At 36.2% G+C, this 72,089-nt stretch overlaps 4 protein-coding genes across 6 annotated transcripts in view; all 4 read left to right on the forward strand.

The window, feature by feature from the left end:
• Window positions 1-6,610: 6,610 nt before the first annotated feature.
• znf366 (zinc finger protein 366) lies at window positions 6,611-16,024 on the forward strand. 2 transcript variants are annotated; one of them, XM_084087900.1, is made up of 5 exons: window positions 6,611-6,727; window positions 7,900-8,929; window positions 10,699-10,890; window positions 13,922-14,096; window positions 14,966-16,024. In XM_084087900.1, the coding sequence occupies exons 2-5, from the start codon at window positions 7,958-7,960 to the stop codon at window positions 15,214-15,216; spliced, it is 1,590 nt and encodes a 529-aa protein (XP_083944026.1). In that variant the 5' UTR covers window positions 6,611-6,727; window positions 7,900-7,957; the 3' UTR covers window positions 15,217-16,024. The 2 variants fall into 2 exon arrangements, with proteins under 2 accessions (XP_083944026.1, XP_083944027.1); XM_084087901.1 differs by having other exon boundaries at window positions 13,987-14,096.
• Window positions 16,025-19,038: 3,014 nt separating this feature from the next.
• mrps27 (mitochondrial ribosomal protein S27) lies at window positions 19,039-34,674 on the forward strand. Its single transcript, XM_084086411.1, has 11 exons — window positions 19,039-19,147; window positions 22,214-22,291; window positions 22,375-22,445; window positions 23,232-23,290; window positions 24,644-24,758; window positions 25,367-25,445; window positions 25,531-25,646; window positions 29,409-29,511; window positions 30,466-30,608; window positions 32,169-32,297; window positions 34,297-34,674. Exons 1-11 carry the CDS (start codon window positions 19,072-19,074, stop codon window positions 34,534-34,536), a joined length of 1,209 nt encoding a protein of 402 aa, XP_083942537.1. The 5' UTR covers window positions 19,039-19,071; the 3' UTR covers window positions 34,537-34,674.
• A 10,137-nt stretch (window positions 34,675-44,811) lies between these two features.
• Window positions 44,812-49,529, forward strand: ptger4a (prostaglandin E receptor 4 (subtype EP4) a). 2 transcript variants are annotated; one of them, XM_084087017.1, is made up of 2 exons: window positions 44,812-45,720; window positions 48,924-49,520. In XM_084087017.1, exons 1-2 carry the CDS (start codon window positions 44,986-44,988, stop codon window positions 49,350-49,352), a joined length of 1,164 nt encoding a protein of 387 aa, XP_083943143.1. In that variant the 5' UTR covers window positions 44,812-44,985; the 3' UTR covers window positions 49,353-49,520. The 2 variants fall into 2 exon arrangements, with proteins under 2 accessions (XP_083943143.1, XP_083943142.1); XM_084087016.1 differs by having other exon boundaries at window positions 44,818-45,777; window positions 48,924-49,529.
• Window positions 49,530-56,003: 6,474 nt separating this feature from the next.
• loxhd1b (lipoxygenase homology PLAT domains 1b) overlaps window positions 56,004-72,089 on the forward strand; it is a gene marked incomplete at its 5' end in the record, with an annotated part of 58,553 nt that continues 42,467 nt past the window's right edge. The window contains 9 exons of the mRNA XM_084138534.1: window positions 56,004-56,289; window positions 58,850-58,964; window positions 59,125-59,136; window positions 60,787-60,867; window positions 61,783-61,967; window positions 62,958-63,056; window positions 63,794-63,942; window positions 69,673-69,796; window positions 70,776-71,026. Of these exons, the coding sequence (XP_083994660.1) occupies window positions 56,004-56,289; window positions 58,850-58,964; window positions 59,125-59,136; window positions 60,787-60,867; window positions 61,783-61,967; window positions 62,958-63,056; window positions 63,794-63,942; window positions 69,673-69,796; window positions 70,776-71,026 (1,302 nt within the window). The remainder of the gene's footprint in view (window positions 56,290-58,849; window positions 58,965-59,124; window positions 59,137-60,786; window positions 60,868-61,782; window positions 61,968-62,957; window positions 63,057-63,793; window positions 63,943-69,672; window positions 69,797-70,775; window positions 71,027-72,089) is intronic.

A 72,089-nucleotide genomic window follows, 5' to 3' on the forward strand; every position in this document is an offset into this window, starting at 1 on the left:
ATAAATAATTATATATATATATATTTTTTTTTTTTAAAATAAACTTTTAGCTAAAAGGACAATGGAAAATATAAAAGTAAAAAGTACATTAATAAAAACTATAATAGTATATAAATGATCCTCACTGTCTTTTTCCTTTGATTTTTCCTTTTACAAAAACACTTTACAGTAAGACTTCATTTGTTAACTTTAGTTAAGATGAACTAACAATGAAAGATACTTCAACTGCAATTATTAATCTTAGTTAAAAGTTGTATTTTTTTAATGTAGTTAATGCACTGTGACTGAACTAATACATTTACAAAGATTAATGAATGCTGTAAAAATATATTACTCATAGCTAATGCATAATGTTAAAAAATCCTAATGTAAATATGAATAGGCTATATATATATTTCGTGTCAGAATATTAGATGCATGTGTAAGAAACATTTAGCTGTTGCAATTTTATATATATTGTAATTTTTTTATATAATGAAATATGACATCATTATAAATGATGCCATGGCATGTTCATTTATAAATACACATTTGTATGTCAATGCATTCTTCAAATCATGAACCAGTCACAAGTCTAATCAAAATAAAGCATATTTCATTATAAGGTCTTGTGAACAGAATTTCTGTGTCTGCTTCGACGAATAAAGAGCGAGTCTAAAGTCGTGCAGATGATCCATAACTGCAGCACAGAAGAGCCTTTCAGCAGGAAAACTGCACGCTTTTCACGGATCTTCAGGGACAAAACCTTCATGCAACATCAGAGGAAACACATGAAACACACACACATGCATCGTAACCTCGGTTTATAAGTGATTTCTGCACATCTGTGTCTCAGCAGCCTCACAATAACCCGTCAGCATTCGTCTGATCGTTCTCCTGACTCCTGAACTATGGACTCTCGAAGCCTATCGATTATCAGTGTTTTATCAGGAACACACTGACGACACTTCAAAGCTGATGCAGATAAGAGAACGAACACAATAAAAGCAGATTGAGTTTATCTGCTTTATCCAGCACTAGATCGATATGATGTCAAGTTTAAAATATATAACACTTCTGTCATTTCAAGTTGTGAAAATGCATTCAATAACGCTGCTTGAAACCAGCACGAACTTTGACCTTTACCTATATTTGTAATAGGTGACATACTGAGGAATATTTACTATCTGTGTCGACAAATGTGCAACTCTCTCAAAATACAACATTACAAAAGAAAAAAAGATTGTGAATCAGTGTTATTTTAGTAGCTTAACTTTAATATACTTTTTTTTATCGTTTTTATTATTATTTTGATTTTTGGTTCAGCAATTGTGTTGTTTTTGTCAGTTTAGAAAACTATGTCTATATAGTTTTTATTTTAGTTTTAGATATTTTAATACTTCAAGTTAACTTAATCAGAAATGAGGAATGTTGCTCTAATTAAATAAGTTTAAAATATATGTTTTTTAATTTTATTTCAAGTATTCAAAATAGTTTTGAATGGTTTTCATTTTAATTTAAGTTAAAAGTGTTAGTAATTTTGTTGTGTGTTTTTGTCATTTTTATTATTCATGTTTTTTTGAAATGCATAGTTTGTATTCATTTTTATTTCAGTTTTAGTTATTTTAGTACTTATGTTAATGAAAATAAGATGTTGCCTTGTCAACTAGTAGAATAAAATATTATTATTTTATTCTAAAAGTAAACATATATATATATATATTACAGTCTATGATATATATATATATACACATACATTTCAGGTAATGTTTACTTTTATTTCAAGTGATGAAGATGTTTTTAATGCTTTAGTTAATGATAACAACTCTGCTTGTAATGTGACCTGGAGCATGATGACCTTTGACCCTTACCAAAAATGTATATATTTTAGTACTTCAAGTTAAACAAAACAAATATAAGACATGCTGTCTTGGCATCTAGCGGGTATTTTATGTTAGTTCATGTTTATTTGATTTCAAACAAACCAAAATGGTTTTAGTTGTGATTAACAATCATAACCCTGTTGCGAATAATTATAAGCTTAAATAAATGTTTAAAAAAATCAATATGATGTCAAGCAGCCAAACTGATTCACTGTCTGGATTTATTTAACATTGATCTACAATCATGAACACAGACGCTCTATAATACAGAAAACAGAAGGTGATTGGATAGAAAGCGATCTGATTTGCATAGAGGCGGAGCTCCGTCTGCTCCTGCTCTTCTCATTGGTGGGTTCCGCTGATCAGGACGTTTCTGTCGGCACTGCAACTCTCTGTTCACAACCAGTGATAAGAAGAGTGTGAAATCATCACAATCACGTGTGTGAACTCAACATCACTCATTTGTTACTCAACATCGCTATCATAAACTCTAGTATCTGAGACGCTATAAAACACTGCGAGATCTCAGGCTCCAAATCCAGATCCTGGGGCCCAAACACCAGCCCTTATTCCCAGGACCGTATGCCACACACACACACACACACACACACAGTCTGGTGCACTATCTTTGTGAGGACTCTCCATAGACGTAATGGTTTTTATACTGTACAAACTGTATATTCTATCCCCCTACACTGCCCCTATCCCTAAACCTACCCATCACAGGAGACATTCTGCATTTTTACATTTTCAAAAAAACTAATTCTGTATGATTTATAAGCTTTTGTACCCATGGGGACCTCTATTTAGGTCCCCACGGTGACACGAGTCCCCATGAGTCTGTGTGCATTCAGGTTTAAGTCCCCACCGGTGTAGAAAAACATGTCCACACACACACACACACACACACACACAGCTCATGAGGTATATATTTTCAACTACATTTTATTTTTTATGTTTTCTATTGTTATTATAGTTTAATGGTTTTAGTTGTATTTAAAGTCCCCCTGTGGTGAAAGTCCAGCTTTTAATGTTGTTTATGTGTCTATGTGGAGTTTTTAATCTGCTTCAAGACAAACCATGTGTAAATTCATAAGTCGACTCCATTGCTGAGTATTTCCTCCTTAAAACTGCAGTGAACCAAAGACAGTCTCAAAAACACGCTTTGAAATCGCTGGTGTTTCTGACGTCACAAACTACCTTGTAACCAATCAGATCAACGTGTGATCGTCAACCAGTGGATCTCTGAGCTGAGTGAGTGAGTGAGTGGAGGCGGGGCTCATTTGCATATTCATAGAACCACGTATACTAAATGAGGCAAGGGTGTCGAGTTACATTCAAGATAATTTAAGGCATGAATTTTTTTTTTTAAGGAAAAAAATTAAATATGTAATTTCGGTGATCAAAGCTGAGTTTTAATGAAAGACTACTTTAATGTGTTGACTGCCTCACCTACAGGACAGTTGGCGATATAGCAGACGTACAGCAGAGGAACACACACACTGCTTCCAGACATCTACACACACACACACACAGCAATGAAACACTCACTGTTACACACAGAGAAAGATTGATAAAGACACGGCTTCATCTTCACACTAATGAGACTGTAATTAATCAGGGGCTTTAATAGTGTCACACACACACATCTGATGATCTGTTTGACGGATGAACTGGGGTCAGTGTGTGAAAGAGGAACACAGGAGGTCACTGGAGGGTAAAACTGCTCTTCTATCATTAGATCGAGTCTCTTTAACACTTCTCAGCTTCGTGACGTCTGATTGGTCTAGAGAGGTTTACTGTTTTACAGTTTTTTGCTAACACACAATTTTGCAAACTAGGCTGGCTTTATCAAAATACTGAACACAATTCACAAAACCACACACTCAAAACTGCAAAATACCTAATATATCCTGCAAAATGAAGCACTGCAACCAAAACTACACATAGCATTATCAAAATCAAACTTTTGCACGAAATGGCGCACACTCATTCATATTAGCAGATTTTTGTGTGACCAACTACACACTGTTGGGCGTAATGAACAGCACTCTCATCTTTAGCATGCTTTGCCATAATACTAAAATAGTATAAATAAGCATTGAGGTGTTTGGTCATGTGACGCATGTATCGGCCAATCAGATCAGTGTCATTTTGAATGGCAGTGTTTTGAAATGGCAAACGTGACTTTATGTCAGATTGTTGTGTGTTATGCAGAATCGTGTTCAGTGCGTTTAAAAAGTGCCATTTTGAATTGCAAAATGTGTGTAAAGCAGAAAATGTGTTTAGACTTTTGGAGACATGAGAAGAGGCTTTGTTCTCTGTGTGTCAGTTTAAATAATTGTGATGTGGATGTCAGTTTAGTGTGTTAGCGATTGGAAAAAACTGTAATAAACCTTTATTAATGAGTATAATCACACATCTCTACAGGACGTCACACTCTTCCAGACGATGAGCTCGATTAGATCACAGGATTACGCTTCTGAGAGCTGAAGCTGAACAGTTGCATCATTTCTGTGTTTGTTTCAGCTCAAAATAGTGTGTGTGTGTGTGTGTGTATATATATGTGTGTGTGTATATATATATATATATATATATATATGTGTATGTGTGTGAATATACAGTATATATGTGTGTGTGTGTAGTATATATGTGTGTGTGTATATAGTATATATGTGTGTATATATACAGTATATATGTGTGTGTGTGTATATACAGTATATTTGTGTGTGTGAATATATATATGTGTATGTATTTACAGTATTTATGTGTGTATATATATACACTCACCTAAAGGATTATTAGGAACACCATACTAATACTGTGTTTGACCCCCTTTCGCCTTCAGAACTGCCTTAATTCTACGTGGCATTGATTCAACAAGGTGCTGAAAGCATTCTTTAGAAATGTTGGCCCATATTGATAGGATAGCATCTTGCAGTTGATGGAGATTTGTGGGATGCACATCCAGGGCACGAAGCTCCCGTTCCACCACATCCCAAAGATGCTCTATTGGGTTGAGACTGTGGCGGCCATTTTAGTACAGTGAACTCATTGTCATGTTCAAGAAACCAATTTGAAATGATTGGAGCTTTGTGACATGGTGCATTATCCTGCTGGAAGTAGCCATCAGAGGATGGGTACATGGTGGTCATAAAGGGATGGACATGGTCAGAAACAATGCTCAGGTAGGCCGTGGCATTTAAATGATGCCCAATTGGCACTAAGGGGCCTAAAGTGTGCCAAGAAAACATCCCCCACACCATTACACCACCACCACCAGCCTGCACAGTGGTAACAAGGCATGATGGATCCATGTTCTCATTCTGTTTACGCCAAATTCTGACTCTACCATCTGAATGTCTCAACAGAAATCGAGACTCATCAGACCAGGCAACATTTTTCCAGTCTTCAACTGTCCAATTTTGGTGAGCTTGTGCAAATTGTAGCCTCTTTTTCCTATTTGTAGTGGAGATGAGTGGTACCCGGTGGGGTCTTCTGCTGTTGTAGCCCATCCGCCTCAAGGTTGTGCGTGTTGTGGCTTCACAAATGCTTTGCTGCATACCTCGGTTGTAACGAGTGGTTGTTTCAGTCAAAGTTGCTCTTCTATCAGCTTGAATCAGTCGGCCCATTCTCCTCTGACCTCTAGCATCAACAAGGCATGTTCGCCCACAGGACTGCCGCATACTGGATGTTTTTCCCTTTTCACACCATTCTTTGTAAACCCTAGAAATGGTTGTGCGTGAAAATCCCAGTAACTGAGCAGATTGTGAAATACTCAGACCGGCCCGTCTGGCACCAACAACCATGCCACGCTCAAAATTGCTTAATTCACCTTTCTTTCCCATTCTGACATTCAGTTTGGAGTTCAGGAGATTGTCTTGACCAGGACCACACCCCTAAATGCATTGAAGCAACTGCCATTTGATTGGTTGATTAGATAATTGCATTAATGAGAAATTGAACAGGTGTTCCTAATAATCCTTTAGGTGAGTGTATATGTGTGTGTGTGTGTGTATAAATATGTGTCAATATGTGAGTATGTATGTATGTGTGTGTATATAGTATATGTATGTGTGTATATATATGTGTGTGTGTATAATATATATATATATATATATATATATATATATATATATATATATACATATATTTGTATATTGCAAAAATGGCCAAAGAAATTATAGAAATAATTTTTTTAATGTTTTAGTTACTTGTATTTCCTCATATTGTATTGTCAAATATATTCATATATATATATATATATATATATATATATATATATATATATATATATATATATATATATATATATATATATATATAAACAATTATGACAATTACATTTACTTAAAATGTATACTAAGACTATAAATCTATACAAATATATTTTCGAAAAGTTTTAGTTCCTTATATTTCCTCATATATTTTTTCCCCTATATATATATATGCATTCTGTGAAGAAATTAATAATGCTGAAAATAAAACACAATGCCATATAAATAGGACAGTGGTGTAGAATGATGTGCGGGTCAGAGGTCAACACCCAGGGTGGTTTGCTGGAGTAGGACTCGATGTCGAGGGTTCGATGTCTGAAACCTCTGGTGTGTTTGAGGTCGGATCTCCTGCTTCAGTCCTCGCAGTGTTTCGAAGAGGAATGGAGATGTGTATCTAGTGTTTCCTTATTTTCGTGCAGGAAAGCACAGGCTTGTTGACTTCCTCTCCCTCCCTTCCTTCCTTCTCTGCGAAGGTACTCATCTGAAAAATGAGAACAAAGTGATTGTTCCTGTTCTCTTTCTTAAGTCACTTCAAATGCTGTTTGAGAGGCTGGAGGCTCATTGTGAGGAGCGCAGAGCAGGAGACAGGTAAGAGACGCGACACACACACACACACACACACACACTCAGGCCAGCCGATGCACTTTACAGGTGGACTTATCAATCAATATCTGTAAAAGCTGAAATGTTCATCCGCTCAGATGCTGAAAACATCACTTGCAGAGGGAGTTTAATGACTTGCACTCAAAAAAATGGACCTACAACATTTTTAGATAATATAATTATTTTATATTTCCTGAAAAACAGAATTTCTTCATTTTGAGTGTATATGCAATACATGCTTTTTGGCATGCAAATATGATCTAACATGCAAAATGCACTTTAAATGCATTAAACATTTAAAATGCATGTTAAATAATCATGTTTTGTGTGAAAAATCAAACTATAAAATGCTTTTAGGGCACGTAGTGTTCTGTAAATATGATTATGCATGTGATTCCCTGGATATTTTCTATACCGGCTGTCAGTGTTTGTGTCCGTCATCATTAATCTGAGCAAAGCAGAACAAGTGTTTAGTTACGGCTTATTTTCAATGCTTTATTTCCACACTGATGACCGATAGACGTCTGAGAGAGTTTGACTGTATTAAACACATCGAGTGTATCGAATGAGAGCACAGGATAATAGATTATGATAAAAAAGAGAAGTTCCCGTCCTAATGCAGTGAAAGTGAAACACAGAGGAACAACAGAGAGGAAGAGATGGATCTATTTGTTTCACACTGTCCAACAAACACCAACAGGGTTAAACAACACAAACGAACAAATCTGGTGTTTGCTGAACCAGAACAACTGGATTTATAGTTGTAGTTTACAAGCAAGCCAGTGAAGTTCAGTTCACATATTCATATTTGTCTAGTTTCAGTACAAATACATTCTTAAATCAAGATATATTTACTGGAGAAGCAAAATGACTGGAGATATTAGTTCTCCCTCCATTGTCAGATATCAGTTCTTGTTTTAAGCACAAACTCACTTCATTTTGATGCATTTTTCAGACTTAATATCTTCAGTCATTTTGCTTCTTCTCCAGTAAATGTGTCTTGATTTAAGAATGTTTGGATATTTGTGCTGGAAAACGAGACAGAAACACTGAGGAAGAACATCATGGGTTCGATTCCCTGATCAAACACACGCCTTGAATGCAATGCAAAATGCATGAATCTCAATGCACTAAATCATTGTGTTGTGTTTCCACAGGCGTGTGATGGACAGTTTTCACGCTCAACATCCGAAGACTGTGTAGAAAACCTTCATCATGGACTCAAAGGCGAGCGAAAGCAAGCGCTCGGAGGATTTTCCCTGCAGAAGCGTTGATCTTTCTCTTCTCCCGTATCCCGTTCCTCGTCCCGTCGTTCCTCAACCTCACAGATTCATCCCTGAGATGATCGACCTCAACCGGCTCCGGCTTCATCGCGTCGTTCACGTGAAACAAGAGCTTCCGATGTGGCCTCCATCTCCACTTCTCATCCGATCTCCCAATCCATACTTTCCTCCTTTCCATCCAAGCCTCGTGCCGTTCCCGTTCCTCCTTCCTAACTCAACGAATCCCTTCTACCCGAGGTTACGCCACAGGAATCCGGACGCCACCGTGGAGAAGCTAAACGTCAACGTGGACGAGAGCTATTATGTAAACGTCGGGGATCAGAAGCGCTGGAAGTGTCGGATGTGCGAGAAATCCTACACCTCGAAGTACAACCTGATCACACACATCCTCGGACACAGCGGGATCAAACCTCACGGATGCGATCTCTGCGGGAAGCTCTTCAAGCAGCTGAGCCACCTTCACACACACATGCTCACACACCAGGGCGCACGCCCACACAAGTGCCAAGTGTGTCAGAAAGCCTTCACACAGACCAGTCACTTGAAGAGACACATGATGCAGCACAGCGAGGTCAAGCCCTTCAGCTGTGGAGTGTGTGGACGAGGCTTCGCGTATCCCAGCGAGCTGCGCACACACACACTCAAGCACGAGAGAGGGCAGGAGAACGTGTGTGTGGAGTGCGGGCTCGACTTCCCCACGCTCGCGCAGCTCAAGCGACACCTCACGACACACCGAGGGCCCGTGACGTACGACTGCGGAGAGTGTGGGAAGAGTTTCCAGTATCCCAGTCAGCTCCAGAATCACATGATGAAGCACAAGGACATCAGGCCCTTCATCTGCGGAGAGTGTGGGATGGAGTTCGTGCAGTCGCATCATCTCAAGCAACACACACTCACACACAAGGTGAGGAGTCACACACACACACACGGTGAGGAGTCTAACACACACTTTTCTTAGTGTGTGCTTTTCTTACTTAGTATTTTTGTCTTGTTTCCAGTCCAAATATCTAAAAAATCTTCAATCAAGATGCATTTACTTCACTAGTAAAATGCCATAAGATATTATGTCTTGTTTTCCGGGGGAATTAATCAAAATTAAGTGAGTTTTTGCTTAAAACAAGCAAAATGATCTGCCAGTGGGGTGAGAAAAATAATCTTGTTTCTGTTTAAATTAACATTATTTTTCTGACCCCATTGACAGATAATTTTGCTTTTTTTAAGCATCAACTCACTTCATTTTGATTAATTCCCCCCGAAAACAGGATATAATATCTTATGGCATTTTTCTCATCTAGTAAATGCATCTTGATTTAAGAATGTTTAGATATTTGGACTGGAAACAAGACTAATACTAAGTAAGAAAAGCATTTTTGCAGTGTAGGATCCAGTTCTGAGAGTGCCTGTCCCTCATAATGCACATCACTCTTTTATACTCTAGCTAATCATCAATTTGACCGTTCGCAAAGACCCGCCCCCTTTAGTTACTGTTGCTATGTCCGACAAGCCACGCTCTCACACACACACCATGTTCTCACACACTTAAACACACATCGCGGAGCAGAGAGGACACTGACAACACACTGACACACAGGACAGACCAGGGTACTTTTGATATGAAACAAAGTCTCAACTTTCAAATTTGGTCTTTTTTTTTTTTTAAAGAAATGTAAACTATAAATAGCGTTTTGTGGCTCTTTAATGTGTCTGACAGATCGCTCAGTTAAAGCCGCTCGTGAACCGATCATCTCTTCCTTCTAGTTCATTTATAGCATCAAATAAACATGAATGAACATCAGAAGGAATGTTGTTTTAAAGACGTCAGTACACTCCGTTTATCAAGATCAAATCCTCCGACGTTAATCTACTAACTCTCCTGACCGCTCTGGCGCACAACAATGGCGGATGGCGGATTATGATTGGTCAGATCGCCTGTCAATCAAACTCCCTGCGAAGGGTCAAATAGGATGGGAGAACCAATCAGAACTCCCATGCTATTGGACCAATAGGATCAGGAGACTCAGGGTTGTCACACACACTCACACACAAGGTGAGGAATCAGACTTTAGTTTAGGGTCTGATTCTCACTATCAACTAGTTACTTATTAACATGCATATCACTGATATTGACTGTTTATTAGGACTTATAAAGCACTTAGTACATATTAATGCCTTATTCTGCATGATCATATTCTACATCTCTCAATCCTAAACTTAACTTCCTTAATAACTATTAATAACCAGTAATTATAGGTTTATTGAGGCATAGTTAATATTAAGAATTGGACCCTAAAGTGTGACCGAAAAATCTATATTGTAATTATTTGGGAGTGAAAATAGTTTTGAAAGCATTTTTAGATTATCTGCAAAAAAATGATGTTCTTCCTCAGTGTTTCTGTCTTGTTTTCCAGCACAAATATCCAAACATTCTCAAATCTCAAAATGACCTCAAAAATCTGCCAGTGGAGTCAAATAATCTTAATATTATTTTTCTGACTCCATTGTCAGATATTTGTTCTTGTTTTAAACACAAACTCACTTCATTTTGATGCATTGTTCAGTCTTAATATCTTCATTAATTTCACTTCTTCTCCAGTAAATGCATCTTGATTTACTGAACGGTTGGGTTTGGTTGATCCTCATGTGTGTGTGTGTGTGTGTGTGTGTGTGTTGCAGGGAGTGAAGGAGCACAAGTGTCGTATCTGTGGCCGTGAGTTTACGCTGTTGGCCAACATGAAGCGTCATGTTCTGATCCACACCAACATCCGGGCGTATCAGTGTCACTTGTGTTACAAGAGCTTCGTCCAGAAACAGACGCTCAAGGCCCACATGATCGTCCACTCCGACATCAAGCCCTACAAGTGCAAGGTGTGTCCCTGCTTTCACTTTCACAATCACAACTAAAACCAAAGCTGATGTTACAGTCCAAAAGATGCTTTCAGCAAACACAAATATACTCAAGGTTTCTACACTGCAAAACATGCTTTTCTTACTTTTAGTATTTTTGTCTTGTTTCCCGTCCAAATATCTTAACATTCTTAAATCAAGATGCATTTACTAGATGAGTAAAATGACATCAAAAATTCTATCTTGTTTTCTGATTTAATTAAATGAAGTGAGTTTTTGCTTATCTGCCAATGGGGTAAGAAAAAAAACTTAATACAAATGGAAAACTTAATTCAATCTTAATTCAACTAATTCTTAATTCAAGAAAAAAACCCGTAATTCAAATGGAAAACAATATTTTTTTTCTTACCCCATTGGCAAATAATTTTGCTTGATTTAAGCAAAAACTCACTTCATTTTATTTCATTTTATCAGAAAGCAAGATAGAATTTATTATGTCATTTTACTCATCTAGTAAATGCTTCTTGATTTAAGAATGTTTATATATTTGGACTGGAAACAAGACAAAAATACTACCGGTAAGTAAGAAAAGCATTTTTTGCAGTTTATTAAGTTATGAAAACTTTGGTGTTCACTGAACGTCCAGTTTTTAAATGTTTCTCGGTGATGAGAATGTACTGGAAACATTGTATCATTCTTCAAACATTATGTGAACGTTACTTTTAAATATTCTCTGAAACAAGTAGCAACATTGAATAAACACTAGAAGAAAGTCCAAATTAATAGTTTTAGACGCTCCATGAATGACACAAATGAATAACATTTGGAGAACATTACCCTCTGGTGCTCTTCGGTCCTTTTTGATCCTGAAAACAATAGTCACACTTGCGCTCCTCGCGATCAAAGATGTGTAGTTTCCTCTAGTGGAAGCGTTTGGTACTGCAGTCAAACAACATCTCACTGACACTGAAAGCTCATTTTTTGAGATATCAACCTCAGATTTGTTTAGATTTATGGCTTTGATTTTCTCACAGTTTGAGTAAAACATGTTTTTGAAAATCTATATTTCATATAAAAATTAAAAATAGTATTTTTGCACATTTTTCATAACAATAAACGTAAAATTCTGTAACTTTTTTAAAGTTCACTTTTTAAAACTTTTGTCACTTCATCAATAATCTGCCAAGTGTCATCTTTGAGAAGAGATCAAACTTCAGTCTGTCGCTCTAAAGCGTTAAATATTTACGACAGTTTAAGTTGGAAATTAAATTTTCAGGTCTATGCTCAAAAAGTGAATAAAAGTGATTATAAATACAGCGTAAATTAAATTTAGTATTATAAAATCCCCTAAAAATACAAAACATTATCGAACTCAAATATAGTACATTACTTTCATTGAAATAAAAAAAATGTTCTTTCATTTTTGACCGACACGAGAAGATGGAAGACCGTTTGTATAACTTTGAGAGAAGGTTCTGCTGTTCTAATGGTTTAGATGTGAATGTGCATCAGTTCTTCGATGAGTCTTGGTTGTTGTGAAACGCATGTGACCTTGAACGTGCGTCCAAATGAAGACCAGATTGTATTTTGGCAGTTGAGTGTCTCCTCGTCTGTAGGAAGGATATTCGCTGCACAAACTGAGCGTGTAACAATGGCTCTCTCGTCCCCCGAGAACAAGCCCACAAATAGATTTCATCTCGCTTTCTCTTGTGCTCAGGAGCTCTTCCTGTTTTCTCACGGTCCGTTCGGACAGTTTACAGTCCCTCTATCCTCCTGAAGGAAAGGAAAGGACCACCCTAATAAAAAAAAAGAATAAAGAGGAAGGACAGAAACTGTCCAGAGAAACTCTCATGCTCTTTTGCCTTTCAAATATATGCAATGAGAGGCTGCGGCGTTCATAAGCAAAAGATCCACATTTAATGATCATCAATACAATACAGCAACTCTAGCACAACTCATTTTAGCAGAGCAACAATAAACAAAAAATCCGATCATATTATATGAGAAATGCCAGTTACTCAACATATTCGTGTTCTTCCTCAGTGTTTCTGGCTTGTTTTCCGACACAAATATCTAAACATTCTTAAATCAAGAGACATTTACTGGAGAAGAAGCAAAATTAAGATATTAAGACTGAAAAATGAAGTGAGTTTGTCCTTAAAACAAGAACAAATATCTGACAATGGAGTCAGGAATGCTTCAAAAATCAAGAAAATCTTGATTTAAGAATGTTTTGATATTTGTACCGGAAAACAAGACAAAAACACTGTAATGCGTAATGACAAAGTCACTTTCACATCGAGATTCTAATTGACCCTTCCAGGGAGTTTGATTGACAGGCGATCTGACCAATCATAATCCGCCATCCGCCATTGTTGTGCGCCAAAGCGGTCAGGAGAGTTAGTAGATTAACGTCGGAGGATTTGATCTTGATAAACGGAGTGTACTGACGTCTTTAAAACAACATTCCTTCTGATGTTCATTCATGTTTATTTGATGCTATAAATCAACTAGAAGGAAGAGATGATCGGTTCACGAGCGGCTTTAACTGAGCGATCTGTCAGACACATTAAAGAGCCACAAAACGCTATTTATTGTTTACATTTCTTTACAAAAATGACCAAATTTGAAAGTTGAGACTTTGTTTCATATCAAAAGTACCCTGGTCTGTCCTGTGTGTCAGTGTGTTGTCAGTGTCCTCTCTGCTCCACGATGTGTGTTTAAGTGTGTGAGAACATGGTGTGTGTGTGAGAGCGTGGCTTGTCGGACATAGCAACAGTAACTAAAGGGGGCGGGTCTTTGCGAACGGTCAAATGCGAATTGGAATGACTGGATTTCGCCCACAAAATTTCACAGAGCAACTAAAAATCAGCGTGAAACTGTGACCTGCATGTTAAGAAAAGAATCTCTCCAGTGCATTATTGTCCTGATCAGCGATGAAAGCAATGCCACATGTTCTGAATATCAGTCAGGAATGAAGAGCAGTTTAAAGCTTCACTAGTGCTTGATCAGGTCACAGATATCTATATCTGAATAGTTGCTCTCTTTACAGCTGTGTGGAAAGGAGTTTAACAGAATGCATAATCTGATGGGCCACATGCACTTGCATTCTGACAGCAAACCCTTCAAATGTCTTTACTGCGCCAGCAAGTTCACGCTGAAGGGAAACCTGACCCGCCACATGAAGGTCAAGCACGGGGTCATGGACCAGGGACTGGACGCTCGGGGTGAGTCTGCTTTTCTGTCAGAAAATAGAGACACATTCTCAAAGCAAGATACTTGAGAAGCAAAATGACTTACCCAGCGAACAGGGAACGTTCTGTCAAAGTTCGGCACAATCTGGACTGTGTTAAAAACGTTATTTGAATCGTTCATCGAACACTTTCTAAATTGTTTCAGAACATTCCGAGAACAAAGAAACATTATCATATACACTGCAAAAAAAGCTTTTCTTAATTAGTTTTTTTGTCTTGTTTCCAGTCCAAATATCAAAAAATACATAAATCAAGATGCATTTACTAAAGTAGTAAAATGCCATAAGATATTATGTCTTGTTTTCTGGGCAAATAAATCAAAATTAAGTGAGTTTTTGATTTAAACAAATTAAAATAATCTGCCAATGGGATTAGAAAAATAATCTCGTTTCTGTTTGAATTAACATTATTTTTCTGACCCCATTGGCAGATCATTTTGCTTGTTTTAAGCAAAAACTCACTTAATTGTGATTAATATCCCCAAAAAACAAGACATGATATCTTATGTCATTTTACTCATCTAGTAAATGCATCTTGATTTAAGATTTTTTTAGATATTTGGACTGGAAACAAGACAAAAATACCAAGTAAGAAAAGCATTTTTGCAGTGTAATGTCTGAATAATGATACAATGGAACGTTTTTTTAAATGTAACGACTTGTTTCAGAACATTCCGAGAACATTCAAAAGTAACATTCTCAGAGTGTTTGAAGAATGATACAGTATGGCATGTTCTTGCTTCTCCAGTAAATGTATCTTGGTTTAAGAATGTTTAGAAGCTTTTTGCTGAAGACATCATTTTCTACATATGTGTGTATGATAATGCTGCTGTTCTCCGTCAGTGTTCAGGCGTCGGGGTCGTCTGTGTCTCTCCGGGCCGCTCCGGATCCTGTCCCGGATCACTCAGGACGAGCCCTTTGATCTGTCCCGGAAGAACCAGAACCAGAACCAGAACCAGATGAGCCTGTCTCCGTCTGACGGCGGGAGCTCCAGTCGGGAAGAGGACGAGGACAGTGTGTACAGTCCTGATCTCTACGAGAAGAAGAAGACACAACACACACACTTCTACAGCCACAAAGAGGACGATTTCTGAGACAAACACTGCAAAAATGCTTTTCTTACTTAGTGTTTTTGTCTTGTTTCCAGTCCAAATATCCAAAAATTCTTAAATCAAGATGCATTTACTAGATGAGCAAAATGGCATAAGATATTATGTCCTGTTTTCTGGGGGAATTAATCAAAATGAAGTGAGTTTTTGCTTAAAACAAGCAAAATGATCTGCCAATGGGGTGAGAAAAATAATGTTAATTCAAACAGAAAGGCAGAAATTGGCAGATAATTTTGCTTGTTTTAAGCAAAAACTCACTTAATTTTGATTTATTTCCCCAGAAAACAGGACATAATATCTTATGGCATTTTACTAGTGAAGTAAATGCATCTTGATTTAAGAATTGTTTTATATTTGGACTGGAAACGAGACAAAAACACTGAGTAAGAACAGCAGTTTTGCAGTGAACACGCTGTGGTGATGATGATGTTTCAAATATTTTTTCATGTGAAAAATGTACAGAAATCTTTGCAAGTATCTTGATTTTCAGAAGAAGCGTAGCATGTTTAGTCTACTTGGTATCATAATGTACAATGAAATTAATATAATTGAGAGAAGAAAACTGATATATTTCTGATCATTAATGCTAATTGCCTTCAATGGAGGTGTAACTGCTTTAAAAATGTTCTGACTTTGATAACTTAATAATGACGGAGTTCTGACAGATTCATGATTGTTTTGACAGTTTTGTATTTTTGCAATGTGTAAATGCATGGATGATCATAAATGATTTCAATCGACCGCAGTGTGAATGCTGATCAATATTTATGTACAATAAATTTCTCAGACTCAATATCTTCCGTCGTTTTGCTTCTTCTCCAGTAAATGCATCTTGATTTAAGAATGTTTAGATATTTGTGCTGGCAGAAACACTGAGGAAAATCATAATTCTTTGCATAACTCTTACATATATTGTGTATTTATAACCAAACACGTATTCTACAGTAAACTTAAACGTAGTCTATTTTAACTCTACAACCCATTTTGAGCAGGTTTTCTTCCCTAAAAACTGCAACACACTTCCTCAAAAGAGAATAGGAAGTATTGGAGAATAACTCTGATCAAACGCGCTGTGGGAGTCCGAACCCTTTACACGAGATAACACACTTCTCATTGTTGAAGGCTATTGTTTCCCAGTTTGGTTAAAGAAGAAAAAAGAAAGAAAAAGACAGAAAAACCTAATCTGATTTTACAACAGAAATGTTGTTCCTCAATTCCAGAAGCTACACATGTGTGATCATATTCAGAAACCGAAATATGTTCTGAGAACGTTGTGATAATGTTCCCATTACGTTATGAAAACATGATTTCAGAAATGAAGGATGTATCAATAATGTTTTTGTTCTGAGAACATTATTAAAGACCAGATAACCCTGAGTGAACGCTCTATTAATGTTTCTGGAACTTTGTAGTTGTTGAACTTTGTTGAACTTGTTCATTGAAAGAATATTTTCATTAACTCTATTATCAGCAAACAACTACATAAACCTGATTAAGGTTTAAAAAGTCGGGTTTAGTGTGTGTGTGTGTGTGTGTGTATGTGTGTGTGTGTGTGTGTATGTGTGTGTGTGTGTGTGTGTGTGTGTGTGTGTGTGTGTGTGTGTGTGTGTGTGTGTGTGTGTGTGTGTGTGTGTGTGAGAGATGGGTAGGTTTAGGGGTCGGGTTAGTGTAACGGAATAGAATATACAGTTTATACAGTATAAAAACCATTACGCCTATAGAATGTCCTCTCAAGTATAACAAAATAAACCTGTGTGTGTGTGTGTGTGTGTGTGTGTGTGTGTGTGTGTGTGTGTGTGCGTGTGTGTGTGAGTGCGTGAGTGAGAGTATGTTTGCGAGTGTGTGTGTGTGTGTGTGTGTGTGTGTGTGTGTGTGTGTGTGAGTGAGTGAGTGAGTGAGTGAGAGAGAGTATGTTTGCGAGTGTGTGTGTGTGTGTGTGTGTGTGTGTGTGAGTGAATGAGTGAGTGAGTGAGTGAGTGAGAGTATGTGTGCGAGTGTGTGTGTGTGTGTGTGTGTGTTTGATGGGTAGGTTTAGGGGTCAGGTTAGTGTGTGTGTGTGTGTGTGTGTGTGTGTGTGTGTGTGTGTCAGGCCTTTTTTGAGCACCACACCTTCAGGGTGTTTGTCCTGATGAAGCTCTGGTTAAAGAGGAAGTGCTCAGATCCTCTTCCTGTCTTCCGATCACCTCAGCGTTTCGGTGTGAAGCCTGTAAAACACTCAGAATCAGGTTGTGTGAAACGTCTCTGCTGAAGTGAAAGTCCTGGATGAATCAGGACAAAGGGGCTTCTGTGAACGACACACACACACACTGCTGAGAAACTGCATCACTGTGACAGATAAAGCCACACACACACACACACACACACACACACTGGCCAGTTCCAGCTCTGTCGACACACTGAGATCTTTGCTGTAAAAGTGTGTGTTTCTTCAGTCGTCGGCTGTAAAGATGTTCTATATCCAGTTCATCCTCGACTCTGATACACAGATCTTTCCGGCGCTCAGTGAATGTAAACTGTGTGTTTCTCTGGGCTGTGTCGTGTGTGAGAGCCGGAGGATGTTTAGACCAGCGTCTGTGCAGAGCGTCACTGAAGGATCCCAGCATGATCTCAATCCTTCTAGTTTTCCTTTTCCTTTTTGTGCTTCGAATGGGAAAATAACTTTATTTCACTTTATCTGGTCTTTTGGTAATACTTTACAATAAGGTTTATTTTTGGATGCACCGATATTAACATTTTGGCCAATATCAATATTTTTTTATATTTGAAAGCCGATAACCGATATATTGGCCAATAAATATAAATCCTAATTTTTATATCATTTCTGAGAGTCTGAGTACAAAAATCTTAATCTCACCATTAAAAGCCATAAGCCAAACACACAATTATAATATTCTCATTATAATCTTATGTAGCCGATATGACACATGTTGCACTTCACTGTATTTTCCTTTTTTGAAGTGATTCCAATCATATTTCAAGCAATTCATAACCCTCATGTTGAACATCAGCTTAAGGAAATAATACATTATTGATCATTAATATATCCTTTATAAGGAAGATATTTTGAAGAATGTTTGTAATCAGATTTACAACTTCTATAGTAAGAAAATAAATACTATAGAAGTCGATGGGGTCCAACTGTTTGATTACCGACATTCTTCGAAATATCTTCATTTGTGTTCAACAAAAGAAAGAAACTCATACAGGTTTGGACCAACGTCAGCGTGAGTACATGATGACAGAGTTTTCATTTTTGGGTGCACTGTCCCTTTAATAACAAGTTTTTAAAGATCAAAAGTCTTAAAAATTCACAGTAAACTAACATGAGCATGAATATTTTTAGTACATTAGCAAAGATTAATAAAGGCTGTAAGAATATTTGCGTGTTGTGGTTCATTTGTATCATTTAATGCATCCAATAATGTTAACAAAGGAGATGATAATGATATGAGCTTTTATCAAAATTGATTTAAAGATTATAAAGTAACATCAGAAGAATAGTTTCTAATGTGTAACTAAATAGATTTCTGTGAAATCAGCAACTTTCTTTATGATATCAGACCGCCATCTATCGGGATCATCTATAATCACACTGAAACAAGAGGCTTGTAGGAATACTTTCCTCATGTTAAAAATGGTTTGAGCCTCGCTATTAAAATCTATTTCCCGGACGCGTGAACTCAGATTGTACTATTGCAGACTCACTGGGGTAATTTTTTTTTTTTTGAAATCTACAAATAATAATATCTGTCATAATGGTAAGCACCCAAGCAGACGCATGCGCATGCGCAGTGACTCTCTGCGCTCCCCCTCGCTCGTGCCGAATGGTTCAGTCTAAAGATGGCGGCCTCCATCCTGCAGCGCTGTCTGTTTCCCGTACAAACCTTTTCCAAATGTGTTAATTACAGAATAACCGGTGAGTGTCACTATTAATGGATGATCATTAAACTGTCATGCTTACGTCAGACAGAGATAGCCTAGGTATAGAAGTATGTGTTTTAATCTTTAAGATAGACGCCTAGAGATGTGAATGAGAGGTGAACGCTAATGACACACGATCACGTGTAAGTTAAATGTTTGTATACAACTCGGGTTTTTGAGTGATGAACATTATATATATATATATATATATATATATATATATATGTAACCTGACAATTCTGTAGCACAATGGCGTAACGTTAATAATAATCATATTTTGTAGTGAGTGACTTATATTATAATCACATTATATGATTCTGATAGTTCGATTCAATGTCGATTCGTTTGGAGATATATATATATATATATATATATATATATATATATATATATATATATATCAGGCACTGTAGATGTCTCTCTTTCTCTCAACTAATGCTGTAAACTGTACAGCAGTCTCTGTCCCTGTCTCTATAATATTACAGGTTAAAATGAATAACAGAGTCCAAATTTCATTGCTTTTTATTTTTTAGATATGGTTAATAATCAACACTCAAATAAAAACAGTTCTGTACAAACATTTAAATTACACATAAGGATGTTAAATATGATATAATTATGTTTTTACTCTATTTTAAATATTTAAACGGTGGCTGTAATGAAAAATTGTTTTCATGACAGATTTAAAGGGTTAGATCACCCAAAAATTTTAATTATCCCATAATTTACTCATCCTCAATAAAGGTCTTCTGAAGGGAAGCCATGTGTTTTTGTAAGAAAAATATTCATATTTATAACTTTATAAACTATAATCACTGGCTTCCGGTAACGGCCGTACAGGGAACTACACTAACCTTTTCCACTGGTGGCACTTGCGCTACTAACTTTTTCAGTCACTGGCGCAAAACATGATTTGGTCGCACAAATTATTTATAGTAAGCCGCTCTGGATAATAATGAACAATAATGAAACTATATTGCATACAGATGTGCTTTTTATTTTACTTGCCATCTTTTAAACCACATGCCTTGTTGTTTTTGTTTTCTTTAACATTGGTTGGGATAGATTTACTGCGATAGAAAATACAGTACACAATAAAGTGCAAAATGGATTTCAACATGCTATGGTTGGCACAGATGGGCAGACTCCTGAACTCTTAAGTAGTGATGCACCGATGTGAAAATTGTGGCCGATACCGATAATAAACGATATTAATATTGCTGTTATGGCCGATACCGATATCGATATCTCTGTATAGAAAACAAATTTACTGATAATCAATTAAAGAGATAATTTCCAAAATAATAATTTGATATTGGGCACCTTTACCTGTGTGCAAAATATGTCACACATAGGACACACATGCATTATATTGCATTGCATTTAATGTGTGCTGGTCAACTTGTCTAAAATTAAGAAACCCCTAGAAAACAGTAAAAAACAAAACAAAAACAAAAAACAGAAACATTGTGTACAATTAAGACACACAATGTTCCTGTTTTTTGTGTATGTTCCTGTTTTGTGTTCCTGTTAAGGAAATTAAGTAGCCTTAATAAATAATTAAGATGGTAATATCCGATGGATAATACAAAATGCTTTCTGACATTTTGACAGAAAAAAAACAAGCAAGAACAACATTTAAACTATAGCCCGTCAATTTTCATTTTACAATTATCTTCTCTCTCTGTGTGCGCGTCCGTGTTTTGAGAGAGAGAGAGAGCTCGCGCAGCACTGATACATTGGTACGTTTTAATCTAAGTAACGGTCGCGGGGCTGAAGCCAACTTGATGTGTTGAATGCTCAGAGGAGCACGTTATAAAACGTATTCTTAAAATACACATTTCTGTTTTAATGAATGCTCATAGTAAATCATAGCATATTGCCTAAAACATAGGTACAAAAATAATCAGTGATACATTTGCGACCCATTAAAAATTAGGGTCGCAATGGCATTTCAAAAGGTCGCATATGCGACCATTTTGGTCGCAGTGTAGTTCCCTGCCGTACGTGAGTCTAGTTCCTGCGGAAGAGTGACCTCTGACCCGACACATGACGAGTGACCTCTGACCCTACGAAAGACGAGTGACCTCTGACCCGACGAGTGACCTCTGACTCGACGCATGACCTCTGACCCTACAAATGACGAGTGACCTCTGACCCGACGAGTGACCTCTGACCTGACGAATGAAGAGTGACCTCTGACCCGATGAATCACGAGTGACCTCTGACCCGACACATGACGAGTGACCTCTGACTCGACGCATGACCTCTGACCCGATGAGTGACCTCTGACTCGACGCATGACCTCTGACCCTACAAATGACGAGTGACCTCTGACCCGACGAGTGACCTCTGACCTGACGAATGAAGAGTGACCTCTGACCCGATGAATCACGAGTGACCTCTGACCCGACACATGACGAGTGACCTCTGACTCGACGCATGACCTCTGACCCGATGAGTGACCTCTGACTCGACGCATGACCTCTGACCCTACAAATGACGAGTGACCTCTGACCCGACAAGTGACCTCTGACCTGACGAATGAAGAGTGACCTCTGACCCGATGAATCACGAGTGACCTCTGACCCGACGCATGAAGTATTAACGAACACAGAAGCGCAGAGGATAGAGAGAAACAAAACACGGATTACGGATTAGAAGTCTAAAACGAGAATTTTTAAAGGGAAATGTGGGAGGAGCTTGTTGTTTGAACCGCGAGAGGCGTCTACTCTCGTCGGGTCAGAGGTCATGTGTCGGGTCAGAGATCACTCATCATGCGTCGGGTCAGAGGTCATGTTTTGGGTTCATAAACACTAGGATGGCTTGAGGGCGAGTAAATAATGGGATAATTTACATTTTTGGGTGAACTGTCTCTAAGTTCTCAGCACTGTCATAATAAATGTCCGACACACCGTCAAAATAAAAGTCCCACTTCCTCACATCGGCCAAACAGGAAAACGTAATGGTATTTTAAAAATATCGGTAGGCCACCAATCACAATGAAGATCAGCTGAGAATAATGTTCTGATTACCGCATTAAAGCGTGTGTTGGCTTCAGTCAGGAGGTGTTTGCTGTCCTCGGCGTACACTGACACGGCATTATGGGAGCAGAGACTGAAGGACCCGCAGGACCTCGGTGAGACTCTCAGCCAATCATGACGGAGAACCGCTGTAAACACGCTTTAAACGTGATGATGTGTGTATTAATGTGTTCTGCAGGACAGCTGGCCTCTCTGATGGACAGAACGTATGAGAGGAAGTTTCCCGTCAGCTCTTTGGTCATCGGCAGGGTCAGAGAGACACAGAATATTATTATATTTGCACGTGTCGCTTCTGTATGTGTGTATGCATGTGAAGTTGCTTGTGGTTTCTCAATAATGTTTTTATTAGTATTAATAACATAGACCAAACAACACACAAAAACACATTGTTACACTTTATTTTAAGGTGTCCTTGTTACGCTGTAATGATTAACTACATATATTTACTGTAGTGTTTGGTTGAGGTTGCATGAAATTATGCATAATTTACTGTTATTACTACTACAGTAAGTACATGTGTGTAACAGACACTGTAAAATAAAGCAGTAACACTTTATTTTACAGTGTCCATGTACTTACCATAGTAATAACAGTAAATTATGCATAATTTCATGCAACCTCAACCAAATCCTAATCCTACCCTACCCTATAGTAAGTACATGTAGTTAATTAATATTACTCAGTACTTAAATATATAATTACACTGTAACAATGACACCTTAAAATAAAGTGTAACCAATAAAGGGTTATTTTTTTGATATATTTGATATATTTTTTTTGTCAAAAACAAAAAATAAACGAATAAACTTTAAAAAAGGAGGAAGATGCATCACATAAACAAGAAAAATATTCATAGAATCACAAATATGCAGATCTTTAAATTCTTCTGCCATGTGAATGTTTGGATGATGAATTTACTTATGGTTTAATATATTTTAGAATAATACAATAGAATAATCAAACTGCTCAAACTGCAAATTCATGACTTATTTAACATAAAAAGTAAATGTTTTAACATGTGCACGTCTTGTGTAGTTCATAGACACTTTATCATCAAGAGAAGAAGTTGATCAAGCGGAATATTACCTATATAAGTGAGTATTACTCTTCAGATCTTTAAATATGTTCCTGTTTGCTCAACACTGCACTGGAAAAAAAGATTTTTCAAAGATGAAAATAAAATATAAGATTATTGGAGTATGTTTTACATGAAAATACTATTTCAGTCTTTCTACTTGGAGAATGTAATTTTTAATTCAATACTAGTTTCTCATGTCATGAGTTTCTGCTGACGATTAATTGTCTTACAAATTATTGCGATTAACAATTTAATTTTGTTTCGTTCATGTCTCTTACAGTGTAAGCCTATTACTTTATTTTTTTGTTTATTTGGAATCATATGTAATATAATAATACAAATTATAATAAAATAGGCCAAGATGATGATCTTTAACCCTCTGGTGCTTTTCGGTCATTTATTACCATAAAAGGTAACGTTAATCATTTTTTACTTTATCAGAATGGTATGAGACTTGGTAAAGGTTTTGCCATTTGATGTAAACTTACAAAAAAATTCATGGACAAGATTCGAAAAGATAAAAAATGAGGCATTTGTAATGAAGGGGAGACGAATTTCCTAGTGGAAGCGTTCGGTACTGCGGCTGGATAAAATCTCACTGAAAGCTCTTTTTTTTTTAGATATCAACATAAAATTTATCTTAATCATAATGGCTTTGATTTTCTCACAGTTTTAGAGTAAAACATGTTTTGGAAAATATATATTTCTTTTTATATAAAAATATGAAAATATTATTTTGGTGCATTTTTCATAACAATAAAATTGTTCATTTTTTAAACTTTTTCCAGTTCAGCAATAATCTGCCAAGCGTCGTCTTTAAAGAGAGACCAAACGTCAGTCTGTGATCCAAAGCACTCAAGATTTATGAGAGTTTAAGTTGGAAATTTCATTTTTAGGTCAATGCTCAAAAAGTGGCACCATAAATTAATCAGTACCATAAAATCCCCCATAAATACAACATATTAAATAAAAAAACATCATTGAACTCAAATATAGCACATTTCATCGAAATAAAAAAATATTTCTATCATTTTTGAGATGCCATAAATAATATAATATAATATAATATAATATAATGAAATGAAATGTAATATAATATATTATAATATAATGTAATATATGATATAATATAATCTGATTAAACCCACAAACCTTCATTTCATATGAGGCAAGATCTTTGTTTGTTTACAACCGTTTTTTTCTTTTTTTAATATTCTCTGGAAAAAGGTGAATATAAACTGCACAATTATTGCGATTGGATCGACTAGCGATGATCAGAAGACTGATCAGTAACAGTGACAGGTCTGTTTCTAAGTTTTCCTGAGGTGTTGGATCAGTTGCGGTGTGTGTGTGTGTGTGTTCTCGTCAGGTTTCGTCACAGTCCGAACTGCTGGTATCTGCGGGACTGGAGCGTTCACAGCTGGTTCCGGCAGTGTCTGAAACACGGAGCCCGAGATAAAGCCCTTTACACACTGAAGAACAAGGTGTGGGACAAGTCCACGCATGCTTTCACTTCACCAATGAGTTCAAGTCTATGGGCTCTATCACACACACACACACACACACACACTGAGGGCTCTATCACACACACACACTGAGCGCTCTATCACACACACACACACACACACACACACTGAGGGCTCTATCACACACACACACTGAGGGCTCTATCACACACACACACACACACACACACACACACACACACACACACACACACAGCTTTAACCTCACGCACGAGCAAGAGAAGTGTTCAGTTTTTCCGCTTGCTAATTCCTCCATGTAAACAGCGAATCCGCCGCGGCGCGAGCGCAACTGGCTTTTAAAGGGAATGTGAGATGAGACTCTGATTGGTTTATTGCACGTTACGCCAAAAACACACCCATTACTCATTAAGAGAATGGAGACAAAACACTTTTAGACCAGCGCCAGGAGCGCTAACCATTTGTCTCGTCGTTAAACTAGCAAAAGTGGATTCAGACACACACTAAGTGCACTTGCGCTTTATACCATGAGCTTAGATCGTTAAGATAGGGCCCTATGAGTGTTAAACATGTATGTTTCGCTGATCAGATGTGTTGTTGTCTTGCAGGTTCAGTTCGGCATGTTTCCTGACGACTTCACCTTTAATCTCCTGATCGACTCCTTTATAAAGGACACAGACTTCAAGGGTTTGTAATGCTGTTGTTTGCCACATGAATCCCGTGTAAGTTCATTTGTTGGGCTCATGAATCCCACTCTGCGTGTTGAATCCAGGAGCGTGTTCAGTGGTGGAGGAAGTGATGCTTCAGGAGGCGTTCGAGCGACTCTCCACGCAGATCCTGTCGCTTCACGCGCTCAGCAAATATCTGGCAACCAAACCTGAACTCAGCGTGAGTAGAACAGCAGAGAAATGAGCTTCTTCCTCAGTGTTTCTGTCTGGGATTCCTGCACAAATAAATAAACATTATTTTACTGGTGAAGAAAAATGACTGAAGATATTAAGATTAAGATAATTTAAATGAAATGAGTTTGTGCTTAAAACAAGAAAAAGAAAAATGCTTGTGGGGTCAGAAAAATAATCGTATTTTCCCTTTGAATTAAGTTGATTTTTCTGATTTGGCAGATTTTTGAACTGAAATGAAAACCATTTTTGTTACTTGAAACTTAAATACAATTTAATATAAAAAAGGTGAAGTGTATTTCCCATCTTCGTTTAGTTTAACTTGATGTACTAAAAAACATAAAAATTTAGATAAATGAATAAAAACTATTTAATAAAAACAAAAATATAGGAGAAAATGACAAAAACACATAAAATTACTACAAAGTTAACTGAAATTAAAATAGAAAATATTAATATGAAATCTAATTCAAAATATTAATAAGAACTAAATCTCAATTGTACTAAAATAACACTGATTTGTTCTTGATTTAAGCACAAATTTGCCTAATTTTGATAAAAAGTCTTATATCTTATTTATTTATTTATTTATTTATATTTTTAAAACAGGAAAAGATTAAGGACAATCGGGCCTGGCTCAGTATAAAACTGATTTTCAGCAGGTTCCTGCTCTGCAGAACATAAAAACCACATACACAACAAAGCTCACACACTAGACAGCTAGAGACAACAACAGACACACAAACCAAGATATTGGGCAACAGGAGGGGCTATAGAGCCGTCTCAATGGTCACAGATATACCTGTCCATTAAATGGCGAGCAAATGTTATTTTAAATAGTCTTCTTGATGTGATAGTTCTGATGTGCTGTGGGATCTCATTCCAGGTTTTAGTGAGCACATGAAAAAAAGATCTCTGTCCATAACAGTTTCTAAAAGCCGGTAAAGGCAAAAGTCCATTTGTAAAAGATCTCGTAGTGCGCTCAGACCTTGAGCTAAGTTTCGGAATCAGTTCGGTTAGAGCAGTTACAGTGTGTCCATTTGAGATTTGATAAAACAGGTTTATCCCATGGCTTATTTTATAGTTCTGAAATGTCAAGGCATTACACAACGATAGTGCAGTACAGTGGTGAGTCCAGCCTGGAAGCCTGACATGGATCTTATGAGCTCTATTATAAAGTCTTATTACTGGTTCAATAATCTCATTTGTTGTTAGTGACCAAACAGGTAAACAATACGACAAAGTGGACAGAATGATGGCATGAAGATAGGTTTTTGAAACAGAAAGCAACAAATATGGTCTAATTTTGCTATAAACATATAACTTTTGGTTTAACTTTCTGGTTAGGGTTTGAACATGTTCTTGATAAGTAAGATGTGAGTCAAGATAGACTCCCAAATACTTATATGCTGATACAATTGAAAGCGTTTGATTAGAAAAAGTGATAGGATTGGATATGGATAGCTGTCTCCTAGATGAATAAAAATACATGCATTGTGTTTTCTTGACATTAAGTGTTAAATGATTATCTTGCAGCCAGTTATGTAAATGCTGCAGATCTGTGTTAAGTTTGTAATTGATTGTGTCGATATTAGAACCAGAAAGAAAAATAACAGTGTCATCAGCATATAGCAAAGGAAGATCATTAATATACATAAGGAAAAGTAAAGGACCTAAAATGCTGCCCTGTGGAACGCCCATAGAACACACTCGTGGCTGTGATGTTACTGTGCCGATTCTTACAGTCTGAGATCTGTCACTTAGATATGATGTAAACATATCTATTGCAGAAGATGACAAATGAAAAGAAAGAAGTTTGTTTAACAGAATTTGATGATTGACTGTATCGAAAGCTTTCTGAAAATCTATGTATATAACTCCAGTAATCTGACCCTTGTTTAGAGACGCACGTATTTGCTCAGTGAGAAGCAGCAAAGCCGACATGGTTGACCGCAAGGGTCGAAAGCCATGCTGGCAATCACTGAGCAGGTTATTATTTTCAAGGTGGTTAATTAGTTGATTATATCATATTTTTTCAAGCAACTTGGAAATGGTTGGGAGAATTGCAATTGGACGGTAGTTGGAAATATTAGTTGGATCATCAGACTTAAACATCGGGGTGATCTGGGCCGTTTTCCACAGGGCAGGAAATACTGATTGTCTAATACACAGATTAACTAAATGATGAAAGAGTGGTATAAGAGTACTGGCATGAGTTTTAAGAAAAGTCATGTTTAAATTATTTATATCACAAGCATGAGAAGCATTCAGAGAACACAAAATATTAGTTATATCATTTTGTACGATTTCAGAAAAAGAGAATTGCTGAGATAATGGTGGTACTGATGTGAGAAACAGAGGAATAGTAAATTTAGGAGATAATTCTTGAACAGATGCAATAAAATACTCATTAAAAGAATTAGCAATTTTATCATGATCAGTAAGAAGAGTACCATTTATGGATATTTGTAAACTATTATTATTTTTAATTTTGTTTTCACCAGTTATAGATTTCAATGTTCGCCATAATATTCTTGGGTTGGAAACTGTTCGACTAATTTGATTTTCATAATAAGACTGTTTTGCTTTGTATAATTCAAAATTACACTTATTTCTAAACTGTATGAAAATAAGCTTAGCTTGAGGTGTTTTTAATAATCTGAAGGCTTTCAAGGAAGAGGCCTTCTTTTTTAGGAGCTGTAAAATATCAGGAGTTACCCAAGGTACTGTATTTTGTCTAATATGTATTTTACAGGTAGTTGTATATTTTTGACGTATTGTCTCCACTCTCCTATGGAAATTTGACAGAACATGATCTGGGTTTTGCAAAAACATCTCGTTGCTCCAATCAGTATCAGCAAATTCAGCATTAAACTGAGACAATTTTGAATTTGGTACTTTTTTAATGTAATTATTTTTATGACATTTTGGCTGTTTAAAACATTTCCTAATGACATATATGAGTGAATGATCTGAAACTGCTGTGTTTATCACTCCTGATATGCCATACTTGGAGGGTATGATTTAAAGGGGTCCTAAAATGCCCTTTTCACAAGATGTAAAATAAGTCTCTGATGTCCCCAGTGTGTGTGAAGTTTCAGCTCAAAATACCCCACAGATATTTTTATATAGCATGTTAAAATCGTCACTTTTTGAGGGTGAGCAAAAATGCACAGTTTTTGTGTCTGTCCCTTTAAATGCAAATGAGCTGCTGCTCCCGGCGCAGGGGGCGGAGCTTCAAGAGCTCATGTGTTATCAGCTCCTATTATTCAAGAAGAAGTGACAACATGTAGAAGCAACAGGACATTTCTGAATGGTTAGTTGATGAATTTATGAAGCTGATGTGTAGTTATCTTCTAGTCATTGATTAGCATATTCTGTCATGATAATCTATAAATCGTGTTCCGGGGGCGGGGTTTATGTAAATTTTAGGGTTTGCGATGTCACTAACCCCTGAAGAAGCTCGTTGTAGTTCCTGCCAGCCGTTTGTTGTAGTCCTTAAAAAGCGATTTCTGTAAAAGTAATTATCTCCCTTTGCTTTGAACTTTGAGCGTCGTAACTTTGCAGATGTTGTTTATGCTCAAACAGCAACATTACACACTAACTAAAGTTAGAAAAGTCAAATCATAATCAACCACCCCTTTAAGAATGTTTAGATATTTGTGCTGGAAAACAAGACAGAAACACTGAGGATTAATATATATTTTTGTGTGTGCTGTAATTGTGAAATGCCGGCTGTGTGATCGTCCAGTGGCAGGAGGAGAGGATCATGGGAGCGTCTCTGATGTTGGTCGGACTGAAGCAGGAAAACTCCGTCGGCTTCAGCGCTCGACTTCTGGGACTCGCTCTCATCGGTGTGTGTCTTACACTGCACTAACATCTAAACACTCTTAAATCAGTGCAAAATACAAGCTTTTTTGAGTTAAATAATGGAGCAAACACCAGCAAACCACAGTCAGTCATGTGATTTATTACATAAATGTTGTGTCTGAAAGGGAAACAACTACAAATGCATATGCATGTTGGGTGTGATGCATTACTCAGCAAGTAATTTAATTACTTTTAGTAAATTAGGGGATTACTTTTATTTTTTCTGTCATTTAATTACAGTCACTTCTGATGTTATTGCATTAAATACTGTATAATGACCAGTTCTATATAAAACAATAGTGGATTTAATATCAGAATTTAGCGTCTAATATTAAAATTTATGTTTTTAATGTAACCAGTCAGATTAAAAATAATTTATGCAATTTTATATTATTTATTTGAAAGATTTAAACGAGCCGTTTCATGTATTGCGCAGCTGGATGAGGTTGATTGAAAGTAATTAGTAATTAGTACAGAAATAATGACTTTTTGTTGTAGAGTAACAGATCCTGGTTTAAGATATTAGTAAATCTGGAGTTTTGTCCTGATATTTTGTGAATTAAGTGAAGTTTTTTTTTCTTTCACTTCACAATTTTTCACTTTTTAAGCTTTTTCCATTTTTTTCAGCCATAATCTGCCAAGTGTCGCCTTTAAAAAGAGACCAAACTTCAGTCTGTGATCCAAAGCACTCAAGATTTATAAGAGTTTAAGTTGGAAATTTAATTTTTAGGTCAATGCTCGGAAAAAAAACATAAATTAATTAGTACCATAAAATCCCCCATAAATACAAAATATTATAATATAGCTCAAATATAGCACATTTCATTGAAATAAAGACTTATTTCTGTGTTTTTTGAGCTTCCATGCGAGGAGCACCAGAGGGCTAATGCTTTGAAATTGAAATATAGTGTAATATTGTAATCTGTAATGTTGCGCAGGTAAAGTGGAGCTGTCGAGAGGAATCCACGCGGTGTTCCACCAGATCCCGCTGACCTGGACCCCGGGTTATCTCGGACGAGCGCTCGCCCTCATCAACGCTGTGTGCTGCGACTTCACACACGTCAAGTTATCTCAGGAAGTCGTGAGTATCTCAAACCAGATCTGAATGACTGTAATGAGGGCTTGCCGTGTTACATATCTATCTCGCCTGAGGGAGAAGTTTAAAGAGAATCCACATAAATTATGTTTTTTGAAGTAAACGTTTGAGATCACTGAACATAAACTCTCTTCTGGAGTCGATTAGGATGAGAAGAGAAGCTTTAGATGAACTCTGTCTCTCCATCTTCATGTTGCTGTTTGATCAAGCTCCAGCTCTTCTCTATATCAGAGTCAGTGTTTCTGAACTCCTGAAATGCCTCCATTAGTCTTGAGTTTCTTCCTGGAACGAACACGTCACAATATTCCTCATTATAATAATTAATGCGCAGAATAAAGGGGCGGGGCCTGGTTGAGTTAGTTAGTAGTGTGTTAAACTGGCGGTTATGGAAAGGGGCGGGGCATTTCCAAAACACACTCGAAGCGCTCAACCAATCACAACACACTGCTCCAGCCGACCAATCAGAGCACAGTGTGCTTTACAGAAGGAGGGGCTTCATAGAGACAGGAAGTAAACAGAGCGTTACTGACAGACTGGGAAGAGAGGAGCCGCAACAATGGAGAATATGAGGAAATAATCAACATTCTTAGTTAAAATTCTGACTTAAATGAATGACATAAAAAAAATCATAAAAATGAAAAAAAATATGACACATACTAGTTGCAACTTGAAATGTCATATTCTTAAATAAAAAGTTGAAATTCTGACTTTCAAAATAATGACATACTAAGTTGAAATGACAAAAAGTCAAAATTATGAAATATGTAGTCATTATATTAAATATAATTATGATATAAAAATCATAAAAATATCAAAATATATCACATACACATCAAAATTATGACATACAAGTTGAAAATTCTGACTTTAAAAGTCATATTCTTAAAGTAAATCTTACTTTAATGTCAATTTTTACATAAAAATTTGAATTTATTACATTTATGAGATAAGTTGGAAACTAAATTATGACTTAAGTCGAAATTATGACATAAAAAAGTATATTTAAAAAGTTACAATTTTGACATACTAAGTCGCAATTATGATATAAAAACTAAAAGTATATTAAAAAATTTAAATTCTGACTTAAATGAGATAAAAAAAATCATAAAAATTACAGTCAAAAATATGACATATACAAGTTGCAATTATGACTTAAAAGGTCATTCTTAAATAAAAAATTCTGACTTTCAAGATTGACATAAAAACTAAATTCGACAAAAGTCGAAATAACAAAAAGTAAAAATGATGAAATAAGAAGTCATAATTATGATATTAAAAAGTTGAAATTCTTAAATAAAAAGTTGAAATTTTGACTTAAATGTCATAATTGACATAAAAAAATCATAAAAATGACAGTAAAAAATGATGACTTAGAAGTCAAAATGCATAAAAACCTGTTCTAGTAGAGACTGGAAACATCAAGACTTTGAGAAGAGGCATAAAATGGCCTCTTGAATGCATGATGAATATAAACCTTGAATGAGTGACTTTGATTAAACTCATCTGCAGAATGAACAGATGTAATGCAGTGTGATGTTCCTTCAGCTGGACAGTGTGGAGAAGATCCTGCAGGATCTGTCAGAGATTCCCGACGGACAGATCTCAGCGAACGACAGCGATGAGGAAGATCGTCTCCAGAGACTCAAACTGCCGGAGTACATGAAGCGCTTCAAGGTCAGCTTCCCTCACATCAAATATCATCAACGTTTATACTGTACATTCTCATTAACACCTTCCAAACTTTCTCAGAGAGTGTGTTAGTGCTTGTTGGATCTCAGAGGAAACTTAATGAATGAAAACATTATTAACAAATTACAAACAAGCATTCTCAGGTCTAAGAACATGATCTGATAAACCTGTCGCACTCAATCTCCGGTCTCTGAATGATCATTTAAACTCCTTTACAAAGTTAAAGTCTTTTAGTGTAATTGTACAAATGTCCTGTCAAATCTGCACTGATTTAATAAAGTAAACACTTTATTAATAATAATAACAATATTTTTTTTAGTAATATTTCAGTTTGACTGAAGCAGCTTCGCTTTACTTGATTATCCATTATTTTTTAAGAAGAATCACGAGTATGAAATATGATCATCAGGCTTTTGAGGAAGGTTTATTTGTTCATCTCTGTATTGCATTGCATTATATGTTTTAAAACTACAGAGCTTTGATCATAAAACTAAGCATTTAAATATAATCTTACTAAAACATTATTGGCAGATGTTAATATTTATATGCATTTTATGTCAATATTCTGCTATACTGTTCTAAATATCTAATTGATTTACATTATACGCATCTGAATTTCATATAAATATCAGCATCTGCAGCATATTTGTGCTCAGTTTGAGCCTCTGAATAAAACTAAGATGTTTTTTCCTCCATATTTTCACTTTATCAGACGATATGAGCCAAATTTGTGCTTAAAACAAGACAAAAAAAACCAAATATCTGACAGTGGAGCCAGAAAAATAATCTTTTTTTCCATTTGAATTGTTTATTTTTCTGACTCCATTGTCAGATATTTGTTCTTGTTTTAAGCACAAACTCACGTCATTGTTCAGACGTAATATCTTCAGTCATTTCTCTTCTCCAGTAAATGTCTCTTGATTTAAGAATGTTTAGATATTTGTGCTGGAAAACGAGACAGAAACACTGAGGAAGAACTTTTTTTTTTTTTTGCAGAGTGCAAAATAGTTTTTATTAATTTAGTTAAAAATATTTTTAGTGCATAAAACTAAACTAAACAAAATGGTAAATACAATTCAGCTAATTACCCAGGAACAAATATCTGCCAAATCAGAAAAATCTACTTAATTCAAATGGAAAATATGATTATTTTTCTGACCCCACTAGAATTTTTCTTTTTCATTTAGAAGTTCATCTAATTTTTTTTCACTAAGAATTTTTAGTTTTAAGCAAAAAACTAATTTCATTTATTATTAAAACAAGACTTAATATCTTCAGTCATTTTGCTTCTCCAGTAAATGTATCTGGTGCTCTTCGGACATTTTTGACCGAAAAGTTTTACTTTTTTCTCTTTTTTTTTCTTAATCTAAAATAATTTAAAATGAATCTCACTTGAGCTCCTCTCGGTCTGAAACGAGCGCATTAGAAATGAATGAGACGAGTTTCCTCTAGTGGAAGCGTTTGGAACTGCAGCCGAACACACTCTCACTGAACGCTCAGTTTTTGAGATATCAACCTCAGATTTGGAACACAACTTGTTTAGATTAATGGCTTTGATTTTCTCACAGTTTTAGAGTAAAACATGTTTTTGGAAATATAAATTTCATATAAAAATTTAAAATAGTATATTTGCACATTTTTCATAACAATAAATGTAAAATTCTGTAACTTTTTAAAGTTTTTTAAAACTTTCACTTTGAAAAGAGATCAAACTTCAGTCTGTCGCTCTAAAGCGTTCAAGATTTACCACAGTTTAAGTTGGAAATTAAATTTTCAGGTCTATGCTCAAAAAGTGAATAAATGAATTATAAATACAGTGTAAATATAATTGACTACCATAAAATCCCCTGAAAAATACAAAATATTAAATAAAAAACATTATCGAACTAAAATATAGTACATTAATTTCATTGGTTACCAATATTTGGATATTTGTGCTGGAGAACGAGAGTTAGAGCTGTAATCTGTGACGGTGTTTCGTCAGGAGCTGAAGGATCGTCTTGTGGCTCAGGATCAGACTGACCCGAGGAGCCTGGAGTCGCTGGTGTCGGATCTGACCCGGGACACACTGGCGGCCTGTGAGGAGTCGGATCTGGCCCAGTACCGGCAGACGGTGTGTGACTGGGAGGCCGAGAGACACCAGCTCATTCAGAGAGAGAGAGAGACGAAAGAGAAGAGGCAGGAGGAGCGTCTGAGCAAACAGCGGGTCGGTGCGGCCCAGTGACCGACAGGCATTGTTTCTCATGTTTATTGTCTTTGGTTGGGTGGATTGAGACAAAGATTTGTGTGTTAATATTATTTGGCTTCTTTTTCAACGGCCTGTAAATCTGAACAGAATAAATAAACGATGAAAATACTCTTATTTAGTCTGTCCTCCTGTCGTACTGTACGCACTGAAATAACAGGATTTACACTGAACGTCTGGAGATTTTTTTAATGTTTTTATAAGAAGGTTCTTCTGTTCACTAAATCTGATCAAACATACTGTAAAAACGGTGAAATATTATTATAATGTAAATCATCTGTTTTCTATGTGAATATATAGTAAAGTGTAATTTATTCCTGTGATCAAAACTGATTTTCAGCATCATTACTCCAGTCTTCAGTGTCACATGATCCTTCAGAAATCACTCTAATATGATGATTTGATGATCAAGAAACTTTTATGATTATTATCAGTGTTCATATTTTTGTGGAAACCGTGATACATTTTATTTTTTAGGATTCTTTGATGATTCAAAGTACAAAAGAACCGCATTTATTCGAAACAGAATCTTTTGTAACATTATAAATGTCACTTTTGATCAATTTAATGCGTCCTTGATGAATAAAAGTATTTAGTTATGTTAATTTTAAATCTTACTTATCCCAAACTTTTGAATGTTAATGTATCACAGTTTCCACAGAAAAGTTTTCAACATTGATAATAATCATAAATGTGTCTTGAGCATCAAATCCTCATATTAGAGTGATTTCTGAAGGATCATGTGACACTGAAGACTGGAGTAATGATGCTGAAAATTCAGCTTTGATCACAGGAATAAATTACACTTTACTGTATATTCACATAGAAAACAGATGATTTACATTATAATAATATTTCACATTTTTTACAGTATTTTTGATGAAATAAGTGCAACATTGGTGAGCAGAAGAGACTCTTTCTGAAACATTATTCTGATTAGTATTTTCTCGTGTCTCAGCTGTCAGTTCATTCTTTTTTATGTGTGTGTGTGTGTGTGTGTGTGTGTGTGTGTGTGTGTGTGTGTTTTGTCTCATGTATTACACACACTGTAATCGATCCGCTTACAGCTCAAACAATCCGGCGCTTCTGCTGTAATTCTGCACCTTCATGTTTAGTGTTTCTTGATGGTGACGTCGTTCCCTTTCCTGCGAACACACACACACAATCCCAGCGGACACACACACACAATCCCAGCGGACACACACACAATCCCAGCGAACAAAACACATTCTGTTCTGTGTCTTATCAGGAGACTCGGACAAAAGGGCCAGAATCAGATCCGAAGCTGTTTTCAGGACTTCTTTTATCTTTCTAGTGAATTTCGTGGAGATTCTGCTCCTGTAATTGGTGGAAAACTCTTTCACAGTGTAAAACAAGATGCACATTGTAATGGGTGTGTGATATCAATCTGTCTTTATATGTGTTTATAGATTTAGGAAGCTTTTTCTCACACTACGATGTTGCAGAATCATGTTGTGATCAAACATTACAATATTCCTCAGTGTTTCTGTCTCGTTTTCCAGCGCAAATATCTAAGCATTCATAAATCAAGATACATTTACTGGAGAAGAAGCAAAATGACGGAAGATATTAAGACCTAAAAAAATGAAGTGAGTTTGTGCTTAAAACAAGAACAAATATCTGTCAGTGGAGTCAGAAAAATAATCTTAATTCAAAGGGAAACAAGGACTCCATTGTGTCCGTTACATTTAATCATTAAGCAGAAATATGCGAGCTGTCAATCATATTTAGTGGATGAAGTGGGCGGTAATCAGGAGGTTATTTCTCCACCAAATTTGATTTGTGAAATTTATGGCGTGTCAGATGTGATATGAACCATACGCCATAGGAAGCGGTTTCATGTATCATCTCTTAACTGACAGGTACAAAATGAATCAAATGTATTCTGGGCCTTTTTATCCAGTAATTTCATTATGATGGTGGACAGAGTGAGCTTTAATTTGATTGGTTCTTGGTATCAAGCGACTGTTTCCTCTGCTCTGTTTAGCTTTTCATGTAAAAATGATTTATTTGGGCTGTTCCGGCACGTAACCCAAAACTCTGAAAGTGATCTGAATCTGAGGCTGATTTTAATCATGTGAAGCTGAAATCTCATTTGGATCCCGATTAAAGCTTTTCCCTCTTCTATCTGCATCAACGCGTTACATAAATTCACGACTTTAAAGATTCATCGCTGCGTTTCTGCTTTTACACTCGTTTACATGGACACTTATAATAGGATTGACGGCTCAATCGGACTAAAAAACCTTCATGTAAACACCTTAATCGATCCGATTGAGCTCGATCCTAATGAAATTTCGATCGGATTGAAAGGGGTGGTTTATCCCTTTTGTAATCCGATCGAGAGAACATGTAGCCTAAACACTTGATCGGATTGAAAACCGAAACTGAAAGGACTGCGCATGTGCGATGACGTTAAATAGCGTAATGACGTATGACGCGCGGAACGAGCTGTTCTTCCTGTTGAATAAAGTGTCATATTAATAAGTTTCCCATTCTAAAATTCTCATTTCACTCGCGCGTCTGTGAAGTGAAGCAGGACAACGTCCCACCAGTGCTTGTTTTGGATTCTCATCCACAGACGTCTGGTTTTGGCCGCGGGGAGGGGCATTTTTACTGCGGCAAAACGGTTAATATGCTCTAAATTATGACCAGAGACGAATTAATATTGCGTCTGCTGTTTAAAACAATTAAAGAACCAATAGAGGAGAATATTTATGCGCGAAAAGCGGGAAACTCTGTATATTCGTGCAGTGTGCGCATGTCAAAACATCAGATCCGATTTGAAACTTGTGACATATAAACGCGCACATCAACCCGATTACTTTATTTATCATTCATGTAAACACCCTGTTCGGATTCATCAATCGTATTGATGTAAACGTAGCCGAGTCAAAGCGGATTACATTCGGTCTTTCATTAAGAGATTTTAAATTTATTTATTTATTTATTGCACAAGTCATACATAAATTCATCTATTCATTCATTCATTCATTCATTCATAACGTGCTTGAACGAATAAAAAATAAAATAAAAGGAACAGGAAGAAGAAAATCTTATGGTACCTGTCGCTTATTTGTGCACATCAGAAAAAAAAAATAGAAAAAATAAATAAATAAAAATAAATAAAAATAAATCTCCGTTACATGTGATTTCTGCTTCAAGTCAGACTTTGAACAAAATTAATGACGATATTTTGGTAAGATTTACAATATAAACTATTTGATGTGTATTTTACATCTGGAAGACGTATTTTTAAGAGTGTTTGCTCATCTGCAATACGTCTATAGGACGTTTCCTGTCAGAAGTCAAATAGACGTTTAGAAGATGTCTTTAAGATGTAATGTAATTTAGAATGCATGTTAAACTGACATCTTCTAAACGTCTATTTGACATCTGACAGGAAACGTCCTATAGACGTATTGCAGATGAGCAAACACTCTTAAAAATACGTCTTCCAGATGTAAAATGCACATCAAATAGTCGGTGCTATCTGGGTTACACTGCAAAAAAATATATGTTCTTCCTCAGTGTTTCTGTCTCGTTTTCCAGTACAAATATCTAAACATTCCTAATTCTTAAAATGACTGAAGATATTAAGTGTTGATTAAAACATTGATCAAAATGCTTAAAACAGGAAAACAATATCTGCCAATTGTGTCAGAAAAATAATCATGTTTCCTCTTTGAATTAAGTTTATTTTTCTGACCAAATTGGCAGATATTTTTTCTTATTTTAAGCATAAACTCATTCAATTGTTATGATTTTTCTGTATTTGTACTGGGGCTGTCAAGTGTTTAAAGTTTTTAATGTAATTAATCACATGATGTACCGATTCATTAATCAACCCCCCTAAAGATCTTTTAAGTCATATTGTGTTTGATGAGAAAAGCATTGAATAGACATTACAAAAAATAGTTTTAGAAAGAAATATTTTGATTCAACAAAGTATTTATTACACAAACTTTTAAAGTCCCCCTGTGGTGAAAATCCAGCTTTTAATGTTGTTTATGTGTCTATGTGGTGTTTTTAATACGCTTTAAGACAAACCATGTGTAAATTCATAAGTCGACTCCATTGCTGAGTATTTCCTCCTTAAAACTGCAGTGAACCAAAGACAGTCTCAAAAACACGCTTTGAAATCGCTGGTGTTTCTGACGTCACAAACTACCTTGTAACCAATCAGATCAACGTGTGATCGTCAACCAGTGGATCTCTGAGCTGAGTGAGTGAGTGGAGGCGGGGCTCATTTGCATATTCATAAAACCACGCATACTAAATGAGGCAAGGGTGTTGAGTTAAAGGTAATTTTGGTGATCAAAGATGAGTTTTAATGGATAAAATTATTGACTACATGCATGGTGATTTTTAAGGTAGAAATGTGGCCATAATGTTTTTTCAGATGCTGAAGTGGCATTTAGGTATATTTTACACAGATTGTTTAATGCAGCTCAGAGGTGCACGAATATGAAATGTATGAAAAATGAAATGATACTCTAAATATTAAAAGAAAACAACCAGTAGGTGGCGGCAAATCACGGTCTCATTGAGTGAGTCATTGAATCATTCATTCAACCGATTCATTTAGGAACGAAGCGTGTGGCGTCTTAATGAATGAGTCACTGAATCAATGACTCACTCAAGTCGTTAAAAACTGCTGATTCATTCAGTAATGAAACACCGCTGTGAGACGCACTACAGTTCTGCTCTGGCTTTGTTTAGAACTACTTTCATTGGCAAAATTGAAAAAAATTGACAATATTGTGTCTAAAATGTATAAAATCAATATCACATTTGCAATTTGTTTTAGTTTTAGTTTTGACGGAGATATTGAGTCAGACATCAGCAGCTGCCAATCTAAACAGTTTACTTCTGATCTACACAATACTGAGCTCTCTTTTGTTTAAGGACCATCACTAATATTTAACTGATGTTATCACAAGTAGAGCAAACATGCTCAAATCCTGTTCTCCATCAGATATAAAGATCATATGAGTAATAGATGCACTTATGATCTCAGGCTGCAACATTAGATTTGGACAGTCATGGAATTCCAAAGAATCCTGGGAATTCCCTATGGAAGCTTGCTTAAAGTCCCCCTGAGTCAATCATTTTATTCTCTAAAACTAATCTTTGATGCACGGTTCTATGAATATGCAAATGAGCCCCGCCTTCACTCACTCACTCAGCTCAGAGATCCACTGGTTGATCTGATTGGTTACAAGGTAGTTTGCAGCCTCCCTTTAAGTCGTTTTGTTAGGCCTTCAAACCAGGAAGAACATGCATATTCAAACTGATTTAAAATTAAGGCGTTAGCTAAAATGATCATTGTTGACCTATCTAAAAATGTAGAGTTTCTGGCTGAAAACTTTGTGAGCCCGGTGGCTTTACTCAGAACCTTATTGGCCATATTCCTGCCATCCAAGTTGTTTTCCAGGATGCAACCCAGGCATTTTACTGACGCTTTTGTACTGACCACAACATTATTCAAAATAACCCTAAATTCCGAGCATCTATTCAATCTGTATTTTGAGCCGAACAAGATGGCCTCTGTCTTATCAAAATGTAGAGACAGCATATTGCCAATCAGCCAGTTGTTTACAGAAGATAGCTCAGAGCTCAGGTTACTCTCTAAAGTGGATTGTTGTTAATGAGACATTAGAAGTGCCGAGTCATCAGCGTACAGTAATAATTCACATAAACAGGAGTCTGCCATATCATTAATGTATCTTAAAAATAAGGACGGTCCGAGAATACTTCCTTGTGGAACGCCACATTCAACTACACAAGGGTCTGACAGTACTCCCCCTAAGACCACCAATTGTTCCCTCCCTGACAGGCAAGATCTAAACCACCTACAGGTGGCGCTGTCTGCCTCTAAGGCCTCAAGTTTGGCAATCAGTCTGTCATGATTCAGCGTATCAAATGCCTTTTGAAGATCCAATAACACCATTCCGCAGAGATTTCCATTATCTGTTTCCCTGCGGATGATGTCGAATAAATAGAGTAGGTATGATTCGGTAGAATGTGACTTCCTGAATCTGGATTGGAATTTATTTTTCATGTATTCATTAAATTGCTCATTGACCAAACTTTCAATATTTTTTGATACTGTGCATAAAACAGAGACCGGTCTGTAGTTACCAGGATCGTGGCTGTTTCCCTTTTTAAAAAGGGGAACCACCTTGGCCCTCTTGAGATCATTGGGGAAAATACCATTCAACCGACAGGTTAAAAATATGGGAGATGTATGGGTGATGTATGGGTGATGTATGCAGGCCCGCCCACAGAAATGACTGGGCCCCTGAAAAGGTCCAGTGAATGGGCCCTCCCCAAATCCGCTATCTACTCATATCATGCGTGTGCTCTCTCTCTCCTACATTATCACATACATTTAACTGAGAGAGACTTACTCAGTGATGGGGGCTACATAGGTACACACACACACAAAGGTTGAGATTTTAATATGCAAATGACACATTTCTGAGTGCTTTATTAAACAGAAATTTGCTGTTGGTGTATTAGCCTAAAACAACATGCTCGCCAGATTGCCCTATGTTGTTAGAAATTACTGTTTACCAGGTATGTGCCGCATCCCATGCAACAAGAGATTAACATGCCAAAAATTCACGGTTCGATACGATACACTTGTGTCACGGTTCGGTACGTTTTTGATACAGCAAAAATAAAGAAATGCCAGAGAAATTTCCTTGATTTAATAAAAAAATAAAAAAATAAAAATTATATTAAAATTATATTACATTATGTTTGCCATTTGATGTTGGACAATGTTGTGGTCGCGCCGGCGGATTGAGCGCGCTTGGCACGCGCAACGCGCCTACATTTGAAATAACGAAAGTTTGGTCTGCAGGAAAAATAAGGTCACTTGCGCTGCTGACCGCGAACTGGCGCGAAGCACTGGCCTTTTGACGTTGCGTTGGCTACTCAGACCATTTTCAGGAGAGGGGTGTTTCATTATGATACAGGCTACATTTTACTCAAGCAACATTAAATAAAATGCTTTTTTCCTCACTTTTAACAATTAATGGTGCTATTTTGGTTCAAAATAAAATATGGTAACCTTTGCTTATATTTAGGATGAACATAATTATTGCTGGACTGCATGGGCCCCCCCTAGCAGCTGGGCCCCAGAAAACGTTCCCCTTTATCCCCCCTTATGGACGGCCTTGGATGTATGGGTGATGTATGGGAGATGTAGGGGTGATGTATGGGTGATGTATGGGAGATGTATGGGTGATGTATGGGAGATGGGTGATGTATGGGAGATGTATGTGAGATGTATGGGTGATGTATGGGTGATGTATGGGAGATGTATGGGTGATGTATGGGTGATGTATGGGTGATGTATGGGAGATGTATGGGTGATGTATGGGAGATGTATGGGTGATGTATGGGTGATGTATGTGTGATGTATGGGAGATGTATGGGTGATGTATGGGAGATGTATGGGTGATGTATGGGTGATGTATGGGAGATGTATGGGAGATGTATGGGAGATGTATGGGTGATGTATGGGTGATGTATGGGAGATGTATGGGTGATGTATGGGAGATGTATGGGTGATGTATGTGAGATGTATGGGTGATGTATGGGTGATGTATGGGAGATGGGTGATGTATGTGAGATGTATGGGTGATGTATGGGTGATGTATGGGAGATGGGTGATGTATGTGAGATGTATGGGTGATGTATGGGTGATGTATGGGAGATGTATGGGAGATGTATGGGTGATGTATGGGTGATGTATGGGAGATGTATGTGAGATGTATGGGTGATGTATGGGAGATGTATGGGAGATGTATGGGAGATGTGCTCCAAGTTTATTATAGAATGATTTCACCCTATCAATGTTGAATAACCCATAGTTGAAGATTTGAGGCCTGCTGTTCTGCTATAGAAGTGAAGTAAGTATTAAAATGATTAGCATTTTTGTTGATTTAGCATCTCTAATAAGTTCCTGCGTCTTATTTCTTGATTGTTTATATAAAATAAAATCATCATGATTTTTAGTTCTATGAAAAGCTTTAAGTGCTTTTTCCCTGATTTTTCCTCATGTATAACTTCGTCAAACCATGCACTAGAACGCTGTTTAACTCTGATCTGTCTAAGAGGGGTCACTTTGTTACTGGAGGATCAATCCGTTTCATCAGCCAACATCTTGAAAGTTTCCTGGGAGTAAAGTTTAAATGATCTGGATAGTACAGTCTTCTGGGAGTAAAAGTTTTTTTTTACCAGTTTTTCTTGTGCAAAAAATTATATTATGATCACTTATGCCGTAAGTAACAGTACCACTTTGAGATGTTTTAGTTAAAGGGGTGGAATAATGCCCTTTTCACTTGATGTAAAATAAGTCTCTGATGTCCCCAGATATTTTTATATAGCATGTTAAAGTTGTCACTTTTTGAGGGTGAGCAAAAACGCACTGTTTTGTGTTTGTTCCTTTAAATGCAAATGAGCTGCTGCTCCCGGCGCAGGGGGCGGAGCTTCAAGAGCTTGTGTCCTTTTACCTCAAACAGACATGCACTGAAAATTTCAAAAACTTTTAGCCTTTTATGTTCAAAGATGAACATCTTCAGAGTCAGATGATGTCAACAGAGTCAATGATGGAGAGACTCAAGAAGAAGTGACAACATGTAGAAGCAACAGGACATTTCTGAATGTTAGTTGATGAATTTATGAAGCTGATGTGGAGTTATCTTCTAGTCATTGATCAGCATATTCTGTCTTGATAATCTATAAATCGTGTTCCGGGGGCGGAGTTTATGTAAATTTAGTGTTAGTGATGTCACTAACCCCTGAATAAGCTTGTTGTAGTCTCTACCAGCCGTTTGTTGTAGTCCTTAAAAAGTAATTTCTTTAAAAGCAAATATCTCCCTTTGCTTTGAACTTTGAGTGTTGTAACTTTACAGATGTTGTTTATGCTCAAACAGCAACATTACACACTAACTAAAGTTAGAAAAGTCAAATCATAATCAACCACCCCTTTAACTGATACTAGGATCAGATCGATAATACTCTCACAAGTCTTGTTCTCGTGGACTGTTTTACCAGCTGTTCAAGACCAAAAGAGTGACACAGGTCCTCCAGCATTCTGCCGTAAGGATGAACACACCCCGACACATTTGTGTTCATATCCCCGATTAAAATCATCTCAGAGCTCTCGTTGTCTGATATAGGCTCAAGAGAACTTCTAACTTATCATAAAAAGTGGGATGGCCTGGCGGTCTGTAGCAAGCCCCCAATAAAGTGGACCATCCAAACAATCTCTAAATTACTAGCAATGTCATCTCTTCAGTTAAAAGCCACATCTGAGCGCACATACAGAAAAACCCTGCGTCCCTCCTAACTATACAGTCATTATTAATGGCAATTTCCTCATCGCTTATAGTTTCATCTAATCAACTTTCCATTAAACGGATAACCCCAACCTCTGATTGTTGCTAGCAACATACTAATTCATGCTAGCAATGTATTCAAATGTTACAAACTCAAAATATAACGTTAGACACATGCTAAGACATGCTATGAAGCTTATAAACTTTAAAACTTTCAGACAAGCCTTTATCAAGCTAACATAAAAGTTTGTCCCAACAAATTCAGATCAAGTTTTGTTCTAAAAAATCTTGTTTTTTTTTTCCAACCCAAATCCTGGGTTGTTTTCTCAGTGTTTGGGTAGTTTTAATGTTACCCAGCTCATGGGTCAGACGTAGCAACCCAATGTTTAGGTAGTTTTTGTGTAACACTTGAATTACTTCTTAATGTTTCATATACTTCTAATATTTGTTAAACAAGCTTAAATGTATGCAGTATGTATTCAAAACTATAGGTTATAAAATATGTCATATGTTAAAAAATAAAGGAATTCATGCAAACCAGTGGTTGTGTGGAATTTAATTTTATTTTTTACAAGTTTAGAGGATTTAAGTTAATATGTAAACATGAATTAATGTGTGAAGTAAAAAAAGACCTAGTACAAATGAATCAACCATTATGCTGGGTTAAATAAACACCCCAAATGTGGTTGTTTTTAACGCAGCGTAGTGTCAGTGCAGTCAGATCAATAATATTACTGAATATTATTATCCCCATTAAGGAAATTAGCTTTTATGTTGAGAGCAGATATTAATTGTTGTGATTCTACAGTGAGTTTATTGTACGGGACGCGCTGGTTGTTTTGGGCGTCCCGTTATAAGTGTGTGTGTGTGTGTGTGTGATACTGTATAGTGTATGGGCGGTTCAGTCACTCATGACTTTATTCCCTCCACAGCAGGATTTACAACTCCTGGAAAATGAGAGCTAGAGAAGCGCTGAGAGTTTAGCAGAACCCCAGTTGAATTACTTCTAAATGTTTCATTTTAACTTCTAATATCTGGATCCCAGCCGAACATGGACGCGCAGAACAGCACCGCGGCGCGCGGGATCGAGCCCAGGATTCCCACCATTCCCGCCATCATGTTCATATTCGGGGTCATCAGTAACATAATCGCCATCATCGTGCTCTGCAAATCCAGAAGAGAGCAGAAGGAGAGCACCTTCTACACACTGGTCTGTGGTCTAGCGGTCACGGATCTTCTAGGAACAGTCCTCGCCAGTCCAGTGACCATCGCTACATATGTGAAGGGCGCGTGGCCTGATGGAGACCCGCTGTGCCAGTACTTCGGATTCGTTTTGCTATTCTTCTCCCTGGCAGGGCTGAGCATAATCTGCGCCATGTCCATCGAGAGATACATCGCTATCAACCACGCGTACTTCTACAACGATTACGCGGATAAGAAACTCGCCGGAGTGACGCTTCTCGCCATTTACGCATCAAACATCATGTTCTGCGCGCTCCCGAGCGCGGGTTTCGGAGAGGTTAAGATGCAGTATCCTCAAACCTGGTGCTTTATCGACTGGAGGACCAATGTCAGCACGCATGCCGCGTTCTCCTACATGTACGCGGGCTTCAGCTCGCTCCTGATCCTGGTCACGGTGATCTGTAACGTGTTGGTGTGCGGCGCGCTCATCCAGATGCACCGGAGCTTCGTGCGGCGCACGTCTCTCGGCACTGACCCGTTCCGAGCGTCTGATCCCGGCAGGACCCGCAGCTTCGGCCGCCTGGCAGGCGCGGAGATCCAGATGGTGATTCTCCTCATCGCAACATCTGCTGTCGTGCTCATTTGCTCCATTCCACTCGTTGTAAGCTCTCGGAACGCATTGTGTCCGCTTTATCTCTCCAATTCTATGACCGTCTTATCGGCAAAACAAGAACTTTCTCACGATCTGCGTCGTGATTTTCATTCAGTTTAAACATAGTCTGCATTGTGCGATTAGAATGAATCGCAGAGGATGATGATAAAGTCTTAAAGGAATATAAATATGCTGAAATAGTCTTGGGTCACAGTGTCATCTCACAATATAAATATTTTGAAATACAGTATTGGTTCAAAACAAGAACTTTCTCACGATCTGCGTCGTGGTTTTCCTTCAGTTTCAGTTTTCTGTATTGTGCTACCGATTAGAATGAATCCAGTCTGATCTCATGAAAGCGCGTATAAAGCACGAATTTTATTTCTCGTGCCATAGTTTTCCCGTGCATATGATATGCACTTTATGGCGTGTAATACACACCCCTCATCCTACCCAAGTGGTTTACAGTGCGTATCATTTGCACGCAAAAACTATGTTTGGCGTATAAATGGCACGAGAAATAAAATTCGCCCTGGTTTCCATTTTATTTCGATAGTCCACTTTAGACATTCTTACTATAAGTAACTTTGCAACTACATGTCAACTAACTCTCGTTAGAGTATTAGCAGACTGTTAGGTCAGGGTTAGGTGTTAGGGTTCGGGTTAGGAGAATAAGTTGACTTGTAAACTTAATCTCTCCAGTTCTGCTGCCTGCCTCAGATATGACTGTGTTATCGGCAAAACAAGAGCTTTCTCACGATCTGCGTCATGATTTTCCTTCGGTTTATTTTTTTTATTTTTTATTTTTTTTGCATTGTGCTAACACATTAGAATGAATCACAGAGGATGATGATAAAGTCTTAAAGGAATGGTAACACTTTAGAATACTGTATCTTACTTACTGCATAACTTATCAGGAATTATTGAAGTACTAATAGGTAATTCTTCATTAACTACTTCTTCACTATTGTTAACTACTAAGGAAGTTGTGTTAACTAATCAGTATGTAATATAATTTTATTGTTGTGATAAGTAACAGTTAGTTAATCAATAACTAATTAATTCTGTCATACCTCCCTATGAGCTATTATTAATTATCTACTAATTAAGGTTCAAGAAAAATAACTAAGAAGTAACTAACATACAATGCCGATATGGTGCATTTCTTCAGCGAAATAAAGGTTTGTGTACGTTTTAATGAATCTATAAAATCATTACTGTGCTGTAAATCATGTTATTTTATGCAAGGCAACATACAAGGACACAATGTCAGTTAGCTAGCTAACGAGTCTGTCTTTTTTGCGTGATGGAAACGCCTGATTCCTTGCATAAAACAAATGTTTTTATTTCTAAAGATCCTAAAACATCAGATGTTAAAATATGTTCTTAGAGCTGTGCACTGTTTGTTTATGGGCAGGTTATGGAGTCAGTCACAGCATATTTTGGCTATGAGTGAAACGCAGGGCGGCGGTCTGGTAATTCTTTATTAATTACTAATGAGTTCCCTATATTTTCACTTTAGAATACTGTATCAGGTTCTAAGTAATTCCTGAAGAATGATCTAATAATTCTATATTAATTACTAATGAGTTCCCTATATTTTCACTTTAGAATACGGTTTCAGGTTAAAAGTAGCCTAATTCCTGGATAATTATTTGATAGTTCTTTATTAATTACTAATCAGGTTATAAGTAATTCCTGCAGAATTATTTGACAATTATTTATGAATTACTAATAAGCTCCCTTTCAGTTTCCCTCAGTCGTTGCCTCAAATACATGAATTTACTCAATGGCATATGCTGAGGAAAACAGACACACACAGTACTTTACAGGTATATTAAATATAAAAAACTAATCTGAGGTAAGTTGAGTGGGGTTCCTTTCTGAAGTTGATTTCTTACAGAACACACTCAAAAAACCACACAGGTAAAACCCTCTTTAACATTGTATGCATTTGTTAAAATTGTATTTTCATAATACTGCTTCTATTAATAACTAACATTAGTAAATAAGGAAGGTCACAACTCAATGTAGTTTGTATGACTGTTCATTAGTTACTTCTTAATTATTCTTCTTGAACCTTAATTAGTAGATAATTAATAGTAGTTCTTCAGGCGGTATGACAGAGTTAATTAGTTATTGATTAACTAACTGTTACTTAACACAATCATAAAATTATTTTACATACTGATTAGTTAACACATCTTCCTTAGTAGTTAACAGTAGTGAAGAAGTAGTTAATGAAGAATTACCTATTAGTTCTTCAATAATTCCTTATAAGTTATGCAGTAAGTAAGATACAGTATTCTAAAGTGTTACCAATATGACTATATTAAAATAAAGGTTCCAAAAGGGGGGGTTTCACAGCGATGCAAAAGAGGAACCATTTTTGGTTCCCTAAATAATCTTTCAGTGAACAGTTCCCTTAAAGAAAAATCAAAATAACCCTTTTCCACCATAAAGCCAAACCTTTATTTTTAAGAATGCATGGTTTCATGAAAAACCTATAACAGGATTTTCATGAAACCATGCATTCTTAAAAATAAAGGTTGTTTCTTCTATGGCATCACTGCAAAAGAAAAAAGAAAAAAACTATATATATATTAGTGTTTTGTCAAGATCAGTTTTTTGCTTTCTTTACCAATTCTTATTGGTGGCATTTGAAATGATCACAAATCCCAAAGTACAGAAAACAAAACCATAATTAGTATAGATTTTGTTAGAATTGATAAATGGTACTTACCATACTAAAGGAAAAAAGATCTCCTCTAATGTGTCTGTGTTCAAGATTGATGTTCATATTTTTATTTCTAAGGTCAGGCTTTTGATGCAATTAATGAAACGAAACCTTTTAATGCTACTTCTAATCATGATGTTTTATTCCTTGAAGCATTTCAGTAAAAATTTACATTTCAAATTTACATTTCATTCTAAAAAAAAAAAAAATCTCCCAAAATTATGAACATTTAATATGTTTATAGGGTTTAATTGCATATTTGTAAGAATTTAATTGATGATCACATTTACTGATATCATAACTTTTATCCGTTATCAATTTGTCTTCAAGGCCCCACTGCACATATTCACATGCAAAATGTTTTAATAATATGTTTGTCAAATGCATTCTGAAAATTTGGTGTCACTCTTGTTTCTAGGTCCAGGTGTTTCTCAACCAGCTTTATAAGACGCCAGTGGAGAAAAGGCTGGATAGAAACCCAGATCTGCTGGCGATCCGATTCGCCTCCACCAATCCCATTCTGGATCCCTGGATCTATATTCTCCTGCGTAAAGCCGTGCTCTCCAAGCTCATCGAGAACATCAAGTGTCTGTTCTGCAGGCTTGAGTCTCAGAGACAGCAGGGACAGGGAATGCGTGTGTCCTACATCTTCTCCAGAGACTCTCCGTTTGCTGTGTCTGGAGAACTCAAAGAGCTCAATGAAGCCCCTGACACCTGTCAATCAAAACTCTGTCTGTCTGAAGCTCCTTCTCAATCCTCCGATCGCAACAGTTTAGACAGTCGCTCTAAAGAGCAGAGCTTACAGATGACCATCACCAATGAGGCTTTCCAAGAGAAGAGCATTTAACTCTGAAGGACGCTTCTCGAGTGAAACCAGTGCAATTTAATCTCCATTTCACTGATTATTAATTTATTAGAGTGAATCATTTTATCAGCTATAAAGTTACTCTTTAAGACTATATGAATAAAGGTTCTGTATTGGCGTTGATGGTTCCATGAAGAACCTCTAACATCCATTTCACTGAATCTGATTATTTATTTATTTATTTGAGCGAACCATCAGTTTATCAGCTATTAAGTTACTTTCTAAGTCTTTATGGTTTTAAAAATAACGGTTATTTATCGGCATTGATGGTTCCATGAAGAACCTCTAACATCCATGGAACCTTTCCATTCCATAAAAGGTCTTTATAATGGAAAATAAAAGGTTCTTCTGATTATTAACGTTCTTTACAATACACTTAAAGGGTTAGTTCACCCAAAAATGAAAACTCTGTCAGTAATTACTCACCCTCATGTTGTTCCTTCGTTCATCTTCGGAACACAAATTAAGATATTTTTTGATTAAATATGAGAGCTGGATCACTCCTCCATAGGCTTTAAGACATTATAACTTGCTGGCCCAGAAAATGCATTAAAGACATCGTTAATATAGTCCAAGTGACTACAGTGGCTCAATCTTAAGTTTATCAAGCGACGAGAATACTTTTTGTGCACAAAAACAAAACAAAAATAACGACTTTATTCCACTTTTCATTTCCTTCTCTCTGGGCCTCGAGTTTTTTCACGTAGTGTTTTAGCGCAGCGCGTCTGTGTTATACGTCATGCATCACACACATGACCAGCGTCGGCCAATAGTGAGCCTGTGTGACGTGCAACACAGAAGCGCTGCGCAGTTATACTACGTGAAAAAACTCGAGGCCCAGAGAGAAGGAAATGAATAGTGGAATAAAGTTGTTATTTTGGGGGTTTTTGCGCACAAAAAGTATTCTCGTCACTTTATAAACTTAAGATTCAGCCACTGGAGTCACTTGGACTATATTAACGATGTCTTTAATGCATTTTCTGGGCCAGCAAGTTATAATGTCTATAGAAGCCTATGGAGGAGTGATCCAGCTCTCAGATTTAATCAAAAATATCTTAATTTGTGTTCCGAAGATGAACGAAGGTCTTACGGGGTTGGAACAACATGAGGGAGAGTGATTACTGACAGAACTTTCATTTTTGGGTGAACTAACCCTTTAAAAATAAAGGTTCCAAAATATTTTTATTTTTATTTATTTTTTTTGCAGCGATGCCATAGTCAAGTCAAGTAAGGTCTCCTTCATTTATACAGCGCTTTAACAATATAGACCATTTCACAGCAGCTTTACAGTGATAACAGGAGATTACAGTAACAGAGATTGTTTAGGCTTTACAGCAGATCTAGAATAAAGTTATTGTCCAGATAAAGTTAGTTTTGATTGATTCACTTCCGTTGTAAAGATCATTAGTTATTAACTTAGGGGCCGCTAACACACACCGTTCTCACAGAGAACATAAACTTTTAATGTGTTCTGTCCGTTCATTTATTTACACGACTTTGGTGCTTGAGAACGCAAACTTTGAAATAGGTTCCAAGGTCCAAGTTTTGAACATTTTTGAAAACGTTATAATCTCCGTGTAAACTTCAAAAACGGTGAGAGCATGCACATATATACACAGTAGAAGAACCATTTTTGGTTCCCCAAAGAACCTTTCAGTGATCAAAACCATTTTCTCTTAGTATGAAGAACATTTAAAAAGTCTAAAAAACCTTTTTCCACTATAAATAATCTTTTGTGGTTCTTCATGGAACCATCGATGGCAATAAACAAGCTTTATTTTCAAAGGAAGGTGAAAATGTGTTCCTCTATGGCCTTGCTGCAAAACCCCTCTTTTAGAGGCTTTACGTGTGCGAGTGTAAGGATTGTTTTGATCGGTTTGGACGGTGAAAGCGTCTCTCTCTCTCTGCCAGCATACAGTACGCATGTGTTTGTTTTTCCAGAAGAGTTCAAATCAGTCACATCAAGATCAACAGAAGTCGAGCCCTGCAGGAAATAACCTAGTTAAGATGTTTTCATAAAAACCTTTCCAGTTTCTCGGTGCGTCCTGCTTCCCAAACCGCAGATAAATAAATACGGTGTGTGTGCGGTTTGGCTCTGGCGTGAGACGCTTCATCACCTGATCACAGAATCAGATCCCAGAGAACAAACCTGTCCCAACGTTCCCAATGTTCTCTAACAGACAGTTAAAAAAAAAAAAAAAGTTTCTTTGTTGTGTGAATCTAATGAAATCATTCCATTTTATCAGTTTGCAAACATTAACGGATTGTTTCTTCTGAATGTAACATTCTAACATTCGGAGGCAAATAGTAACATTTAAACATTAAGGGAATGTTACTTTTGATAGTCATTTAAACATTCTTAAACTAGTAGTAACATTTAAAAAAATGTTAGGCGAATATCCAACTAAAATGTTTCAGATAATTTTCTATTAACTTTGAGAGAATCTTGCCAGAAAGTTCTCAGAACGTTCCTTGTTCGCTGGAAAATCCTTCCAGAAATATCTGTATAATGTATAATGAAATGTTTTGTTAAAAAAAAAAAAAAAAATCACAGAATAATCACTGAATGAAAAGATTCCTGAGAAAGTTGCAAGGTTTAGGTTTGTAAAGCTGCTCTGTGATTTGTTGTTTCTGGTCGTGATGTTTGTTCATGTTTGACGGGCCTTTTTCCCACTCAGTCTCATCGTTGTTTTAGGCTCAGACTATTAGATAACAGAGAAGACTTCTAATCGAATGTGATTGAGTTCAGTGTGAGAATCAGCAGACGTCTGACACACACACACACACACACACCCACACACACCCAGCGCTTCAGGCCAGGAATCTGCCAACCTCCGTGTCCTTCTGATCCTTTAATAAACATTCTTTACACTCAGGATACGGATGTCGTTTACAGGCTTCAAAACCCGTGAGATGAAACTGTTCCCATGAAATGTTTGCTGATTATACTTAATCTTTGTTTACAATCACACAGACCAAAACAAATATGACCGCTGCACTGTCCGGCTCTCCTGTTCTTTAAAATACAGTAGATACAGTATTGATTACATGAGATTCCAAGGAAGAGGGTTTTCCATGGAAACATATGATGTCAGTAAAGAACCTTTATTCTGAGTTTAGTCAAGATCAGCTGTTTATCTGCTTTGGACATTCTTGATGGTGATTTCTGAACTGATCACAAATCAGAAAGTAAAGAAAAACAATAACCATAATCAACATATATTTTGTTAGATTTGATAAATGGTACTTTTTTTTTTCCTTTTAAATTTGCACTATGTAACTTTTTCTTCAAGATTTAAAAGAATGTAAATAATGAGTAAATACATAATCAATTCTTGCAAAACGTGTATTTGTCTAAGGTGTTTTATTGAACAGATAAACTCATATGTATCTCTAATGGTTGCTGTGCTGGAGTTTATTCTCACGGAGCGTGTTTATTAAAGATATAAAGTCTTCAGCTAGTCAGCTTGAGAAACTGGTTAGATCTCTTAAACATATTAGTGAATGTTTATGAGCAGCAGGATAATAATCTCGCTCTCTCTCTCTTTGGTAATGAGGAAGAATCATATTCATCCACAGAGCCGAAGCACAGCCGAAACAATGTTCTTCCGCAGAAATGCACGCAGTTTAGTTTTTTAAGGCGGAGGGTTCATAGATTACATGTAGCCTGTCTTTATAACCATATAAGTATGAAAAAAGATTATCATTTGTCTGTGTTCTGGTTGATGTTCATATTTAACTGCTGGTCAAGTTTTTGGATGCAATTACTATAAAAATGTAATGTTGAAATGCATTGAAGTCACACTAATCATTAGTTGTTGTTGTTTTGTCAGTAAAAACGGACAGAATGAGTGTCCAGAACATCTACAACATTTCATGAATAAATAAATAAGCAAATGATTAAAATATGTTTTCTGTTTTTCACCTTTATAAAAAGTTGTCCTGCTGGTGAAGTTTGATCCTCTGTGTTTGATTTTAAAGTCTCTTTAGATTATAAAGAGTCTTTGTTTATATTATTATCCTGTAAATAATCAGGAGTGTAAATGGGGAAAGTTGTTCCCATCAGCTGAAGAGCACCTGAAGATGAAGATGCTGCTGTTTATCATTTATTTGAGGATGTTGCAGAACAAAAGCCTAATGTACCAGAGAACCAAAGCCAGAGTTAGTGCGCTTCAAATGAATAGTTTGTAAGATATGAAAGTCTAAACAAACTATCTTGAGCTTTGACAGTTTTACCTGTTCGAGTGTCTCCATCATCTGGCCGCAAACCAGCATTGCTAGAATCAATTAAATAATTAAAAAGGTTTAAAAAAAAAAAAGTTTTTCTGCTTTACATCTTTATCTGAACGTGCTGCACTCACTCACTCACTCACTCACTCACTCGTGCATAAACTGAGAAACTCTTTCTTTCGGCTGCCTTTATTTGTAGAGACCGGAAGTGATGTCATGAGCGGAGGGGAAACAAACGTCAGTAATTATTATATTGTCGTATTATCAGTAATTCTGGTGAATTCTGTGATGCTGGTTTATCTCTCTAAAACAATCATCCTGTTAAATCAAATTGCGCAGTTAACTTTTAAAGAGCTTCAAGCTGATTTCCTCACGACTTCAGCTCTTTATTTCCATTTTGTTAATGTTCTTATTGTTGTGTAAAGTTGGTAAAGCTAGTCTGAGCTTGAGTATTATTTCGTACCATTAATATAGTATTACTTTATTTATTCATATTTTTAATTCGTTTTTATATTTTCTGTTTTCATATTATTTTTAGTTTAATGTTTAGTAATGTCATCGTCGTCGTCGTTGTTGTTGTTGTTGTTGTGTGTGTGTGTGTGTTTTTAAAGGTTTTAGTATTTTTTATATATTTTAGCTTCAGTTCTAAACTAAACATAAATTAGAAATGTGGCCTTTAAGTGAAATAAAATAAGTTTTTATCATTTTATTTAAATATAAACAATATAAATGTTTTTGAAAATTTGTAGTGTTAGTAAAGTTTAAGTGTTTACGTTTGAGTCTTATTTTAGTGTAATTATGGCATTTATTAATATTTTAAATTATTTAATGTTTTCTGTTTTCACTTTAATTTCAGTAATTATTATTATTATTTTTTTTATATGTCCATTTATTTTCTATTATTTTATAATTTTTATTTCAGTTTCAGTTTAGTTATTTTCAGCTTATTCAACTTTAAACTTAAATTAGAAACGGGGGCTTGGCAACTAACTAAAATAACATGTTTTTGAATATTGTTAGATGTGCAACACTTTACAATAAGGTTCAATAGTTAACATTAGCTAAATGTAAGGTCCAATAAGGTTCAATAGTAAACATTAGCTAAATGTAAGGTCCAATAAGGTTCATTAGTTAACATAACTTAACATGAACTAAGAATGAACAATACTTCTACAGCATTTATTAATCTTGGTTAATTTTAATTTCAACATTTACTAATAGATTATCAAAATCAAAGGTTGTATTTGTTAGCATACACTGTGAACTAACATGAACTAACAGCTGTATTTTTATTAACTAACATTAACAAAGATGAATAAATACTGTAACAAATGTATTGCTCATTGTTCATGTTACTAAAGGCATTAAGAGAAGATGAGACCGTATACGAAGTGCAAAAAGCATTGATTATCTTCTGTAGAGCTGCTTTACAGATGAACTTCACACTGTTATTCACACTGTTATTGAATTTCTCATATTTGATGACATTTGCATTATTGAATCTGTTTATTGCTGTGAAGCTGCTTTGTAATAACGTTTATTTTGGCCATTTTTTCTGACTTTCATGATTCTTCTTTATTTTGCTAAAGCATATAATAGCCTAACTATAATGTGAGAACTGAACTCGCTTCATAATTGATGTAGTATTTGAGTTTATTGCCATATCAGCATCACATGGCAGATACAACATAATGAACACAAACATGACCTAATGTTAACTAATGAACCTTGCTGAACCTTATGAACTAATGAACCTTATTGTAAAGTGTTACCGTTAGATGTAGTCAATGACTGAGCAGTTTGAGTGACAGCTCATGTTTGATTGTTTACTCTCCCCTCAGTCACATGATGATGTTGTGTCATGTTTAATGAGGTCGGCTGTCATCAGAGAAAGGGAAAAGCCCCATCGACTCGAGATCTTCACCTGGCAGAACCACCGATCATCACAGGTCACACTCGTCCTCTTTCACAGTCAACAGTTAAAGTTACACTGTAGTAAATAAATTAAAGATGCCCTCGAAGGAGAAAAAAACACGGCAGGCACAAGAAACCGAAGAAGAGGGGGAGAACGATGACGGAGAGGAGAAGAAATCAAAGTCGAGAAGGAAAGGTAAGATCAGCGGTCCAGATTGTGCCACTAAGAAGAAACAGAAACACGCTGAGGACACAGAACCGGTCAGCGATGCATCCGAGGTGAGGAAGAGCCGCAAAGAGCCAGAAAAGAAGAAGAAGAAGAAGAAGAAGAAAAGCTCTAGATCAAAGGATGAGGAGGTGAAGAGCAGCAGCGAGGAAGATGAAGATGAACACGAGTCGAAGAACAAACACAAGAACCTTCCGGATGTCGTTCAAGTGACCGAAGACGGGAGAAATAGCAGAAAGGAGAAGAACCCTGTCGAGGGCATCATGGGATCCAAAGACAAGAAGTCCAAAGATGAGGGGGGGAAGAAGAAGAAGAAGAAAGAAGAAACGGACCCAGAAGAGGAGGAGGACGACGACGACTCCCAGAAGAAGAAGAAGAAGAAGAAGAGCAAGAAAGGAAGCGGCGAGAGCGACGACGAGGGCAAGAAGGGGAAAGGCAAGAAGAAGAAATCCAAAAACGTTGATTATGTGGAGATCTATGAGAACGAGCTGAGGAACTACGAGCCTGAGAAAGTGGAGAACTATGAGGACGAGTACCACAAGAAAAAAGGTAGGACAAGTCAAACATTATTAAACATCGTGTTTTCTGTTCGTATTGTAGAGCAATGTACTGTTCAACTAATGAAAAGATATGTTCTGATGTTTGAAGAATGATCAAATGGAACGTTTCCATGGCGTTCACATAACCAAGAAAACCATATTAAACATTTTAACTGAATGGGAACACTGGAAATGTTCTTCTTGTTAGCTAGGGAGATTTCAGTGATATATTGACCACTGAACATGGTAATATTGCACTCCTTATAATGCTGCGATTCATATTCTGTAAGGATACACGATATATCGGCCAACATATCGGTATCGGCCGATATACGTTCGTTTTTGATTATTATCGCCCCGATAAGAAAATGTGGCCGATATATTAAAGCCGATAAATAATGTATTATTTCCTTCAGCTGAGACTCTTCAGATCTGCACTGTTCAACATGAGGGTTTTGAATTGCTTGAAATATGATTGGAATCACTTCAAAAAAGGAAAATACAGTGAAGTGCAACATGTTATGTCATATCGGCTACATAAAATTATAATGAGAACATTATAATTGTGTGTTTGGGACGTGGCTTTTAATGGTGAGACTTTTGTTTTTGTAATCAGGCTCTCAAAAATTACATAAAAATTTGGATTTACATTTATCTGTCAATATATCGGTTAGTGGCTTTCAAATATAAAGAATTATAGGTATTGGCCAAAATTTGGATTTAGATTTATCGGTCAATATATCGGTTATCAGCTTTCAAATATAAAGATTTATCAGCCAAAATTTGTTTTTACATTTATCTGTCAATATATTGGTTATCAGCTTTCAAATATAAAGATCTTTCGGTTATCGGTATCAGCCAAAATTTCGATTTACATTTATCGGTCAATATATCGGTTATCAGCTTTCAAATATAAAGATTTATCGGTTATCGGTATCAGCCAAAATTTGGATTTAGATTTATCGGTCAATATATCGGTTATCGGCTTTCAAATATAAAGATTTATCGGTATCAGACAATTTTTTTTTTACATTTATCGGTCAATATATCGGTTATCAGCTTTCAAATATAAAGAATTATAGGTATTGGCCAAAATTTGGATTTAGATTTATCGGTCAATATATCGGTTATCAGCTTTCAAATATAAAGATTTATCAGCCAAAATTTGTTTTTACATTTATCGGTCAATATATTGGTTATCAGCTTTCAAATATAAAGATCTATCGGTTATCGGTATCAGCCAAAATTTCGATTTACATTTATCGGTCAATATATCGGTTATCAGCTTTCAAATATAAAGATTTATCGGTTATCGGTATCAGCCAAAATTTGGATTTAGATTTATCGGTCAATATATCGGTTATCGGCTTTCAAATATAAAGATTTATCGGTATCAGCCAAATTTTTTTTTTACATTTATCGGTCAATATATCGGTTATCAGCTTTCAAATATAAAGATTTATCGGTTATCGGTATCAGCCAAAATTTCGATTTCGATTTATCTGCCAATATATCGGTTAGCGGCTTTCAAATATAAAGATTTATCGGTATCGGTATCGGCCAAAATTTGGATTTAGATTTATCTGCCAAGATATCGGTTATTGGCTTTCAAATATAAAGATCTATCGGTTATCGGTATCAGCCAAAATTTCGATTTACATTTATCGGTCAATATATCGGTTATCAGCTTTCACATATAAAGATTTATCGGTTATCGGTATCAGCCAAAATTTGGATTTAGATTTATCGGTCAATATATCGGTTATCGGCTTTCAAATATAAAGATTTATCGGTATCAGACAAATTTTTTTTTACATTTATCAGTCAATATATCGGTTATCAGCTTTCAAATATAAAGAATTATAGGTATTGGCCAAAATTTGGATTTAGATTTATCGGTCAATATATCGGTTATCAGCTTTCAAATATAAAGATTTATCAGCCAAAATTTGTTTTTACATTTATCGGTCAATATATTGGTTATCAGCTTTCAAATATAAAGATCTATCGGTTATCGGTATCAGCCAAAATTTCGATTTACATTTATCGGTCAATATATCGGTTATCAGCTTTCAAATATAAAGATTTATCGGTTATCGGTATCAGCCAAAATTTGGATTTAGATTTATCGGTCAATATATCGGTTATCGGCTTTCAAATATAAAGATTTATCGGTATCAGCCAAATTTTTTTTTACATTTATCGGTCAATATATCGGTTATCAGCTTTCAAATATAAAGATTTATCGGTTATCGGTATCAGCCAAAATTTCGATTTCGATTTATCTGCCAATATATCGGTTAGCGGCTTTCAAATATAAAGATTTATCGGTATCGGTATCGGCCAAAATTTGGATTTAGATTTATCTGCCAAGATATCGGTTATTGGCTTTCAAATATAAAGATTTATCTGTATCAGCCAAAATTGGTGCATCCCTAGTTTTAATATGGCTTGATTTGACCGTAGTCACTGTTCATCAGGGCGTTTCACACTGTTATTCACTCAAGTGTGAATATCCTCCTCATTAATAATGCACTGGATCTCTTCTTCTGTGCTCAATCGAATGACAGTGTATGAGGTGGTGACCATCACTGGAGACGTTAATGGCGCAGGGACAGACGCCAATGTGTTTGTCACTCTGTTCGGGGAATATGGCATCACTCCCAAACTGCACCTGGCCAGCAAGTGAGTCAACGCTACTGACCTGAAACTTGATTCATAATCATCTCTGTTAATAATAAATGAAATGCCTGGTAGCCGCAGCCTCGTTGTTTGCTCTTGTATTTAAAGTTATTTTTTCTGATGAAATGTAACACCGTCACTCTGTCTTTCCCTGAATCCACAGCACAGAGAAGAGGTATTTGAGTCGCTGCCGTTGTGACCTTTACTCTGAACTTGTGCACATGATATTCTAGAACCTTTCATCAAGGACCAATATTTCCGATTCGACAGCAGAAAAGGCTTATCAGGAGGTCTATTGCTCCTCATAATGAAGGGCTACAATATGCATGTGCTGTACATCATCACTATGATGGACTCGTGTGGATCAGATTGTGGAAATGTATAGCATTGTGCTGTCGAGACCAAACACCACAGCACTTTACTATTCTGTTTCCAGACACACATCATTCAAACTGATAATCTAGCTTGACTCACACTGCAAATATGATGTTCTTACTCTGTATTTTTGCCTTGTTTTACAGTGCAAATATCTAAACGTTCTTAAATCAAGATACACATTTACTTGAGAAGCATTAAGTCTTGTTTTCTGAACAATGTATCAAAAATTGGTGCTTATTTTTGACCAAAACATTTAGATTTTTTATAATTTTTTGCTTCATCGGAATGGCACAAGACTTGGTAAAGTTTTTGGCACTTGCTGTGTGAACACACACAAAAAATGGTTAAATGTTCCTGTAAACAATAGTCACACTTGAGCTCCTCGCAGTCAAAAATGAGCGCATTGGAAATGAATGGAGACGAGTTTCCTCTAGTGGAAGCGTTTGGTACTGCAGCCGAACACACTCTCACTGAAAGCTCGTTTTTTGAGATATCAACCTCAAATTTGGAACAACTTAATGGCTTTAATTTTCTCACAGAGTAAAACTTGTTTTGAAAAATATATATTTCCAAAGCATTCAATATTTATGACAGTTTAAGTTGGTATTTTCGTTTTCAGTTCTATGCTCAAAAAGTGAACAAAAGGGTTATAACTACTGCATACATATAATCTATAAAATCCCCTAAAAATACAAAATATTAAATAAAAAACATTATCGAACTAAAAAATAGTACATTAATTTCATTGAAATAATAATAATAAAAAATTGGCCATTTTTGGCCATTAAAAAGAACAAATATCTGCCAGTGGGGTCAGAAATATAATGTTTTCCGTTTGAATTAAGATAATTTAAGATAAGATAAAAGCACAAACTCACTTCATTTTGATACATTTTTCAGTCTTCATATCTTCAGTCATTTTTCTTCTCCAGTAAATGTATCTTGATTTAAGAATGTTTGGATATTATACAAAAATACTAAGCAAGACAAAAATGTTTTGCAGTAGTATGTCACATGAAATACATAATTAGCCAAAGCTCATTTACTGAATATGTGTGTTTACAATATGTCCCATCAGCAAATACATGATATATTGGGTGCTAGATATCATATATTTTCTGAAATGTATCGTGACTCTGTAAGTTTACTAAGGACATTTAATATATGAAGCATTTGTGAGTTTCAAACACTGTTTTTACACGGTGTGCATTTATTCAGTGCACAACTTATAAGATTGTTCTTCTTCAGTAATTTAGATTTACACCATTGTATCATAAAACATTATTAGTGTATTATGGTTTCATATTAACACCTTATTGACAGTAATATTATTACATTCATATTGACCTGAATATTGTGATTGTTTAAAGGGATTCAGGGTTTGATTTTGTCTTCAGCTTCAAGAAATGAAATGTTCGGTTATTGTTTGCATTGATATCTATTACAGGAATCGAACTGCTTTTGAAAAAAACAAAACCGACGTCTTCCGGATAAAAACACACAATGTCGGACCTTTGAAGAAAATTAGGTAAGTTGATCAGTTTTACTGTAATTTGAGGTCAGCAATAACTGAATTTATTATTGAAGATAAATATTAATTAAATAATTTTAATAATAAAAATTAAATGCATGCATTTTTGAACAAAATTCCTGTTTTGTACACTACTAGTCAAAAGTTTGGACAGACTTCAGTGAATTCATTTCTCATGATCTTGAAAGCCTTTGATCTAAAGCCGTCTGCTTAAATACGTGAAATTAATGTTGTAGATAAATACTAATTGTGCCTTCACTGCAAAAGTGACTCTGCCTTTTCCAGCACAAATATCTAAACATTCTTAAATCAAGATACATTTACTGGAGAAGAAGCAAAATGACTGAAGATATGAGTCTTGTTTAATGAAGTGAGTTTGTGCTTAAAACAAGAACAAATTTCTGCAAATGGAGTCAGAAAAATAATCTTAATTCAAATGGAAAACAAGATTATTTTTCTGACTCAATTGTCAGATATCTGTTCTTGTTTTAAGGACAAACTCTCTTCATTTTGATGCATTTTCTCATTAAACGAGATTTAATATTAGGGATGCACGATATATCGCCCACGATATCGGTATCGGCCGATAAATGTTCGTTTTTAGTGTTATCATTATCGGCCCGATAAGAAGACTTGGCTGATATACTGAAGCCGATAAATAATGCATTTTTTCCTTCAAACATTAGAAAACTGGATTTAGTATAAAAATCTAATTTATAAAAATTAAATATAAAGATTTATCGGTATCAGCCAAAATTTTTATCTACTTTTATCTACCTACTTAATATCTTCAGTCATTTTGCTTCTTCTCCAGTAAATGTATCTTGATTTATTTTTTTACAGAAAAAGTAAGAACACAATTAAAGCAGTAGTGTGGTGTTGATTGTCAGTCCGTTCTGTGCCGTTATTCAGGATTGAACATGATAACACGGGCCTGAACGCCAGCTGGTATCTGGACCGGGTCGTGGTCACAGACATGAACCGGCCACATTTACGCTTCTACTTCGCCTGTAACAACTGGCTGAGCCGGGCCGAGGGCGACGGGCTGTTCGTGCGAGACCTCCTGGGCAGCCCCGACCCCATGGACATGCCCAAATGTGAGACGAGACCTCTTACTTCACACTTTAGGATGTCTTTAGTTTCAAACTAACTCAAATCTTTACAAAGCCAAATAACAGGAACAGAACACTGCAAAAAAATGCTTTTCTTACTTTGTATTTTTGTCTTGTTTCCAGTCCAAATATAAAAAAAATTCTAGTAAAATAGTTTTAAAAAAGTAGTAAAATACCATAAGATATTATGTCTTGTTTTCTGGGAAAATCAATCAAAATTAAGTGAGATTTTGCTTAAAACCAGTGGGGTGAGAAAAATAATCGTGTTTCTGTTTGAATTAACATTATTTTTCTGACCCCATTAGCAGATCATTTAGCTTTTTTAAGCAAAAACTCACTTAATTTTGATTAATCCCCCTGGAAAACAGGACATAATATCTTATGTCATTTTACTCATCTAGTAAATGCATCTTGATTTAAGAATTTTTAGATATTTGGACTGGAAACAAGACTAATACTAAGTAAGAAAAGCATTTTTGCAGTGAGTCTAGAATAGAGATGAGACAGACTGAAACACAGAGATCAGGGAAACTAGACACATCTGGGACAAATGAACTCAGAACACAGTAATTAACAAGACGACAGGTGACCGGGATTAAATCAGTGAAACACATAAACTGGCTGTCACGGGCAAACATGAACACAAACACTAAACATGACACTATTATCACAATGAGTGATGAAACGATGCGAAATTAACTCTACACTGCAAAAATGCTTTTCTTACTTAGTATTTTTGTCTTGTTTCCAGTCCAAATATCTAAAAAATCTTGAATCAAGATGCATTCACTAATAATAAAAAAGAAGAAGATATAATGTCTTGTTTTCTGGGGAAATTATCAAAATTAAGAGAGTTTTTGCTTAAAAAAAGCAAACTACAGAATTTGTAGATATTTGGACTGGAAACAACAAAAATACTAAGTAAAAAAGTACAGTGAGTTTCATAAAGTGTCTTTATTGTGCTTCTTTTTGCAGATAATAAATATGTTGTGAGTGTGTTCACGTCTGATGTGAAAGGCAGCGGGACGGATGCTGATGTTTTCCTCAATATTTTTGGTGAAAATGGAGACACAGGTAAGAGGAAACTGGGATGCTGTTGGTTAAACAGCCGCTTCTGTCATTAAAAGTGAATCTCAACAGGCGTAAACAATATGTAAAGAAAGAAATACAAAATAAATACATTTATATATACATTACTAGTTAAAAGTTGGGAATAATTATGTTTCTGAAAGAGTCTCTTCTGCTCATTAAAGCTGCATTTATTTGATCAGAAATACAGTAAAAATAGTGAAATATTATTATAATTTAAAATTTGTTTTCTAAGTGAATATATAGTAAAGTGTAATTTATTCCTGTGATCAAAGCTGAATTTTCAGCATCATTACTCCAGTCTTCAGTGTCACATGATCCTTCAGAAATCACTCTAATATGAGGATTTGATGCTCAAGAAACATTTATGATTATTATCAATGTTCATATTTCTGTGGAAACTTTGAGATATTTAATTTTTTCAGGATTCTTTGACGAATAGAAAGTAAAAACAACAACAAAAAAAACAGCATTTATTTTAAACAGAATCTTTTGTAACATTATAAATGTATCAATTTAATGTGTCCTTGCAGAATAAAAGTATTTTTTATTTTTATTTTTTCATTTAAATATCTGTACTTATCTTACTTTTGAATTGTTGTGTCTCATAGTTTCCACAATAATTCCCTTCATCTATAGACTAAAAGTGTCATAGAACCTGAAACTTTATCTGTGATGTAATATCCAGTTGCATTATTATCTGGTGTTCATATTTCCCGAAGGTGAGAGAAGACTCGACAATGATAAGAACAACTTTGAGAGAGGAACTGAGGACAAGTTTACGATCGAGGCTCCGAACCTGGGCCGAGTGAGGAAGATCACCATCGGACACAACAACAAGGGCTCCTCGGCGGGATGGTTCGTGGAGAAGGTCAAATCTCAGCAAAAGCATTTAGAATATAATACGGCCGTTTGCTGTGATAAACTCACACACACACACAGGGCTGAGAACTCACACACACACACAGGGCTGAGAACTCACACACACACACTGGGCTGAGAACTCACACACACACACTGGGCTGAGAACTCACACACACACACTGGGCTGAGAACTCACACACACACACAGGGCTGAGAACTCACACACACACACACACACACACACACACACACTGTGCTGAGAACTCACACACACACACAGGGCTGAGAACTCACACACACACACAGGGCTGAGAACTCACACACACACACAGGGCTGAGAACTCACACACACACACTGGGCTGAGAACTCTCACACACACACTGGGCTGAGAACTCACACACACACACTGGGCTGAGAACTCACACACACACACTGGGCTGAGAACTCACACACACACACAGGGCTGAGAACTCACACACACACACACACACACACACACTGTGCTGAGAACTCACACACACACACAGGGCTGAGAACTCACACACACACACAGGGCTGAGAACTCACACACACACACAGGGCTGAGAACTCACACACACACACAGGGCTGAGAACTCACACACACACACAGGGCTGAGAACTCACACACACACACTGGGCTGAGAACTCTCACACACACACTGGGCTGAGAACTCACACACACACACAGGGCTGAGAACTCACACACACACACTGGGCTGAGAACTCACACACACACACTGGGCTGAGAACTCACACACACACACACTGGGCTGAGAACTCACACACACACACAGGGCTGAGAACTCACACACACACACACACACACACTGTGCTGAGAACTCACACACACACAGGGCTGAGAACTCACACACACACACAGGGCTGAGAACTCACACACACACACTGGGCTGAGAACTCACACACACACACTGGGCTGAGAACTCTCACACACACATTGGGCTGAGAACTCACACACACACACAGGGCTGAGAACTCACACACACACACTGGGCTGAGAACTCACACACACACACTGGGCTGAGAACTCTCACACACACACTGGGCTGAGAACTCACACACACACACAGGGCTGAGAACTCACACACACACACTGGGCTGAGAACTCACACACACACACTGGGCTGAGAACTCTCACACACACACTGGGCTGAGAACTCACACACACACACTGGGCTGAGAACTCACACACACACACATGGCTGAGAACTCACACACACACACACACACTGGGCTGAGAACTCACACACACACACAGGGCTGAGAACTCACACACATCCCATGATTTGTTTCCAATTTTGATTCACAGACACGCAATTCGACACAGTTCTGATTCCGATTCGACTCAATATCGATTCATTTGAATATATATCTGATACAGTGTGTCAATATCTCTCAGTGAAAAAATCTCAACTAATAACCAATGGTTAAAATTAACAACTGATTTGTATACAAACATTTCAATTGCATATAAAACAGTGTTTTAATTGTTTTTACTATAATTAGTTTTCATGACTGATTTATTCAAACATATTAAAAGAACAGGTTAAGTCAAATAAATGAATATGTAATATAGTGCATTTATGAATCAAACGCTCCTCTAGAGTTATTTCTAGCTGACTGGAGTTTATGGACACTGATGTCTTTTCTGAGGTAATGTGACGTTTGAAGCTGTTTTATTGAGCTGTTCCTCATTCCTTCTGATGTTCATGTTGATTTGCTGCTGTAACTAGTAGTAAAGAGGAAGAGATCATCGCTTCTTCTGTCACACACATTAAACACACACAAACACACATTTATTCACTCAATTTAGTAATAAAACTATGAAAGCTCACCACAGAATAAAACATTTTAAAAGATAATTGCGGCTTTTAATCTAACAATTGCATGTTTACATCTCGAAATTCTGACTTTTTTTCTGTCAATTTGCAAGTTTATATCTCACAATTCTGACTTTATAACTCGCAATTGGGAGATATAAACTAGCAATTGAGAAAAAAGTCAGAATTGTGAGTTTATATTACGCAATTCTGACTTTATTTCTCGCAATTGTTTATTTATTTGAAAGGGGACAGTGTACTTTAATCAACATTAAAATAATGTAAATGTACCCGAGTTAGCTCAAAAGTGCTAATTTTCATCGGCAGTCCCCCAGCCAGATGTAAAAAAGGCAGCCTTTAAAGATAATCACAGGTATAAAATCCTATAAAAAGGCAATTCTCACTTTATATCTCGCAATTCTGACTTTACAACTCGCAATTCTGACTTTACAACTCGCAATTCTGACTTTATATCACGCAATTCTGACTTTACAACTCGCAATTCTGACTTTATATCTCGCAATTCTGACTTTACAACTCGCAATTCTGACTTTACAACTCGCAATTCTGACTTTACAACTCGCAATTCTGACTTTACAACTCGCAATTCTGACTTTATATCTCGCAATTCTGACTTTATATCTCGCAATTCTGACTTTATATCTCGCAATTCTGACTTTATATCGCGCAATTCTGACTTTATATCGCACAATTCTGACTTTATATCTCGCAATTCTGACTTTACAACTCGCAATTCTGACTTTACAACTCGCAATTCTGACTTTATATCTCGCAATTCTGACTTTATATCTCGCAATTCTGACTTTATATCTCGCAATTCTGACTTTATAACGCGCAATTCTGACTTTATATCGCGCAATTCTGACTTTATATCTCGCAATTCTGACTTTATATCTCGCAATTCTGACTTTATAACGCGCAATTCTGACTTTATATCGCGCAATTCTGACTTTATATCTCGCAATTCTGACTTTATATCTCGCAATTCTCACTTTATAACTTGCAATTCTCACTTTATATCTCGCAATTCTGACTTTACAACTCGCAATTCTGACTTTACAACTCGCAATTCTGACTTTACAACTCGCAATTCTGACTTTATATCTCGCAATTCTGACTTTATATCTCGCAATTCTGACTTTATATCTCGCAATTCTCACTTTATAACTTGCAATTCTCACTTTATATCTCGCAATTCTGACTTTATATCTCGCAATTCTCACTTTATAACTTGCAATTCTCACTTTATATCTCGCAATTCTGACTTTACAACTCGCAATTCTGACTTTACAACTCGCAATTCTGACTTTACAACTCGCAATTCTGACTTTATATCTCGCAATTCTGACTTTATATCTCGCAATTCTGACTTTATATCTCGCAATTCTCACTTTATAACTTGCAATTCTCACTTTATATCTCGCAATTCTGACTTTATATCTCGCAATTCTCACTTTATAACTTGCAATTCTCACTTTATATCTCGCAATTCTGACTTTACAACTCGCAATTCTGACTTTACAACTCGCAATTCTGACTTTACAACTCGCAATTCTGACTTTATATCTCGCAATTCTGACTTTATATCTCGCAATTCTGACTTTATATCTCGCAATTCTGACTTTATATCTCGCAATTCTGACTTTATATCTCACAATTCTGACTTTATATCTCGCAATTCTCACTTTATAACTTGCAGTTCTCACTTTATATCTCGCAATTCTGACTTTATATCTCGCAATTCTCACTTTATAACTTGCAATTCTCACTTTATATCTCGCAATTCTGACTTTATATCTCGCAATTCTGACTTTATATCTCGCAATTCTCACTTTATAACTTGCAATTCTCACTTTATAACTCGCAATTCTGACTTTATATCTCGCAATTCTGACTTTATAACTCGCAATTCTGACTTTACAACTCGCAATTCTGACTTTACAACTCGCAATTCTGACTTTATATCTCACAATTCTGACTTTATATCTCGCAATTCTCACTTTATAACTCGCAATTCTGACTTTATATCTCGCAATTCTGACTTTATATCTCGCAATTCTGACTTTATATCTCGCAATTCTGACTTTATATCTCGCAATTCTGACTTTATATCTCACAATTCTGACTTTATATCTCGCAATTCTCACTTTATAACTTGCAGTTCTCACTTTATATCTCGCAATTCTGACTTTATATCTCGCAATTCTCACTTTATAACTTGCAATTCTCACTTTATATCTCGCAATTCTGACTTTATATCTCGCAATTCTGACTTTATATCTCGCAATTCTCACTTTATAACTTGCAATTCTCACTTTATAACTCGCAATTCTGACTTTATATCTCGCAATTCTGACTTTATAACTCGCAATTCTGACTTTACAACTCGCAATTCTGACTTTACAACTCGCAATTCTGACTTTATATCTCGCAATTCTGACTTTATATCTCGCAATTCTCACTTTATAACTCGCAATTCTGACTTTATATCTCGCAATTCTGACTTTATATCTCGCAATTCTCACTTTATAACTTGCAATTCTCACTTTATATCTCGCAATTCTGACTTTACAACTCGCAATTCTGACTTTACAACTCGCAATTCTGACTTTACAACTCGCAATTCTGACTTTATATCTCGCAATTCTGACTTTATATCTCGCAATTCTGACTTTATATCTCGCAATTCTCACTTTCTAACTTGCAATTCTCACTTTATATCTCGCAATTCTGACTTTATATCTCGCAATTCTCACTTTATAACTTGCAATTCTCACTTTATATCTCGCAATTCTCACTTTACAACTCGCAATTCTGACTTTACAACTCGCAATTCTGACTTTACAACTCGCAATTCTGACTTTATATCTCGCAATTCTGACTTTATATCTCGCAATTCTGACTTTATATCTCGCAATTCTGACTTTATATCTCGCAATTCTGACTTTATATCTCGCAATTCTGACTTTATATCTCACAATTCTGACTTTATATCTCGCAATTCTCACTTTATAACTTGCAATTCTCACTTTATATCTCGCAATTCTGACTTTATATCTCGCAATTCTCACTTTATAACTTGCAATTCTCACTTTATATCTCGCAATTCTGACTTTATATCTCGCAATTCTGACTTTATATCTCGCAATTCTCACTTTATAACTTGCAATTCTCACTTTATAACTCGCAATTCTGACTTTATATCTCGCAATTCTGACTTTATAACTCGCAATTCTGACTTTACAACTCGCAATTCTGACTTTACAACTCGCAATTCTGACTTTATATCTCGCAATTCTGACTTTATATCTCACAATTCTGACTTTATATCTCGCAATTCTCACTTTATAACTCGCAATTCTGACTTTATATCTCGCAATTCTCACTTTATATCTCGCAATTCTCACTTTATATCACTTTATATCACAAGTCGCAATTACCTTTTTTATTTTCTATTTTGTGGCGGAGACGAGCTTCCATATAAAACTGACAGAATTTGAAAGCTGAGACTTTGTTTAATATCAAGATAATGTTTAGTGAAGCTTTTTCTACTGAAAACAGCACAGACTAAAAGATCGATCTTGTGATTATATTCGAGATATCGGTGTGGTCACACAAAGGCATCTGGGTTGGTAGTGGATGATTTGCATTCGCTCCACCTCACATGGCATCTCTCCGGATGAGGTAATTCTAGTCACCTTATCCACGCTGAAAGGAAACACCACACTACTCTACCGGATTGGCTTTCCTTCTGACGAGAGCCTCGGCCTGCAGATAGATGGATAGATATGCACATAGACACCATATATCACTGCAATGAAACCCGCACTGCTGATGGCGCTCGCTTTTATTTCAGGTCATACTGGATGATTTGGGAAACAAAGCCATGTACGAGTTTCCCATCAACCGCTGGTTTGCCATCGATGAAGACGATGGAAAGATCCAGAGAGATATTCTGGTTGGAGCGAGTCAACCCACCGGTAAACCATACAGCTTCTTCAATGATCAAGTTTTACAAAAGTCCTCAGAAAACCAACATCAGCATTGAATACTGAGGATGTAGTCAGTGTGATGTGTGAACACACATGACAGAATCGAGGACTTCACTGCTTTAGTAAATTGCATCTATATACACTACCAGTCAAAAGTTTGGCTTTTTATGTCTTTGAAAGAAGTCTAACCAAATCTGATCAAAAATACTGGAAAACAGTGAAATATTATTATTATTATAATGTAAAACATCTGTTTTCTATGTGTATATATAGCAAAGTGTAATTTATTCCATTTTCAGCATCATTACTCCAGTCTTCAGTGTCACATGATCCTTCAGAAATCACTCTAATATGATGATTTGATGCTCAAGAAACATTTATGATTATTATCATGTTCATATTTATCAGGAAATTATGATACATTGCTATTCATAAGTTTAGGATAAGTAAGATTTTAAATAAAAAGTATTACTTAGTGTAAAAAGTGCACTTTTATTTAGTAAGAATGCATTCAATTAATCAAAAGTCACAATAAAGACATTTAAAATGTTACAATGATTCCTACATCAAATAAATGCTGTTGTTTTGAACTTTCTATTCATCAAAGAATCCTGAAAAATAAAATGCATCACGGTTTCCACAAAAACATGAACATTGATAATAATCATAAATGTTTCTTGATCATCAAATCATCATATTAGAGTGATTTCTGAAGGATCATGTGACACTGAAGACTGGAGTAATGATGCTGAAAATTCAGCTTTGATCACAGGAATAAATTACACTTTACTATACATTCACATAGAAAACAGCTACTTTAAATTGTAATAATATTTAATAATTTTACGATGAATTTTTTGATGAAATAAATGCAGCCTTGGTGAGCAGAAGAGACTGATGTACAACAGGACTGGTTGTAAAGTAAGCTCTTATGTTCAGACTCTCAGACTGGACTGTGTTTTTGCAGGGATCGTTTACAACGTTCAGGTGGTGACGGGGAAAATCCGAGGTGCGGGAACCAACTCTAAAATCCACATGATCATGCACGGCTCCAAAGGCATGAAGAACAGCGGGAAGGTTTTCCTGGAGGGAGGAACGTTTGAGCGCGGGCTCACCGACATCTTTAACGTGGAGATCGCGGCGCTGCTCAGTCCTCTCAGTCGGGTCACCATCGGTCATGATAACGGAGGGGTCAGTCCCGGCTGGTACTGCGACAAGGTCTCGTTTCACCCCGTAACCTCTGTGTTTCTCAGCTGAAACTGATGATTAGCAGAGAAAATCATTTCAGTTTGTCTTGTTTAAAACAATGCAAGTACGTGCAACAAAGCAATGCACAAACACAACCGATGTTAGCCCTCATCCTTCAATCGCACTTTGTAACACATCTTTCCCTCGCTGGTCAAAATGACCCGAAGCCCTAAAATTACACTTAACGGTCACACTTTATTTTACAGTGTCCTTATTACATATATTACATGTACTTACTATAGTAATAACAGTAAATTATACATAATTACATGCAACTAACCCTCAACCAAATCCTAATCCTGCCCTAACCCTATAGTAAGTACATGTAGTTAATTATTATTACTCAGTACTTAAATATATAATTATACTGTAACGACGACACCTTAAAATAAAGTGTAACCTACTTATTTATTTTTTACAGAAAGCTTATTTTATTTAATTTTGATAATATTTTTTTAATGCAATTTTTTCAGAATTTTTTTGTTATTTTGTTATTTTATTTACCTTTAAATTACTACATTTGATCAATAAATAATAAATGAATAATAATTTAAGCACATTCCTCACATTCTTTTAACTTAAATTCAAAATAACTCACAATTTCATGCATAACCCTTTTAATTCAGCCTAAAATATCTTATATTCTGTGTCTTTGCCGACCTTTTGTGGAATAATAATAATATAACATGATATTTCATGACTCTATATGGCCTTATATCTCTATATGGAGTAAATGAGCTGATCCTCTGGGTCCTAAAGTCAGTTTCTCTTCAGAATGCATTCAGATACACATGTAGACATTATTAAATCTTTTTTTGGTAATGTTTTAGCATTTTTAGTTTGAATTTTGAGCGTTTTTGGGGGGTTTTCAATGTGTACTGAAGCATTCCTCGCATTCCATTCATTTCTAATGGGGTCAAATTGACCCGTGACGGAAGGATTTGTTACTTTTTTAAATTTCAACCACAAAACTCCTCGAATCCATAAAAAATTGTTTGTGTGTATTCGTGGTTCAAGTCCTGTGGTCTTCGAC

This window comes from Abramis brama (genome assembly GCF_963993115.1).
Source record: "Abramis brama genome assembly, chromosome: 16".
In the NCBI taxonomy this organism is placed as follows: domain Eukaryota; kingdom Metazoa; phylum Chordata; class Actinopteri; order Cypriniformes; family Leuciscidae; genus Abramis; species Abramis brama.

Coding starts and splice junctions, on each gene's coding strand:
- znf366 (XM_084087900.1), top strand. CDS start 7,958: ATGGACTCAAAGGCGAGCGAAAGCAAGCGCTCGGAGGATTTTCCCTGC. Junction 10,891..13,921: donor TCAAGCCCTACAAGTGCAAG/GTGTGTCCCTGC, acceptor CTCTCTTTACAG/CTGTGTGGAAAGGAGTTTAA. Junction 14,097..14,965: donor CCAGGGACTGGACGCTCGGG/GTGAGTCTGCTT, acceptor GTTCTCCGTCAG/TGTTCAGGCGTCGGGGTCGT.
- mrps27 (XM_084086411.1), top strand. CDS start 19,072: ATGGCGGCCTCCATCCTGCAGCGCTGTCTGTTTCCCGTACAAACCTTT. Junction 22,292..22,374: donor GAAGGACCCGCAGGACCTCG/GTGAGACTCTCA, acceptor TGTGTTCTGCAG/GACAGCTGGCCTCTCTGATG. Junction 32,298..34,296: donor AGTACATGAAGCGCTTCAAG/GTCAGCTTCCCT, acceptor GTGTTTCGTCAG/GAGCTGAAGGATCGTCTTGT.
- ptger4a (XM_084087016.1), top strand. CDS start 44,986: ATGGACGCGCAGAACAGCACCGCGGCGCGCGGGATCGAGCCCAGGATT. Junction 45,778..48,923: donor TTTGCTCCATTCCACTCGTT/GTAAGCTCTCGG, acceptor TCTTGTTTCTAG/GTCCAGGTGTTTCTCAACCA.